Consider the following 72,089-nt stretch of genomic DNA (forward strand, 5'->3'; position numbering starts at 1 on the left):
AATAAAGGCATAACTAAAATACCAATGTTGTTTTGTATTTAATTCCTATATAATTCTTTTTCTGTCTTTACAATAAAATGTTTATCTTAAATTAGTTGTCATACATAAATTAATGTGTTTAATACTCAGATATAAAATACTATTACCACTTAAACATACATTTTTATCATTAACCTTACTCCAAAATAAAGTATTAATTTTTTACTATTCCCTCTCTAAACTATTTCAACTCAGGGAAACTGCTGGACGCGAAACATATATGATTTAGTATTCCCACTCCAAACTAAAAAAAAGTCAGGGAAGGTCAGGGGCGGCTGGTAGTAATGGGCGTAGGGGACATTGCCCTCCCAGCTTCGGAGCGGAGAAAAGGAAGAAAATTAAAATTTACACCACCATGGATGATGGAGCACTGAAGCAGCTTAAATGGCATGCACAGTGAGCATGCCACTCAGTGCTCACTGCGTGTTCCACTAGTACTGAAACATTGTTGTTTTTGAGGTCAGAGTCAGACCCTCTGACGAGATTCACCTCTTACGCATGTGCTGAACGGGGCGAGGATAATTCCTCGCCCTCAAGGCACAAGCGAGGAAAGTGACGTCAGCCTGATGGGAGCGGCTGCACAGTGCAGCCGTGAATAGATTTCAAATGGGGTGCTTCTGACGTGGCCCAGGGCCCTGTCAGCAGAGCCTCATTCACATGAAGGGGAAGGAGTGGCGCTGCCCGACAGCAACACAGTGCAGTGGATGTCAACAATTGAAGCATTCCCGCCTTCGCACTGTTAGGCGGTGATGGAGCGAGATTTTAAAATAAATTTGTTTTTGACTCGCAAAGTTAAACTTCCATATCAAAATAATTGTATTAACGTGAATGGAGTGAATATTACGGAACCAACCTAGATTAAATTGCAAAACATTACATAAGGGACTAATATGTGTGCTCATATATGTGCTTTATGTTGCAAATGCTTGGTCGTGAAAAAATAATAAACTAACTTTGTCTATTGTCTTTGTCAGAATTAAAAGTGGCTGTTTTATTAATGGCATGTACTTATTTGTGTATGCTCATGTTTTGTCTTTTTGTCTTCATGTTGCACAAATTCTGTTTGTTGCTGAAATGCTTTGGCTAGGTAACATTTATTAACGGGTTAATAATTAGCAAAGGTGGGTGGGTAACAGAACGAATTCTATTTCTTTCATTAATCGATGTCTTGTGTTTGTTTATACATTAGTTTTATGAATGGGCCTAAAGAAAATGGCTGGCAGTGCTGCAGTTTATAAAACTTGACCAGAGTGAAGCCTTCACTCATGCGCAGACGAAAGATTATTTTGCTGAGCTGACAACGTTTTGTGCAGAAATAATTATGGTCGAGTCGGATGTGTTCTTGGAGTCGTAGCCAAGGACAGGATGCTGAATGGCCTGCCAAGATTAGAAAGTGTAAAGTTTCTCCCCGGGAAAAGTATCTTTTTAAGGACTCAAAAAGGATGGTGAAACTAAGAACAATAAGGGCCATGATGAGGCCCCGGACTTGGTCAGGAGAGCATGACCTAATAGTGGACTGGCATGGCTCAGCCAATTGGAAGTTTGGATTCTCAGAAAAAATGTGCGACAAAGATACTTTAGTTAGTTAGAAAAGGTATAAAAACTGTCCCCATGGGAGGAAGGGGGCTCTTGCTGCTCATCTTCTCCTGATTCCTGTTAGGCGTGACGTGCTGACGAACTCTTTGGAGCGCGTAAGGCTCAATATGGTTAAATGACTTTTACCTTTATTCCTTTAGGTGAAGTGAGTTTTAGACAGGGAAATTAGGGCTTAGGTGATGGGAAACTGTTTATTCTTCATTTAACATGTTATTTGATTTTGCTTGGAACTGTCAGTCTAATTTGCTATTCCGCTAATAAAATGAACTTTCCTTGAATAAATAGTTAATAAATAAGATTTTTGAAAAGACAAGCTGGTCTTGTTATTTCATGGTCATTACCATCAGCAGATCCATTTGCCTAAGTGACTTAATTAAATGCAAAGGTTTACAAAAACCATGGTGAAATCATTATATTGCGGTTGTATATAAATGTGTATATAATTTGTGAATAGGTTTTATTAATTAGGTCACACAATTCAGTTGCTCAAAATATGTCACGTTAGTTTATGGGCCTTGTGAGTGTTTTATGATTAATGGTGAATATTGTGGAGTTGGGTAGCGTTGCTATGACATATTTTCTATAGGGACGCTGGATCAATTCTCTGGTAGCAGAGGATGGTTGCTATGGTAACTGACATGGTACATGGTAGTTACATAGGATCGATGTTTAACATATGTTGAGTTTGTTCACTTGTTACATGTAGTCGAAAGGTTTTTTCCTGCAGTGTGAAAAATCCTAGTTGTGCCGGCATATGAGTGGTGTGACAAATGAAGTTACACAGTGCATTTGTTCTGTTTCAAAATAGTGGTATTGTCATATATCACTAGTGTTGTGGACGTACAACACGAATTTAGGGATTTTAAGTGTGCTAGGTAGAGTGTATAGTGAGGTTTGTCTATAAAATTGTAGCCTTTGAGTATAGGGACTTAGAGCCTGTTTTAAAACTCACTGCGAAAAGAGTAGTAGAATTTTATCCGAGCTTGTGTAAAGGGTAAGGAAGCGTTGTCTATTCTTACTGGCAAATGTGGATTTTTATGGTTGGTTAAAGTCCTACCAAGATTTTATGTATGTATGGTTAGGGAAACTTTCCGTTTGAAAGTGCGTAAATGATTTTGTAAATTCGTTCGAGTCAAACTTTGAATTGCTACTTAATGTGCATTCAGAGGGAAACAAGTTTGTTATTACTTGTTAGAAGGGTAGAGTAAAAGTTTACTTTATCAACGATTGTATATTCTGTGAGAGTAGCGTCGTCTATTCCACGCAAAAGAATATTTGAATGACTGTATAAACTATCACCTTATTTTAGCGAAACGGACAAATGGTTTGTTTATTTGTTGTTATTAATTAAAATTAATTGAAAGAGTTTTCTTAAAATGGTGCTGTTAAAATATTTTGTGAAGGAGGGGTGAGCGCTAGGAGTGAGAGACGAGAAGCTGCAGTAGCTGTGTACGTCACAGGGTCTGCGCTGTGATTGGCTAACATACGTCACAGCTAGCGCGCTGATTGGCTCACGTGATTCTGACGAGCTGTAAGCTGATTGGCTCTTCCTGAAAGCGGCAATTCTATTGGTTGAGCAAGGTGGTGACGTAGCTTAACCTGATTGGCTTGTTGGTGAGTTTCGCGCACGGATTGGTTGGTTTTGCGGAACAACCAGGAAACATTTACGATCATTTCAAATTAAACGGATTTGATTTAAAACATGAGTTATTATTACAGAAAAGAGGAAAAGAAGCTTACATGGCTTCAGAAATTGAAAAATATATTTTCACCCGATAAGAAAATTGAAACGCGAGGTGGAAAATTACTTCATAAATACAAAACACCTGCAGCCTATATGGAAGGTGAATATGGTTATCATACTTGCCTTTGGTTTGATAATTGGATGGATTATACCAAGAATGATGGTGTTTTAGCTTGGCCAGAGGTTGGCTCATTTAATATGAGAATTTTGAAAAATTTGAGAGAAAAAATGATGGCTCTTGTGCCGAAGCCTAGACCAACACAATTTGAGGCTTTAGTTGAATGGGAGGATGAGATGTTTGAACTTAAACGGGAAAGCAGTGGTATAATAAGAAGTCCAAAATCAAATTTTAAAAGAGAAACTCATGAGGATAGAATGCGTCGATGGAGACAAGCGGACATGTGTGATGGTTTATATCCAGTAAGAGTAATGGTTACTGAAATACCAGGTCAAAAGAATACCCAAAAGAAAAATAATATTGAAGAAAGTGATTTGGAAGATCCAGTTTTAGAAGAAATATATCTTACAAATAAGAAACAGACTCCTTTAAAACCAGCTTGTTCATGGTCTACCCCGATGGTTTCTACAGGAACAACTCCAAGTGCACCTCCACTTAATGAGGAATCACCCAGATTTTACCCGAATAATACAGAAACTCCTGAAAGAATAGAAACGAGAACTAATTCTAGTGCATATGGTGAAAGTAGAAATTTTCCTGAAACTCCAGTTTCAAGAAATGAGACTCCTTCCAGAGGTCTATTGGGTGCTGGAAGAGATGAGGAAACTCCAAGTACTTCAGAATATTTACGATCAAAAGAAGAATTAATTCGACAATTAACTAAAGGAATGGAAGCAGTAACAGTTCCAGTAACAATTGGTCCTGTTCAACCTGTATTCGATCAGGGAGAAATTAGACATCCAGGTTTGACTATTCCATTAAATGCAGAAATTCAGAAAGTGGCTGAGAAATTTTACTCGGAATTAACTGAAATACATCGAGAGAAAACAATGATGCCTAATTTAACTTTTAATCCAGGTTCATTATGCAGAACACCAATAGGTGCAGAGTCAGATACTGAATCTCCAGAAAAGAGTGTTGAGAAAACAGATTCAACCTCAAAGCTTGATGTTGCGAGACTTAAAGCAGATTTGGAGGAATTAATCATTGGCTCAATTGGTCATGACAGTTTAAAGCATTATCAAGATGGTGAATTGTTATCCATTTGCAAAAGAGTACAATGGAAAACAAAAAATAAATATGATCAGTTAGAAGAATTAGCTGCAGAATTAGAAATTGACTTGAGCAAACAGAAAAATTTGGGAAAACATTACAGATTAGAATTTTCTGAAAAAGACATTGGGAATTTTAATGCGATGGGAAGAATTCTGCATATAAAAGATTTGATTGTGTACATCAAAAAATTGGGTGATTTATAAGCATGGGCGTAAAATCCGTTCCATTCGCGGATTTTGTGGATTTTCGGCAAATTCGCAATCCGCGAACTCTCGTGAATTTGCCGAAAATTCGCAAATTCGCGCAAAGGTGATTTTTTTGCTTGGTCGCACTTGCCAAATAGAATTCTATACAATTTTGCGGCGCGCAGCGTTCACTTACCGTCATTCAGCGTTTGAAGAGTTGTTTTTCTCCATGTTTGCGTCTGCTGCGCCATTTTGGATCTTGCTGTGGGATCCCGCAGGAGTTTGTCGACGGCGATTACGTCATCGCGGCTTGCCACCTTGCACAGCGAGAGTTTGGCAACGCGAGTACGCCATAAAAGCCCGTGATCACGCATCGCGTGAGTAAACACTTGCGAACACGTAGATGCGGCGGGCAGCGACAATCTCGCAATTGCGAGATTGCAAAATTTGCAATTTCGCACAAGAAATCCACCAGCAGGCAGCATAAACCTTGAAAATTATAAGAATAACTCCTCAGGTTGACATTTGCCTGCACTTTTTTTTTGCAAGGAGTCCATTTTGGGGGTGGGGATGGGAGGAAGGAAGTGCCCCACAGTCTCCAACTTCCTGTTCCTGTCCAGGGGGCTCCTCCCAGTGCTTTCTTCATGTGCTGGTCACTTTGATTTGGATCTTGACCTGGAAGGATTACTTTTTGTGGATGCTGCTGGATATTTTGATTTGAGGCCTTTTTGACTTTCTTTGGATCACTTTTGGATTCGAAATTTCACAAGTAAGTTTGTTTGGGGCATTACAGTTTCTGCAACTACAATTTTGGAACTTTTTCAGAACATTAAATAAAATATATTGTGGGTAGCCACAGTATCCAGTAGGACCAGGGTTAGTTATGGGTGCATGATGCAACTGTTTTGTTGAATTTCTACATCATTTAGGGCATTGATGGCATTCGATTGTGGTGATGTTGGTGTGTTTTTCGATTTTTTGGGGTGTTGTTGGGGCCTTTTGCCCAGGGGTACTCACTCAGTGGTGCATGGGCCTAGTCTTTCTGTGTGGTCTCTTTAATGTAAACATCATGGAGGGCATGGACGGCATTGGATTGTGGTGATTTGTGTGTGTTTTTCAATTTTTTTGGCTGTTGTTGGGGCCTTTTGCCCAGGGGTACTCACTCAGTGGTGCGTGGGCCTAGTCTTTCTGTGGGGTGTCTTGAATGTAAACATCATGGAGGGCATGGATGGCATTGGATTGTGGTGATTTTTGTGTGTTTTTCGATTTTTTTGGGGTGTTGATGGGGCATGGCCATGTGGGTGGGGGCCATTTTGAGGCCTGGTCCAGGCAGGGCCTGGCCATGTGGTGGGGGTGAAGGGGCCATTTTGAATCCAGGCAAAGTGCTTTGTGCCATAGGCCTGCATCCAATGTGCCTTGCTTTCATCCATTATGCCCAGGGGTACCCAGTGGTGCATGGGCCTAGTCTTTCTGTGGGGTGTCTTGAATGTAAAGATCATGGAGGGCATGGATGGCATTGGATTGTGGTGATTTTTGTGTGTTTTTCGATTTTTTGGGGTGTTGATGGGGCATGGCCATGTGGGTGGGGGCCATTTTGAGGCCTGGTCCAGGGCCATGTGGTGGGGGTGAAGGGGACATTTTGAATCCAGGCAGTGTGCTTTGTGCCATAGGCCTGCATCCAATGTGCCTTGCTTTCATCCATTATGCCCAGGGGTACCCAGTGGTGCATGGGCCTAGTCTTTCTGTGGGGTGTCTTGAATGTAAAGATCATGAAGGGCATGGATGGCATTGGATTGTGGTGATTTTGTGTGTTTTTCGATTTTTTTGTGTGTTGATGGGGCATGGCCATGTGGGTGGGGGCCATTTTGAGGCCTGGTCCAGGGCCATGTGGTGGGGGTGAAGGGGCATTTTGAATCCAGGCAGTGTGCTTTGTGCCATAGGCCTGCATCCAATGTGCCTTGCTTTCATCCATTATGCCCAGGGGTACCCAGTGGTGCATGGGCCTAGTCTTTCTGTGGGGTGTCTTGAATGTAAAGATCATGGAGGGAATGGATGGCACTGGATTGTGGTGATTATTGTGTGTTTTTCGATTTTTTGGGGTGTTGATGGGGCATGGCCAAGTGGGTGGGGGCCATTTTGAGGCCTGGTCCAGGGCCATGTGGTGGGGGTGAAGGGGCCATTTTGAATCCAGGCAGTGTGCTTTGTGCTATAGGCCTGCATCCAATGTGCCTTGCTTTCATCCATTATGCCCAGGGGTACCCAGTGGTGCATGGGCCTAGTCTTTCTGTGGGGTGTCTTGAATGTAAAGATCATGGAGGGCATGGATGGCATTGGATTGTGGTGATTTTTGTGCGTTTTTAGATTTTTTTGGGGTGTTGATGGGGCATGGCCATGTGGGTGGGGGCCATTTTGAGGCCTGGTCCAGGGCCATGTGGTGGGGGTGAAGGGGCCATTTTGAATCCAGGCAGTGTACTTTGTGCCATAGGCCTGCATCCAATGTGCCTTGCTTTCATCCATTATGCCCAGGGGTACCCAGTGGTGCATGGGCCTAGTCTTTCTGTGGGGTCTCTTTAATGTAAAAAAAAAACCAAAAAAAAAAACACACTACGGTAGGGGGGGACCTAGGGGAAGTTTACAGACCTCACTCTGGGTACAATCCCCAACAAGCATATCAACAACAAAAGGTACCAGAGGGTCTCGAGGAGTGTGCCCACAAGAAACAGAGAGCCAACCTATCCCTGCATACCAAAGTGATACAACACAGAAAATTCTCAACAAGATGAGGAAAATACCCATCAGTCACCATACGGATCCGCCCTTCATCATTTGGGATTTTATCCGTACCACCCGTCTGAGAAGCTCGGTGCCACACTAAGAGGTCAACCCGGTGGTAAGGGGGTTCCTCAAAGGAGAATGGCAGTGACAGTGTGGTAGACCACTCGATGTTGGTAAGTGGCCCTAGATATGGGACTGGGGTGTGCAGTGCTAGAAAAAGTGATAAAGTGAAAGAAACCAATAAAGTGTGTGTTTAAAATTGGTTTGAATAGGCACTTGAAAAGAAGTTTATTCCGTGTTTGCCTAACATACCAAAGTATAAAAACAATACAACCTAAGGCCTTCTCATAAGGTAGACTGCTCTAGGTCAGAGTAGGTCAACTAGTTTCTGCAATACTGGGACTATTGTTCCCTTGCATTCTTCAGGACCAATGTAAATAAAAACTACTGCACCAAGTGAATTAAAAATAGTAAGTGAAAGATGACACCAGGATAATAGTGCAAGTGCTAATAAGTCACCTGAACGCTCCCGGTGCCCTTACAGTCTGTGTTGATCACTGAGGAGAAAGAAAGTGGGTTAGGTATGGTTAACAGTATTAAATGGGCTGACCAGAAAGTCCATTCTATGTGGATCAAACTTTGCATCACACTAACTATGTTGACATATAGGCAATAAATACTCATATGGCCTGAATTTTAATTTATTCGGAAAGACAATTTCATAAGCCGAATATATCATCATCCTTACCTAGATCTGTAAGGATGACTGACCTCACCCCACCCGGCAGCGGCTCAGGGGAAAGATGAAGCACCGCTCTATAAAACATGTAAAGAACACGTAAAAAACACAACACACACAACAGGAGTAAAGCACTTCCTCTAAACGATGGCCGACAAAAAGTGGTATCTGTATCTCTACATGATGGATATTTGTGGTATCCATCACTCGCGGAGCCAGGACTGTGTCTAAAGGCTGCTGTTGTTTTTTAGAAAAACGCGGCTCGGCGTGAATAAGGGCAGCAAGCGCGAGGTCTGAGCTCAGTTTCAGAGTTAAGTAACATGAGTAAAAAAAGGGAAGAACGCGGAAGAGCGCGTGGGACAGCGACAGGCTTCTCCTACCTCTCCGTCGGTACTCCGTGCCGGCGTCCTGGCCGACTGGGGAGGTGACGAGAGGCGGAGTGGCAGAAGTATATAAGCCGCGCTCCTATCGGTCGCCAGGTCACATGGGGCGACTAACGGACCTATGAGCATTTTGCAGAATTAGACGAGCCCTCTCATCTCATTGGCTGTTGCAGCGTAAGTCGTGAGCGTACATTGGCCAAACCTGCGTGAAGTGGTCATGGTAACGCGGGTCCATTCCCAATGTAAACACAGCACGAACAGGATCCCACGGGGAGGGGGAACTACGGAATGTCATAAAGATAGTCTAATATCTTATAAAAGATGGTAAAAGTACTAGTTTTCAGTGACTGTCGCCTACTCAGGCGTCCAGGGAGGAACTAGACATGAGGGTTACTGCGGTTAAATCGAACCGCAGGTGCATCTAGTGAGGCATATAAGATACCTAACGCTGTTGTTTGCAATAAGATTACCTAGGCACAGTGATCCATACATATTGCTGGGATCAGTATGGTATGGTCATGTTTATGGGGACTGCATCCCAAGTAGGGTCACGTGGTGATCAGGATGGACAAACTCAGCCAAGTGTTGTGGCTCAGCCCTACTGGCTACATTCAAAGGGGAGGGAGATAAAATGACGACAAACCTCTCATTCGTCATTTCAAGCCAATAATGCAGCTACAGACATGTGGGTTGTAACAGTGGGGCCCTACACTATTATTGTGGGCAGAGTCAAAAAGAGGACCAGGGAATATCATCGTTCAGACCCCCTCTGTGTGTCTTCAATCTCAGCACCCACCTTTGCTCTTTTTTCAGCAGGTACCTTGTCACATCAGCTGTGTGTTTCGGAATAAATGGTTGCTCTAAAATAGTCCATTGGAAATCCGTGGCTGAGTGTTTAGCTTCAAGAAAGTGAGCAGTTAACTTAGTGGCTTGTCTGGCACACCTGATGGTGCTTTTGTGTTCAGATATGCGTATGCGGACCTTACGGGTAGTCATGCCCACATACCTATAGCCACATGGACAGGTAATCAAATAGATCACATGATCACTGCTGCAACTCGTGAATTTAATTTGTTTCCACGGTCTGGCCGTGCCAATATCTATCTCCTGTGACTTCCTAGTTTGTGCACAAGCCTGGCAGTTCCCGCAGGGATGATGTCCCTGGACGGGCGGAAGGTTCCAAAGTGACCCTACCGCCTTTGGTGGTTCTTCATGTGGCCTCGTGTGTACCAATCTGTCTCTAAGATTGGGGCCCCTCTTAAAAGACACCAGAGGACGAGCGAGTGTTAGGCTTCCAGAGTTCAAGATAGGCCAGTGTTTCTTAACCAAGCTTTGAATGTTGTGGAGAGGGTCAAATGCGAGTTGCCTTGAATTTCTGGAGTGGTTGAATGGAAGAAACAACTATCTTAAGTTCACCATTGAAATCGGGCACCACCAACTAGCGTTCCTAGATTTATTGATCTCTGCTGGCCCGGAAGGACTACGATCAGAGCTCTACAGGAAACCCACTGCAAGGAGCTCTCTGCTGCTATTTAATAGCAATCATCCAAAAGCATTGAGAGAGAGTCTACCCTTCAGCCAATTTTTACGGGTTCAGAGGAACTGTTCCACGACAACAGCCTTTAAACAACATGCAAAGGACCTAAGTATGCAACTGGTGGCCCGGAAATACCCCCCTAAACTTGTGAAGAGGTCTTTGAAAAGGGCAATGAATAATAATCGTGAGGCCTTGTTGGAACCCAGACCTCCGAAGCCTGAGTTAGAACGCCTCACCTTTGTCCAGACCTTTGGGAGTCTTTCTAACAACATTCAAAGCTTGGTTAAGAAACACTGGCCTATCTTGAACTCTGGAAGCCTAACACTCGCTCGTCCTCTGGTGTCTTTTAAGAGGGGCCCCAATCTTAGAGACAGATTGGTACACACGAGGCCACATGAAGAACCACCAAAGGCGGTAGGGTCACTTTGGAACCTTCCGCCCGTCCAGGGACATCATCCCTGCGGGAACTGCCAGGCTTGTGCACAAACTAGGAAGTCACAGGAGATAGATATTGGCACGGCCAGACCGTGGAAACAAATTAAATTCACGAGTTGCAGCAGTGATCATGTGATCTATTTGATTACCTGTCCATGTGGCTATAGGTATGTGGGCATGACTACCCGTAAGGTCCGCATACGCATATCTGAACACAAAAGCACCATCAGGTGTGCCAGACAAGCCACTAAGTTAACTGCTCACTTTCTTGAAGCTAAACACTCAGCCACGGATTTCCAATGGACTATTTTAGAGCAACCATTTATTCCGAAACACACAGCTGATGTGACAAGGTACCTGCTGAAAAAAGAGCAAAGGTGGGTGCTGAGATTGAAGACACACAGAGGGGGTCTGAACGATGATATTCCCTGGTCCTCTTTTTGACTCTGCCCACAATAATAGTGTAGGGCCCCACTGTTCCAACCCACATGTCTGTAGCTGCATTATTGGCTTGAAATGACGAATGAGAGGTTTGTCGTCATTTTATCTCCCTCCCCTTTGAATGTAGCCAGTAGGGCTGAGCCACAACACTTGGCTGAGTTTGTCCATCCTGATCACCACGTGACCCTACTTGGGATGCAGTCCCCATAAACATGACCATACCATACTGATCCCAGCAATATGTATGGATCACTGTGCCTAGGTAATCTTATTGCAAACAACAGCGTTAGGTATCTTATATGCCTCACTAGATGCACCTGCGGTTCGATTTAACCGCAGTAACCCTCATGTCTAGTTCCTCCCTGGACGCCTGAGTAGGCGACAGTCACTGAAAACGAGTACTTTTACCATCTTTTATAAGATATTAGACTATCTTTATGACATTCCGTAGTTCCCCCTCCCCGTGGGATCCTGTTCGTGCTGTGTTTACATTGGGAATGGACCCGCGTTACCATGACCACTTCACGCAGGTTTGGCCAATGTACGCTCACGACTTACGCTGCAACAGCCAATGAGATGAGAGGGCTCGTCTAATTCTGCAAAATGCTCATAGGTCCGTTAGTCGCCCCATGTGACCTGGCGACCGATAGGAGCGCGGCTTATATACTTCTGCCACTCCGCCTCTCGTCACCTCCCCAGTCGGCCAGGACGCCGGCACGGAGTACCGACGGAGAGGTAGGAGAAGCCTGTCGCTGTCCCACGCGCTCTTCCGCGTTCTTCCCTTTTTTTACTCATGTTACTTAACTCTGAAACTGAGCTCAGACCTCGCGCTTGCTGCCCTTATTCACGCCGAGCCGCGTTTTTCTAAAAAACAACAGCAGCCTTTAGACACAGTCCTGGCTCCGCGAGTGATGGATACCACAAATATCCATCATGTAGAGATACAGATACCACTTTTTGTCGGCCATCGTTTAGAGGAAGTGCTTTACTCCTGTTGTGTGTGTTGTGTTTTTTACGTGTTCTTTACATGTTTTATAGAGCGGTGCTTCATTTTTCCCCTGAGCCGCTGCCAGGTGGGGTGAGGTCAGTCATCCTTACAGATCTAGGTAAGGATGATGATATATTCGGCTTATGAAATTGTCTTTCCGAATAAATTAAAATTCAGGCCATATGAGTATTTATTGCCTATATGTCAACATAGTTAGTGTGATGCAAAGTTTGATCCACATAGAATGGACTTTCTGGTCAGCCCATTTAATACTGTTAACCATACCTAACCCACTTTCTTTCTCCTCAGTGATCAACACAGACTGTAAGGGCACCGGGAGCGTTCAGGTGACTTATTAGCACTTGCACTATTATCCTGGTGTCATCTTTCACTTACTATTTTTAATTCACTTGGTGCAGTAGTTTTTATTTACATTGGTCCTGAAGAATGCAAGGGAACAATAGTCCCAGTATTGCAGAAACTAGTTGACCTACTCTGACCTAGAGCAGTCTACCTTATGAGAAGGCTTTAGGTTGTATTGTTTTTATACTTTGGTATGTTAGGCAAACACGGAATAAACTTCTTTTCAAGTGCCTATTCAAACTAATTTTAAACACACACTTTATTGGTTTCTTTCACTTTATCACTTTTTCTAGCACTGCACACCCCAGTCCCATATCTAGGGCCACTTACCAACATCGAGTGGTCTACCACACTGTCACTGCCATTCTCCTTTGAGGAACCCCCTTACCACCGGGTTGACCTCTTAGTGTGGCACCGAGCTTCTCAGACGGGTGGTACGGATAAAATCCCAAATGATGAAGGGCGGATCCGTATGGTGACTGATGGGTATTTTCCTCATCTTGTTGAGAATTTTCTGTGTTGTATCACTTTGGTATGCAGGGATAGGTTGGCTCTCTGTTTCTTGTGGGCACACTCCTCGAGACCCTCTGGTCTCTTTAATGTAAACATCATGGAGGGCATGGATGGCATTGGATTGAGGTGATTTTTGTGTGTTTTTCGATTTTTTGGCTGTTGTTGGGGCCTTTTGCCCAGGGGTACTCAGTGGTGCATGGGCCTAGTCTTTCTGTGGGGTGTCTTGAATGTAAAGATCATGGAGGGCATGGATGGCATTGGATTGTGGTGATTTTTGTGTGTTTTTCGATTTTTTGGGGTGTTGATGGGGCATGGCCATGTGGGTGGGGGCCATTTTGAGGCCTGGTCCAGGCAGGGCCTGGCCATGTGGGTGGGGGTCTAGGGGAAATTTTGAAGCCAGGCAGTGTGCTTTGTTGTGTCATAGGCCTGCACCCAGTCTGCCATGCTTTCATCCATTATGCCCAGGGGTACTCTGTCAGTGGTGCATTTTATTGGTCTTTCCATTTTGGGGGGTGGGAATAATAAAAATGCTTACTTGCAAACTATTAATTGAAGCGCTACATATGCAACATTTATTTAACTGATGTTCCTCTGGCTTCGTTTGCTTTTAGGTGCAGAAAGACGAATCATCAGCCTCATCGTTCCTCATCAGTGCCAGGAAGAAGTCCTGCTGCGGTGTGTGCAGCACAACGTCCCGTGTGGCCACAGACAACTCTGCAACTTGTGCAACTGCGGCCTGCTGTTCTGACATCTGAAGAAGATGGCCCCAAAAAAAGTTGCCCGTAGCTCCTCTAGCACGAAAGTTGCCAGTAAGGAGCAGACGAAGCAAGTGGCGCCACTTACCAAGGAGACTGGTGTGCCGACCGCCGCATTTTTTGGGAAAAAAAGTACGCCTGCAGCAGCAGCGGGGTCTGCTGGGGACCAAGCTGGGAGCAGCACCTCCGCTCCATTGGGCTCAGTGCCACCACCACCACGCCAACTTAGTTCCAGGCCCTTGAGTGCTGAAGAGGCAGCCAGTATAGTTGTTCAATCACCATCGACCAGTGATGTTGGCTCATCGCAAGAAAGTAGCAGTATCCCTCAATCAACACAGGTTGTTGTAACTCATCTGACGAGTGTTCAACAACCACAGCCGCAACAACAACCCCATGTGCAAGTACAAGCCCAAGTACATGTGGAAGGAGAGGCGGCGCAAGGAGAGGAGCAAGCAGAGGTGCATGGAGCGGCACAAGTGCCCACAATAGTTGTTGCTCCCGAAGTAGGGGCACATCAGGAAATCGACATTCAAGCCGGGGGTATCACATGAGGAAGCCACTCCTCCTGATGATTCATTGTCTTCCAGATCCCCAGCAAGGAAAAGATCAAGGATGGTGTCTACTTCTTCTTCAAGCCCCCTTCCTTCTGATGATATGGATGAAACTTGGGAACCACCACGGCCGTCTGAGAGTGAGGCACACCATGATCTGACAAAGATAGCTAAGCGTAAAAGGAAGGTCCCCGAAAGTCTCAGAGTTATGGAGTGTGATGATGACGCTGAACAAGAAGTGGCGTATACTCCTGCTGATGAAGACTCTCACGACGACGATGCAGTCATCATACACGTCACTCCAGCCTCAGCAGGCATGCAGCAAACAGACATTTTAACCCTAGCCCGAAATGCTGCTGAGCGTGAAGATGATGATGGCGACATGGGAATGGGACCACCACAAATGCAGTTAACTTCTTGCCAATAGACGCTAGAAAGGCCGTAGCGGTGGCTTTAATCCTTGCCAGCCTAGATTATTGTAACGGGCTCTTGGCTGGAATAAATAAAGCCACTTTAAAAAAGCTACAAAGCGTACAACACGCCGCAGCCAGATTGGTACTAAAATTACCTAGACGATCATCTGCATCGGCGGCTTTGAAGGCTTTACATTGGCTGCCTCTTAATAAGAGAATTCTTTACAAGATGCTCATGATCTCCCACCGTGCTTTCAATAATACGGGTCCAAGATATCTCACCAAATGATACATTCATTATAATCCATCAAGGAGGCTAAGATCTTCAGACTGCAATCTGATTTATATGCCTAAATTCAATCTTAAAACCAAAGGGGGAAAAACCCTGACGCATCTCTCCTCTAAGGCCTGGAATGTCATGCCCAAAGATCTTAGATTCCTTCAGACAGAAGGCCTTTTCAGAAAGCAACTAAAGACTTGGATCTTCAGCCTATCATCAGACTTTGTTAATACTATCATTTAATTCCCTCACACCGCACAACACACTGTATCTGTTAGCGCCAGGATGCTCCTTTCGGAGCGATAGTGCGCTTTATAAATAACAATATACAAATACAAACTAGTACACCACCACCTACAGCTTCGATATTTTCTCGCGAGAAGGGACCTCCATCCACCTCGACCTCCATTTCCTCAATTAGTGGTGCTGTAAGTGCCCAACGTACTAAATTTCAGCAACACACATCCTCCAGTTCATCTGGCATTAGCAGCATTCCCAGTATCGCCTCCTCCGCCCCCCACAGGCATTTGAAGTCCGCAGTTTGGGACTTCTTTAGTGTTAGCCCAACAAGGGAAAACATAGCCATTTGTACAATTTGTAAGGTTCGAGTTAGTCGTGGTAAGCTTGGTACCAACTATGGTACCGGAGGCCAGAGAGGTCATCTTGAGAGACAGCACACTGTCAAATGGCATGCGCACCTAAGGGAGATCAAGGATGCCCGAATTGCAAGTCAACAAATTGTATCCGTTGATGTTTCATCTGCTGATGACGAGGAGGAAGAAGCGTCAAACATTTCTTCAGTTACACCCAGTACCCCTGTCAGCAGCACAACCCCTGCAAGATATGTGAGCCACACTAAGAGTGTGGGAGAGAGTGAGCCACCAATGCAAAAAGTTCATCATCACTGAGCGTAACTGGGTCGCAGCAGTCATCATCTTCCCGTAAAATGGTCCAGCCCACCATTAGAAGCATGTTGTTTTCAGAAGCGCCATATGAACGCAACCACCCAATGGCGCGTCTGTATAACACTAAGCTGGCTAAAATGCTAGCGCTGGACCTTCTCCCTTTTTCTTTTGTGGAAGGGGTGGGTTTTCTTGAAATAGTGGCAACGCTCTGCCCTAAATGGAAGGTTCCTAGCCGGTTCTATTTTGCCAGAGTTGCAGTTCCAGCACTACATGAAGATGTGCTGGAGGTGATTGGGGCAGCTTTACAGAAGAGTGCTGTTCACACTATACATCTGACAACAGACATGTGGACCAGTTGCGCAGCCACTGATTACATGTGCATCACTGCACACTGGGTCTCTTTTTCAGGGGTTAAAGCAAAGATAAACACAGGTGTTGACTCGAACAAAGTTCATAAAGCTGCTCGGAAACATGCAACAATAGCCATGTTTGCCATGGAGAAAAGTCATACAGGAGAAAAGATTTTGCATGAGTTTAACACAAAGGCCTTTGAATGGCTGTCCCCAAGAAAACGCATGATTGGTTATGTTTCCACGGCTAATGCCGCCAATGTAGTTAAGGCCATGGATATGGGTAACTATTTCAGAGTGCCGTGTCTGGCGCACTGTATAAACCTGGTTGTTAAAAAATTCTTGAGTGAAGAAAGTCCAGTCTCCGAGTTACTGACCACCTGCCGAAGAATGTGCACACATTTCAACCATTCTTTTAAGGCCCGGAAGCAGCTGAGGTGCCTGCAACATGAACGTAAATTGCCAGTGAAAGCACTCAACCAGGAGGTGGCAACGCGTTGGAACTCAACCTTCTACATGCTTGAGCGTCTGTATGAGCAGTATGCGGTAGTCGATCAGTATTTCTTTAAACTGGGTACACCTATGATAGACATGAGGATACAGGTGGAGCAATGGGACCTAGTTAAAAGCCTGACAGACGTGCTTCGTCCTTTTGAGGTCTTCACGCGTGCAGTCAGCAGGGAGGACTGTAATTTGGGAAAAGCTATCCCATTGTTGAGCATGCTAGAGCACCGACTGAAGGCGGTGTGTTCTAAGTTTGAAAAAGATGGAAAGGAAGAAGCATGTGAGTTGGCGGAGAAGTTATTACACCACCTACTTGGCGATGATCGTCTTGAAATGATCAACACAGAACAGCATTACATTTGTGCTACTATTCTGGATCCACGGTACAAAAAGGCAGTGGCAGGCAGAGTATTCTTTCCTTTTGATGACGCAGATGTTACAAAGTACAAGCATTGGCTAGCTGTGTCAGCCACTCGGGTTGAAAGAGAACGGCAGGAAATTGAAGGAAAAGGCAGTACATCAGCATCAGCAGGCCGTCCGCAGTCAAAAAAATCCACTTCTGCATTTGTGGCTGTGGCAGAAGTGAGTGATTTTCCCTCTCAGCCGTTAACGACACCAGCAACCGTATCATCTGCACCAGACACAACAGTAATATTGTGTGAAGAAGAGGATTGGCTAACTCAGCTTGGGTTTGCTTCTGAAATGGTCCCAGAAAAAAGTAAGCAAAGTGGAGGAACCCTGGAGAACCTTGAGTCGATGGTGCAGGCCTATCTGAATGACTCAACAGAGGTCCATCTTTCTCATGACCCATTGGCGTATTGGCATGGGAAAACAGATGTGTGGCCAGAGATCACCAACCTGGCTATAAATTACTTGTCTTGCCCACTCGCAAGCGTGTCTTCTGAAAGTGTTTTCAGTGCTGCTGGTGGCATTGTAACTTCCAAAAGGACCCGCCTCTCCCCCAAAAATGTGGAGAGGTTAACAATGATCAAGATGAATCAGCACTTCATACCACCAGATTACAAAATACGAGAATGCACGCAGGAAGAAGACAAGGAGGACACCAACTTATATGAGGGAAGTTCTTCCCTGTTAACTGACCTACTCCCGTCTGAATTAGCAGAGTTTGAGGACGAGCTCTTCTTCCCTGACACCGAGACCTGAAAATGAGCCAATGAATCACTAACTTTCTTTTTCGTCCTTATTCACTTTTATTCCTGTGTGTCTGTCTTTCTTTGTTTTGCAAAATCTGTATAAAAAACCTTTAATCACCTAATCACAAAAACAAGCCCATCAGCATTACTGTCTTCACTTATTTGCTTATTGATTTGAAGGTGTCGCAGTCTGCATTCCTCAGGTTCACAAGAACATGCTCCTCTATCCTCCTCCTCCTCCAGACTCCTATTTCCCTCAAAGCAGATGGCTGGATTACGCCCAATGAAGAAAGACTCTGCAATTGTGGGGGCGTTCTACTTCTTTGCGGTGAGTTGACGGGTCTGGGTCATTACTGTGAAGGTCTAATACCGGATAAAAGTGGTTTGGAGAAAATCGGAGCAGAAAAAGATTTTGCGCTTTTGATCACTTGCCTGTCTTTGGGGGGCTGTTTGGCGGGCTTTTAGGTTGTTGTGGGTGGGTTTTGGGGTCTGGGAGCACTGCTGGCACAGTCTAATGTTTATTGCATTTGTTTTTCAGGAACTCCATGGTGGAAAAGGGGAGTTAGGGCCTAGCTGCACAGCGTATTTGGACAGAATTGAAGGTAGTAGGCCCATTTTTGCTTTTTGCCTGTTTGGGGGTGTTCTGCTTTTTTGCGGGTGGCTGCAGGGGTCTGGGGCCATTGCTGGGAAGGTCTAATACCGGAAAAAAGTGGTTTGGAGGGGTTCCGGGTGTTTGTGGGTGGGTTTTGGGGTCTGGGAGCACTGCTGGGTATGGATAGTTTTGATTGCAAGAGGTTTGAAGCAAATCCATGGTGGCAAAGGGGAGTTAGGGCCTAGCTGCAGAGCGCGCGTGGAGTGATTTTGGAAATTTGCCTGAACATTTCTAAGTCCCCATTTTTGTAGTTTTGCTTTTTGGCTGTTTGGGGGTCTTCTACTTCTTTCCGCCTGGGTTGACGGGTCTGGGGCCATTGCTGGGATGGTCTAATACCGGATAAAAGTGGTTTGGAGAAAATCGGAGCAGAAAAAGATTTTGCGCTTTTGATCACTTGCCTGTCTTTGGGGTGCTGTTTGGCGGGCTTTTAGGTTTTTGTGGGTGGGTTTTGGGGTCTGGGAACACTGCTGGCACAGTCTAATGTTGATTGCATTTGTTTTTCAGGAAATCCATGGTGGAAAAGGGGAGTTAGGGCCTAGCTGCAGAGCGCCTTTGGACTGAATTCCAGGTAGGCCCAAAGTTTTTTAAGTGTGGCTTTTCCCGGGTTTTTCCTTTTGGCTTGTTGGGGGGGGTTAAACTTGTTTTCGCCCAGGTTGAAAGTTCTGGGGCCATTGCTGGAAAGGTCTAATACCCGAGAGAAAGTGTTTTGGAGACAATCCCTGGGGAAAAAGTTTTTGCATTTTCTGAGATTTCGCTCCGCTGTTTGTGGGGGTTCCTGGTGTTTGTGGGGGGGTTTGCGAGTCTTGGAGCAATGCTGGGTATGGATACTTTTGCTTGCTTGCAAGTGGTTTGAATACAATCCATGGTGGGTAAGGGGGGATTTGGGCCTACTTTACTTTCAAAGTACGTTTTGTCACCATTTTCTACTAGGCCTCGTTTTTGGAGATCTGATTGGGGGTCTTCTACATTTTTGCGACTGGGTTTAGTAAGGGTCTGGGAGCACTGCTGGGAAGGTCTAATTTTGTTCTAAAACACAGTTTACAGTACACCTAGCTTGAGGGGAAAGATCCGCTAAATTAATTCGCCCATACTTATTTATCCTTCAAAAGGAGACTCGGACACAGTAGGCACTTTCAAAAATATTGTACTGTCTATTAGGAAACTCAAAGTGTGACTATTTGCACTACACAGCGTACATACCTTATATTTACTTGTCAGTGGTGTTCTAATATCACTTCCTGTTTTTCCACCAATAATTACAGGCCGGGTTTCAGCCAGTGCAATGGGAAAAAAAGGATGAAGTCAGGCTTCACATTAGCGAGCCGCAATTCAGCATCCGCCAGGCAGGCAGTGGACAGGGTGTCTTCTGGTCACCAACATTGATGGACGGAGCGTCAGATGGAATGGAGGAGTCCCGCTAATAAGAGGAATGGTTGGATGCATGCAACTTACCAAATTCAACAGGACAACTACAAAAAAATACAGATACAGTATCCGTTCTTTTCTAATTATCTTTTAAGTAATGTTATTGCTGTGAACTTCTATGAGTGTGACTCTGCATTTCTTTGATCTCTGCTTCTAAATTCATCCCTACAGCCATTCTATAGGTTTTACTTCTGCTATTTTTTAAACCTAATTTAATGTAAGAAGTGTTTCTCTGAGTGCAGAGATAGGCAAGTGAAAACGCATAATTATTACTGCAGCCCTGTATTGTCGCATTCTTTCATTCACGGTTGTCGAAAGTACTACTTACTTTTCAGTAACCATGCATGCAGTAGTGCATGCACTTCCTTTATGTCACTTGCAAGATTTATGGATAGTTTTGTACCCAAAGATTTGTTTATCTTCAATTATTGTTTGTCCATGCTGTGCATTTTTTTTCTTCTCTCAACAAAACTTTCCCAAAAACCCCCATTCCCATCCATTTTCCAAACCCTAACCCTCTTCCCCCGGGCTGTGTGGTTTTGATTGATGTGTGACTAAATGACAGCAATAATTCCACACACTTGCTGGGGAGGATAAGGTCATAGCAACAGGCTGGTGAAGGAATCCGTGGATATATTCTTACTCAGCTTGACACTGAGTCACTATTGGCAAATGAAAGCAGATTTTCATGTGCGCCATCAACTTGATTGGTCATCAAGAACATCCTCCTCCTAGACGTGGCAAAATATTAGGCTGCTGTGTACTTCACCTTCAGTACTATTTCTTGTAGTAGTAGCCAATGCCAAAGAAATTCAACGCAAGTACTTTCAATACTTTACCATTTGTTCCGCTACAATGTGGCACTGTTCTAGTGTACTGTCACCTGCTATATTCTCTATCGTACCGTTCTAATGCTACGGTAAGGACAAACAAGGTTTCGTTTTCTTTTTTTTCAGATGCTGCAACTGCCACTGTGTAACACCACAAGTACCACCGCAATGATGACATTTCATCCACCCAGGATTGCCAACCTTAATCGCCATTTCCCGTGTAGCCAGCCCTGTGCCTAGCCCTATTTCCAAACACAAATTACAGGTAAGATAAGCGTTTGGGGGGAGGTAGTATAATGGAGTATTAGGAGAGACGAGAGACTGACGGTCCTAGGACTATTGAATTCACTTACTCTGTGACAGGCACTTAGTTTTGAAAACATTTGGGCAATTACTAGTACTTACACAACTTGAATCAAGATGCCACTTAAGTTTCAGGAAAACAAACTTACTGTTAAACCCCCACCCACCAGCCTCAAAAGCAGTAAAAAACACGTATGCTAAGATAAAGTTTAAAGTATATTTATATATCCCTAACATAAATAATCTCCCGCAAGACCCAACCCACCCCCCTCCCAAACCCCAAAGAATGTCCGTGAAAACTAAGTCCAAAAAAGTAGAAAACCCAACTCCCAATTCCCACCCCCCAGAAGTCTTTAAAAAAGGGGCAAGGGACAGTCTCCTCCTACTGCTGGCTGCTGTTGACTTTTCGGGCCAGGTCGGCATGCTCCTTGCGGAGGGTCTCGAGCAGGGTTTTGGTGTTGAGGAGCTCCTGCTCGAGGTAGGACACCCTCAGTGAAAGGCGGTGCACGCGTGCCTTGCACCTGCTGTGGGGGGCAGCTGATTTCTTTGCTGCTCGGCAGTAGCGGGTGGCTGCGGTACCCCGGCTCCGTACCGCTGGAGACCTGCTGCGCTGACTGGCTGACCCAGGGAGCGCGGAGGAGGATGCAGGTGTCGCCGTGGATGTTGTTGACGTACTCTGCGTGTCCTCCTCCTCCTGGGCCACCAGCTGCCGATATTCGGCGACAGTGGCCTCCAGCCTCCGTTGCCGGGCCCTTTTAGCCAGCTCCTTCCGTGTTGGTTTGGAAGGAGCATCTATAGGAAGAAAGAAAGACATAGTCTGTAACCAATGCTCTTTAAGATTAACACAAAATGATTCAGCAGAAATTTGTGTCACAGTAGAACTAGCAACTTGCAAGCGCAGTACATAACTATTGTGGCCAGTATCTATCTAACCTCCCACTTCTTCATCCTTGCTCTAACATTAGTGGGAGTTTAAGGAATCAATTCTATGAGCACTATGGACTCACTCCATTAGAGTCGACTATGACAGTACACCAGTCTTATTCTTATTCTTCTCTCTTGTTTAGCAAAATTGGTGCGTTAACTTCTGCAAGCCGGCATAATGCCAGCGCAGTCAACTTGCACCCGAGAAAAACAGACGCCCGCCATGATGAGTGAGACAGACTTGCGTTACTGTACCAGTCCAGTACATGCAGGTGGTGATGCTCTTACTTTTCTATTACGGGTGGCACTGAGAATACTCTGTTACAAGGGTTACTGCTTAATTAATTTAACTTTCACCCTACAGTGCCAATGAATACTAGAAAAGGAAAATGAAGAAGATAAATAATCTGGTTATCTATCACTGCACATGGTATGTATTTGCTTACATATGGGATGACTTTAGGTGCTTTGCTTTTTATTGAGTGAACAGTGATACACATGAATGGCCGAGTTCTACTAAACTTATTAACAGAGGTAGTGAGTGGCCATCGTAATAGCCGGATATATGCTGTGCTTGCAATACAAACTACTGCTACTATTCATGGTAGTATTCGGACAAAATTACAACTTCTTTTCCTTGCCTTTCCTACACTGGGACGGACGTGCATGTGCGGTGTTACATGCTCTTCAAAGTAACACTTAGTTCATCCAGTGACCGTCTACTCTCTCTAGATACACATATGCTATCTAAGAGTCAGATAGTACCATGATCCAGGCATCCATCCATTCAAACTGTATGTCAATCATTCTTCTTCATGTCTCTCATCTGGACAAACCTTACGTTTTCTCATGGGAAAACAACCTTTTCATTTTATTTGGGAAACCGCAAGCCATACATCCGTGCTTGACTTGCATTTGAATTTCGACCAAAGCATATATTGCGCACACATACAGTTTCTGTTTCACCCACGCAGGCTGTTCTCCTTCCACCCATCCTTGCTTCATCCTTCACCCAGCCATGCATCATATTCCTTCCCAGCCACCTCGGGCACCAATCAAACACGTATCATTCTTCTTTGTCAGTCATCATTACTTTTAACTTGCTCGTCCTTCCACACTTACTTACACCCTTCTTTCGCTTTTCGTTCATCCCATCCATCAAGTTCATCTCAGATCTGATTTGGATTCTCGAAAAAAAAATCACCGCTGAGTTGAAGTAAATTTAGAGGAGGCTACTACCTGGTTGATAAAAAACTTTGTTCTAAATTTGAAAGTCTGCTTAACAGTATAGTAACTTAACTGTAGAACATATATACCACACCCGTGCAGAGAGCACACTATGCAGTCTGTAATCTCAATAAGTAAGGAATATAAGAGCTTACCACTGCCCGCCACTACCGTGGCAACCGTGGCAACCCGCACAGCAGTTTCGTCCGGCACTTGCACCGCCTCCTCCCCAGAACTGTCCTCCTCCACCTCCGCGCTGGGCCCAGCACCAGATGTTCCACCTAAAAAGTACATTTAAGAATGTTAGATGTCATAGACATACATCACTCACTAGTATTTTGTCTAGGAATGAAGAAATGTGAATACAGAAACCATCCCATCCATCAAGTTCATCTAAGATCTTATTGGGATTCTTCTCACCAAAAACTTCACAGCTAAGTCGAAGTACATTTAGAGGAGGATACTACCTGGTTGATTTATAATACACCTGTGCAGAAAGCACACTATGCAGTCTTCAATCGCAATAAGTAAGGAATATATAGCTTACCTCTTCCCGCCACCACCGTGTGAACCCTCACAGGAACGTCCGGCACTTGCACCGCATCATCCCCAGAGTCCTCGTCCAACACCACCACCTCCGCGCTGGCCCCGCCACCAGATGTTACACCTACAAAGTACATTTAAGAATGTTAGAAATACACCACTCACTACTATATAATATTTGGTCTAGGAGGAATAAAGAAATGTTAAAAAAACGAAATACAATGTAATAATTTGTAACTGTATACTCTAAAGTAAAAATGTCCCTTTTTCCAGGGAAGGGTGTTGTCTTGCTGCACTTTTTGGCACAAGTGATAAATGCTTGCTTTTTAACACGCACCATTTTTCTCATAACAGACAGAAGCTTCCTTCTAAGAACAAATCATCATCACTAGGACGGAGTCACCAACGATTCAGCACCAAAAAGAAAAATTAAAGTTCAAATCAGGTGAGGGCTCGGCTCGCCCACAATAAATGTGTGAAATCACTAAGCACTTTCCCATTTTTAATCAACCGTTTATGTTTTATGACAAGCTTGATTTTAATAAATATATTTACTTTTAATAAAGCTTTAAAACTTAAATAGACTCTGTGGTTTTTGGTCAAGAGTGAATGAGCAAAAGGTTTTGCAATTTCTAAGCATGAGTCCGTGCCTCTGACACTTCTGGACTTTGACTCCGTACTCTTGTCCTGCGTTGGATAATCATCATTGGGGATCAATCATCGATGAATTCGGGAGCTAAATGACTCTGCCACACTATCTAGTCAGTAAGGAGATTAGGGGTTCTTCAAAGTCTGATATCACTGAGGTATGTGGAAAGTCTACCTGCGCCTATTATAATTGATAAACAATGCACTATTTAGTGTCCATAGTTCTGTTTGTGCAGATTTGTCCCTGCAACAGTAGTAGTATGGATTGTCCTCCTATCCAAACCAAAAGTAAAGTAGTATCTTATTCTTTCTTGGTGGTCATTCACCTTTTTATTGTTGGTAATTGTCAAAGCATAAACATTTAGAAGACTTGAAAAGACATTATGGACAATCCCAGAGGACTGCACTCAGTGCATAGAGCTATTGCTGACTAGAATGGGAGTTTCGTTTAACACCTTTTACCAAATGTGCAATCTTAGTTAGCTACACAGACAGACTAATAAGAATAATCTAGTAATACCACAGGGAGTCATAGTAGAGGCAGGATAAGAATTTAAATACAGTCTACAAGAAGATCAAAGACGATTTAGAAAAAATCGAATGAGGAAGGCTAGGAAAAATAGGTACTCTATATTAAAATTAAAACTTACCGGGCCAGCAAAGGAGCCCTCGCCTGACCGATCCTGGCCTTGAACAGCAGCAGCAGCCGATAACCCCTCCTCCGCTGTCCTCTTGCCCCTGGGGGGAGCTGATGTACAACATGAAAGAAAGAAAGACCCGAAAAGATGGATGATTGTTGTCAACCAAATCAAACATTTCAAAAGAACAATAACAACATATTTTGGCGAAATAGCAAATAGACAACTATTCCACGGGATATATTGACCTATCTCATGTGGTCTACTACGATATTAGTATTGCTTGATTTGCGGACCGTCGACTTGGAAAGTTATGTAACTCACTAAACAAACTACTAAAAAGGTTCGCCTAGGACTGGCAGGCAGCAGTCCGCAGCACGCGAAGTGACAGACAAACTCCATTGTGATTGCAGATCAGCGACAACACTAAAAAGTTTCCTACTACATTAACCAGTCATTAAAATACTCAAACTATCAATCCACCACCACTATTTCTTCTTATTGCCAGGTGTACAAAGGAAGGACTGGACTTGAGTCTGTAGGGGCAGATTTACAAGCCCCTTGCGGCTCTTTTGCTCCATTGTTGCGTGACTTTTGTGACGCAGCAGCAGAACAAAAGAGGCGCCATGGTGCGGCGTATATTAACAACGTGACGCATATGGGAGATGCATCACGTTGTAAAGCCCTGCGCCATCAGGGGGCGTTCCGGCGCAAGGGAGGGCGTTCCTGCGCAGGAACGCATCCTAAAAGTGGCTGAGGGAAATCGACAAGATTTCAATCAGTCACTTTTAGGACAATGATGCGTGACTCAAACCCTGCACCTGCTTGAAGCAGACGTACGGCTTCACGCAGCATTGGGGAGATAGGGCACCCCAGAGCATTGCTGGAGCTGCGCCATCGTTGCTACGCAACTCCAGCAATGCGCCGTCTTTACGGCACAGATGCGTAACGCTTCGGTGACGTTTTGGGCCCATGGTGCGCCGCATTGTAAATACGGCGCACCATGGGTGGTGGTGGCGTGGCGCACAATTACTGGCGCATCCCTGCTACTTTGCAGGGATGCGCCGGTAATTGAAAATCTGACCCTTAGTGTCTAGCATTACGCAGTTCTTTACACTACACTCATACATAATTTCTCAGGCCAATGAAATGAATACAAAATTGAAAACAAATAAGCATAGTAGCAACGCTACTGAGAAGGAGAGCAGTGCACCTAAAATGCACATTAGATTTTGAAATATAATTTACCTACAATGTAATCGGCAGCATTATTGCTCTAGGTAAAAAACAAAAATTTGCAATATAATAACATACAGAGCAGGAGAAAACAGAGTAGTGATGAAATAGCTAGAAATAGCTACTACTACTCACCAAGCCCGGGGATCTCGATGCTGAGCACGTTGAGCAAGTCGCGTTCCCGGTCCAGGAGATCCGTCCAACGGTGGGTGGCCTGGTTGTAGGTGCGCCGGACCCGAGAGTGTTGAAACATGGCCCCGCACACCTTCTCCCACCGCTTCCGGCGCTCCCGGAGCCCGTAGCCGCTAGCGATCTTGCTGCCTGCCATGATGGTCCTGGGGAGGCCGCGCTGGACATAAAACACTAGTGCGGCCACCTCCTCCGCGCTGAAAATCTCCCGGGCTATGACTTGCTCCCCCCTCAAACGCCCGAACGGGAGCCGGGCACGGGGTGCGGGACCCTTCCCCTTCTCAGGCTGCTTCCCGGCTCCCTTTACCATGGTCTGGGCAGAAAGGAAGGTAAATAATAAATAAGAAATAGAATAGGGAAGAAGAAAAGAAAACAGTTTAAAAAAGTAGTTTAAAATTAACCAAAAGTAACAGAAAACACAAAAATATAGAGCTAGAAAAATAGAGGGATAGATAATAAGTAAAATAGATTTAAAAAAACTTCAAACAAGCAAAGGATGGCAGAGATTGACAGAGGATACAGAAAGCATGCCCAGAACCAAAGCAATGAATGAAAAAAAAGATGGCCGCGCCCGTTCACGATCGCGTGGGTAAGTTCGCGCGAGATTTCCCCCGCGATCACAAGCGAACTTGTACTAGCGAGCCGCACACTTTGCGAGATTACACATAGCGCCCGGAAACGGAAATACGTCACGCAAACAAGATGGCCGCGCCCAGGTACGACCGCTAGGATAACTTCGCAAACGTTGCGCTACAAGCGGCTTGCGAAAACGCAAAAAATCACGCGAACTAACACGCCGCAAAAAAAAACAAATCGTGTATCTGCACGAATTTGCGGCTTCCGAATTCGATCTCGCGCGAATTTGTGCCCCGCGAATCGCACGAAATTGCAGAAAAACGATTTTTGCAAAACTGAAAGCACTCAGCAGGTGCAAAAGTTCAATCTTATCATTAGTAACCATTCCCTGTAGTGCTTCCTGAGGGGCCCCTTCAGAGTTCAGTTGCCTACTTGCAACTATTCTATGACCCTGCTCTGACCCTCACAGCAGGCTCAGAGAATAGCTACAAGTATGCCACAAAGGTCCTGTTAAAAAAAATTACACTGCAACAGAAAGCAATTACAGATAAGGAAGCAGGTGCCAGCCTGGAAGTTCAAATTTAGTGACACATTAATCAGCCCCTAATTCATTCATGTCAGTTGAGGCAGGGCAGGTGTGCTAAGGAATTTTATGAAACTGAAAGCACTTGGCAGGTGCAAAAGTTCAAGCTCATCACTAATGAGGAAGCACTTACAGCTAAGAAAGCAGGTGCCAGCTCAAATTCAGTGACACATTCATCAGCCCCAAATTAATTCATGTCAGTTGAGGCAGGGCAGGTGTGCTTTTCCCCCCCATAATCTACAGTGATGAACCAGAGGGTGGCATGGTTGAGCCAGAGGGTGGCAGTGGTGAAACAGAGGGTGGCAGTGGTGAAACAGAGGGGGCTGTGATGAACCAGACGTAGAAACAACATGGTCACAACCGTTGCTACCCAACAAGTAAGTTCGCGTTTGCGAACTAGTAAAAAACCCTTGCGAAATGGCAGAAACACTTGCGAACACAAAAAAAAGAATCCGCAAAATTCGCGAGAGTTCGCGGATTTTGCGGATTGCGAATCCGTAAAAACGCAATTTCGCGGATTGCGAATCCGCAAAATTCGCCCATGCTTAGTGATTTAAGCAAATGGAGAGTGAAATGGACAAAGAAAAGAGAGGAAGAAAAGAGAGAAAGGGGCATGGTGGCTAATCAGTACCCAATGAGAGAAATAGCAGGAGGTGGTTATGTGCATGTTCCCTGGTCTAGACAGGACATCTTGCTGTTCACAAATGATTTTCCTCGGTTGAGAGAAAAGCCAGTGGAATGGTATCGACAGGTAGACAGATTCATAAAGGTTTCGAAAGTTCTGTGGATTGATCTGGATGGATTCTTTGACATTGTTGTTCCATCAGATCTTTGGACAGAATGTAAAGTCTCTGTAAGTTGGCCAAAAGTAGAACCTGCTCGAGATGAAGTAACAGGTGCTCCGTCATCAGAAGTCATGGGACTGTATGATAAAGTGATTTATTGGTTGAAAAATAAGATTCCCCCAAAAGAAGTTGATTGGGTCAAAATTGACAGAACAAATCAGGAGCCAAAAGAATCAGTGCATTCATTCTATGAAAGACTACTGTTGGTTTTTAAACAGTACAGTGGCTATGAAAAATTAAGTGAAAAGGACATAAGCCACTTTATATACAGATTTGTTTATGGCCTGAGACCTGAAATTGGTGATATGATCAGAAATGGTATTGTCGGATGGCAATCACTCTCAGTTGATGATATACTGAGAAAAGCAAAATACTGAAGTGACGAGATAGACGCGAAGCAGAAAAAGCTTAAGGAAAAGGCAATGTGTGCACAGGTGAAAGTAGCTGAACAGCAGATTGCAAATTTGGAAAACCAAAATGTCAATGTTAATCAGAATCAGGGTCAAGGAAAATTTAAGGGCAATTTTAATAAACTGAAATTTAATGTTAATATTGAAGAGCTAAAACAAAAGCTGCCTTGTTTTAATTGCGGCGAAATTGGACACTGGAAGCGTGAATGTAAAAATCCGCCCAGAAATTTTAAAAATGCATCATTGAATCCACAGATGCAGAATGATGTAAATCTGCAGCAACAGCTACAGCGACAATTAAATGAGTTGAATCTGCAGCAACAGCTACAGCGACAGTTAGTGAATCAGCAGAGTCAGATTCCACAACCTCCTCTTCCAAACTGTGTGAATGGTCAGAGGTATAATTCGGAAACCGGATTCAGCGGAGGTGATCAGGTAATTAGACCGCAAAGAGTGAATGTGCCAAATGTTTCTCGAAAATGTTTGATGACAGAAAATGGTGGAAGTGATTCTGAGGATTACTTATGACGGTACCTGAGAGAGGGGGAAGAGTGTGTGCTTGGAGCCACTCTTGAGGTTGACCAGTCTGGTCCATTTATAAATGGCAAAGGGAATGATGTAGAAATCACTTTTCTTGTGGACACTGGTGCTACCCGTTCTACTGTTAGATCAGTGGAAATAGAAAACCTGCCTCTCTCTGGGGAATCAATCCAAGTAGTTGGTGTAGCTAATCAACAGATTAAAACCGATTTGACAGAGCCTGTTAAGGTAGAAATTGGCAAATTTAAAGACAAACACAGATTTGTAGTTTGTAACAGCAGTCCTGTAAACTTGCTAGGGAGAGACATTCTCTTCAAGATGAACTGCAAAATATACTGCTCACCGGAGGGTATTGAGCTTCAGACACTAGAAGAAGATGGGCTTTACAAATTGACAATGCTAATGGTTGAAGCAGAGGAAAGTAAATTATGTCCTGCATTTGATAAAGACAATTTACCTGATGAACTAAAAAAGACAGTCAAAGCTGAAATTTGAGATTTGACAGGGAGTGAAATGGGCTTGATGAAAAATGTAGATCCAGTTAAAATCACAGTGAAACAGGGAATAGATTTTCCAAACATTCCACAGTACAAAATGAAAGCAGAAACAATTGAGGGTGTCATTCCTGTAATTGACAAATTCATAAAACAAGGTGTTCTAAAAGAAATTGAAAGTAGTCTTTGTAATTCACCGATCATGGGGATCAAAAAGCCAAACGGAACGTACAGAATAGTTCAGGACCTGAGAAAGGTTAATCAAATAGTTGTTCCATGTTGCCCAGTTGTTCCAAATCCAGCAGTGATTCTTTACCAAATTCCGCATGATGCAGAATGGTATACAGTCATTGACCTTTGCAATGCGTTCTTTACTGTTCCATTGCATCCAGACAGCCAGCAAATTTTTGCGTTCCGGTTCCAAGACCGCATACTAGCATGGTGTCGTATCCCTCAAGGGTATACAGAGAGTCCATCTATCTTTAATCAGTTGTTAAAAAAGTCCTTGGAGAATCTAAATTTACCTGGAAAATCGACATTAGTTCAGTACATTGATGATCTCCTCGTAGCAGCAAAAACACGAGATAACTGTGTCACAGATACAATTACTCTTTTGAATCACCTGGCAGATGAGGGACATAAAGTGTCTCCTGGAAAATTACAGTTTTGCAAACAAGAGGTAAAATACCTTGGGCACAGAATTGCAAAGGGAATCAGACAAGTGACAATTGAAAGAATAAAAATGATTCAGGGAATGCAACCTCCAAAAACACAAAGACAGGTCAGGATGTTTCTAGGAATGGTTGGCTATTGTCGCCAATGGATTAGTGGATTTTTAGTAATTGCAAAACCACTGCAGAGATTAACAAAATCAGATATAAAAGATCCAATTGTTCTTACAGAAATTGAGATGCAAGCCTTTGAAAAGCTAAAAAGAAGTTTGTGTGAAGCTCCAGCTTTAGGCATGCACGATTATGAAAAGGATTTTGAGTTGTATTGTAGTGAAAGAGAAGGATGTGCATTATCTGTTCTAATTCAGAGACATGGGAAACTGAGAAAGCCAATAGCATATTTCTCAGCAGTACTAGATCCTGTTGCAAAAGCATTACCAGGATGCTTAAAAGCGGTAGCTGCAACTAGTGTGAGCCTTGAGCAAAGCGAGGGAATTATAATGGGATTTCCTGTAAAAGTCTATGTACCCCATTCAGTAGAAATTCTCCTTACCAGAAGCAAAACTCAGCATTTAACAAGTAACAGACTTACAAAATACGAGAAAGTTATTTTGGGATCCGATAACGTCTCGATAGCAAGGTGTGTGAATTTAAATCCTTCCACATTATTGCCTAATGGTACTGTAACAGAAATCAGGAATGAAAACGACATTGACCATGAGTGCTTGGATGTTTTGGAATATTGCACCAAGCCTAGGCAGGACATTAAAGATGTTCCTTTGCCTGAGTCAGATTTTGTTTACTTTGTTGATGGTTCTTGCCTGAGAACAGAGGAGGGTTTTCTGAGAGCAGCATATTCTGTCTGCACAGTTGCTACTGTAATCGAAGCATCATGTCTCGAAGGAATTCGTTCAGCTCAAGTAGCAGAATTGATTGCTTTGATTCGTGCTTGTGAAAGAGCAAAAGAGTTAAAAATCACTATAGTGACTGACAGCCAATACGGATATGAAGTTGTGCATGATTATGGACAGCTCTGGTCTCAAAGAGGTTACTTAACCTCTGCAGGTACTCCCATCAGAAATGCAAAATTGATCAAGAGATTGATCGATGGCATTCAGTTACCAGAAAAGATTGCTGTCGTGAAATGTACAGCTCATAAAAAAGTGAAGATTTTATTACAAAAGGAAATGCCTATGCAGATGAGATTGCGAGGTACTGTGCGAAAAACAATTGTTCAATTAATCGGGAAAAGAATGATGAACATGTCTTGAATTCACTTATGCTAACATCTGTAGTTTAAACATGGCAGGGAGTGAAAGACTTACAAGATGAGGCAAGTGATGAAGAAAAAGACACATGGTTAAAAGCAGGTTGCAGACAGCGAGAGGAAGACGGGATTTGGGTATACAAAGATGAGAGACCAGTTTTACCAAATAGCATGATTGCTGACATGGCTAGGATGTATCATGGTCAGGGACATATAGGAAGAGATTCCATGATTAGGCTTTTCAGACAGACTTGGTACAACCCAAAGTTCAGAATTATTGCAGAATCCCTTTGCCAAAGGTGCTTGATTTGCCAACAAATGAACCCCAACAGAAAAACAGTTGTGAGCATGGGAACCATAGGACGGGAGGGGGGTCCTTTCACCAGGTTACAAATGGATTTCATTGAAATGCCACCACACAACAAGTTACATTATGTCCTTGTGATAATTTGTTTGTTTTCAAGGTGGGTTGAAGCGTTTCCTACACGCCACAATGATTCTGTTACTGTTGCAAAATTACTTTTAAGGGAAATCATACCTAGGTACGGATTTCCTGTGACTTTGGAAAGTGATTGTGGAACACATTTTGAAAACAGATTGTTAACATTGATTTGTAAAGCTTTAAATATAGAACAGAAGCTACATTGTGCATACAGACCAGAAGCATCAGGTGTTGTTGAGCAAGTGAACGGAACTATTAAAAATAGGATTGGCAAAATGTGTTTAGCTACAGGTATGAAGTCGACTGACGCACTTCCACTTGTTTTGATGTCTTTGAGAAGTACCCCTGATAAAAAGACAGGTTTAACCCCACGTGACATTCTCATTGGCAGGGTCATGAGACAGGCATTTATACCAGTAGGAAAATTGATGACTATTAATGATAGCGTCATTTTGGAATACTGCAAGAACCTGTCTGACATCATGACTTCTGTGTTCCATCAGGTGGGAACTGACGTGCTAACTAGAGAAAAAGAGCAAGCACATGATCTGTTACCAGGTGACTGGGTGAGGACAAAAGTTTACCGAAGAAGAAATTGTCTGGTACCCAGGTAGCAGAAAGCAAGACAAGTCATTCTTGTCACAACAAATGCAGTGAAGTGCAAGGGTTTGAAGAGGTGGATCCACGCAAGCCACACCATTCGTGTACCTCCACCTGAAAATTCTGACGAAAGTGACAGTGACACCACAAATGATTCAGATTCCGAAGAAGAACCTGAGAAAAATCCAGATCCTGAAGCTCGACAGGAAAGTCGACATCTGGAAAGTTCAAATGTAAATCAAGCATCGAATGAAAAAGATTTGGAAATTGTGATACTAGACTCTGAAAATGATGAAGATGTGCTAGAAAAAGAAGCAGAAAAAGAGTCTGATCAAGTTGTGATTCAAGACCAGGAGAGTATTGAAAAGCAGAAAAGAAGCTCTGAAAGCAGGAACGGAAATTCTGACACTGGGAAGTTGAAGGTAATTGAAGAAGAAGAAGACGAATTACCAAGTACCAGCTATAAAGATAGAGTTCCTAACAGAGTGAAATTGCTGAGTAAAGAAGTACCTGAGTCCAGAATTCAAATTTCTGACAGTGAAAATGAAGAGAGTGATGAAGATATCGAAATAAGAAATTTCAGAAAAAGGGCTTGAAGAACAGAGTGTAATGTGACCGAGCCAAAGAAGAAATTACCTAGAAAAGGTGATAACTGGCCAAGTGAAAATGAAGGCCTAAAATTTAAATTGGTGAAAAGATCAAAAGAACAGGTAAATGAAGTGTCAAGTCAAAAAGGTGACACTGGAGAGAAAAGTGAAGCAGGGAAGAAAATAGAAGTCATTAGTGGTAGGGCAAAGAGAGTTGTGAAACCAAACCAAAAATACAAGTCCCCTGAGTGGACTTATATTATCATCCCACCTGTGGTGGAGGTGAACAGCAGTAGTCAGGAAGAGATAGATGACAATAGTGACAAGGATTGAAATATTTCTGTAAATTTTGAGATTTTCTTATTGGCATGAGGCTGAAGAAATTGTGTTAGGTGACACAAGGTAGAAGAAATTGTGTTAGCTGGAAGAAAAAAAAACACATTGATGTAAGACGCAAGGTCAAAGAAAAGTTGTTAGAAGGTGGGGTTTTAATTAAAAAAAAAAATTTAAATAGGGGGTATTAGAAATTTAGAAAATTTAGACATTTCTAATTTTTGATTTTGTTTTCTTTGCAAGAATTTTGTTAGAAGAGTGAAAATGCCTTACATTTTTACTAATAACAATTCAAGGTGTTCCATTTTTAGGAGATGCTCTAAAATGTCTTTGATTTGTGTGGTCCTAATAATCTTACTTTGGTTAGTTTTAGCTGTCATTTTCCCTTTTGAAATTGATAAGGAAATGTATAAGGCTAACATGACGAGTAAAGCTTCAATTAAACGAGACAAACATAGTGTAACACGCAAAACTAACAGAGTTATTGATCACAATCCAGAGATTCACCAAGATAGATCTGTTGGTGATTTTTCAAGGCTTTTGGCTGAGTATGTAAAGGTTATGGAAGTAAAAGATTGTTATATCTGTGTGAAATTGCCTGCTTCTGTTTCGGAGGGAGTGACCTATAACATGCTTCCTCTTACTTATGGCATAACCTGTAGTGTGATAGCTAGCTTATTTTATCAAACTGGTCGTTTGGAATATTACTATTCTAACTATGACGAGATTTTTGCAAACCTGAAAATTGAGAAAAGCTTAAATAAGCACAAACAAGCCAAACAGATGAGGGAATTTTTCATTGTGACAAATGAACTCACCTATGAGTATGCTTTTAAAAACAATTTGACTTGTAAATTGAGATCTGAGGAAAAATCTTTCCTGAATTTAGTTGAGGAGAGAAGAGCAATTTATAAAAGAAATGAGATGCTCAAACAGACCAAATCTAAATTTTGGCAGTTAGAGGACGAAAAACTTAATGGTAAATCTTTTGAAAATGTTGCTATTCACATTGACAAACCAATTAGTGGAAAATTTTGTATTAGGAGAGACAATACATTGTTGGACAATTATTTTGTACGTGCAAGTCATTGTGAGGACACTTATCAAATCATGGGGGGTTGGGGATTCAAAGGTGGCAAGGATCCAATTTTCCCTGGAATTTATTTTGTTTGTGGAGACAAAGCTTATTATAACCTCCCAGATCACTGGTATGGGACGTGTTTTGTTGGACTTGTTTTTCCAAAAATATTCCATGTTGACAGAAATGCAGAAGGTTCATTTGAAATCAGCAATCATCTGAATAGATTTAAAAGAGAAACTTTTTCAGAAATTCTGGGAGACATTTTTGAAGCAGTAATACCTTTAGTGGGTATAACCCTGAATGCAGGAAGAATCAGAAAATTGTCCACAATTGTTGACAGGTTGTCAACTGACACAGCTAGTGGCTTTCAATTAGTGGATACTGAGCTCATTGCTATAAGGTCCATGGTAATGCAGAATCGTCTTGCTTTAGATATTCTGCTAGCAAAAGAGGGAGGAGTTTGTGGCATTTTGCATGTCCAACACAGCTGCACCTATATTCCCGATAAGAGTCAGAGTATTGAGATGTATATCAAAAATATCACTGAGTTGCAATCAGAAATTGTACCCTTAGAAGAGGATGATTTTTCAGAACGTTTGAGCAAAAGATTTGCAGCAATCAAAACCTGGTTTCAAGAGATTGGTGGTTCAATTCTTGGCAAAACACTGACACCTTTATTAGTTATAGTCTTCGTGATACTGTTGTTAAAGATTAGTTGCATGTTACACAAGAGAAAGAAATACCAGAGAGAAAAGAAGAGAATATACAAGCTCAGAAAGGAACAGGAGAGAGAGATAGCATTGGAAGAGTTTCGTAGAACTCAATATGAGAGTTGCAGACAAACAGCTGAGACAAGACTTTAGAAATACTAACACAGTGAAAATCAAAACATGTTCTTCTTTGGGATAAAAATAATGCTACATTTTTGGGTGTAGTTTGGTGATTTTGAAATCACGAGATGAGGGAGTTGATGGAGCGAGATTTTAAAATAAATTTGTTTTTGACTCGCAAAGTTAAACTTCCATATCAAAATAATTGTATTAACGTGAATGGAGTGAATATTACTAAACCAACCTAGATTAAATTGCAAAACATTACATAAGGGACTAATATGTGTGCTCATATATGTGCTTTATGTTGCAAATGCTTGTTCGTGAAAAAATAATAAACTAACTTTGTCTATTGTCTTTGTCAGAATTAAAAGCGGCTGTTTTATTAATGGCATGTGCTTATTTGTGTATGCTCATGTTTTGTCTTTTTGTCTTCATGTTGCACAAATTATGTTTGTTGCTGAAATGCTTTGGCTAGGTAACATTTATTAACGGGTTAATAATTAGCAAAGCTGGGTGGGTAACAGAACAAATTCTATTTCTTTCATTAATCGATGTCTTGTATTTGTTTATACATTAGTTTTACGAATGGGCCTAAAGAAAATGGCTGGCAGTGCTGCAGTTTATGAAACTTGACCAGAGTGAAGCCTTCACTCATGCGCAGACGAAAGAGTATTTTGCTGAGCTGACAACGTTTTGTGCAGAAATAATTATGGTCGAGTCGGATGTGTTCTTGGAGTCGTAGCTAAGGACAGGATGCTGAATGGCCTGCCAAGATTAGGAAGTGTAAAGTTTCTCCCCTGGAAAAGTATCTTTTTGAGGAAGCAAAAAGGATGGTGAAACTAAGAACAATAAGGGCTATGAGGCTGCGCCTCTCACCAGGCCGGGTCACCCCCTTGCTCCTCCTGCCGCCTCCTGCTCCTGACAAGCCAGCCTTTTGCCGCATTTTCCGCCGCCGACGCCCCCCTGCCACCCCGAGCGGCCCAGCCACAGCAGAGCCGCCCGCTCGCCAGTTTTTCCCGCCGCAGCTCCACACAGGCCCCGCCCACCACCGCCCCATTGGCCGAACCGCGACCAACGCCCAGCTGACCCGCCCTCCCGTCCCCCTTCTTAAGGGGACAGCAAGGAGTGCTCGGGAGTGACCGCTGCGCCTCTCACTAGGCCGGGTCACCCCCTTGCTCCTCCTGCCGCCTCCTGCTCCTGACAAGCCAGCCTTTTGCCGCATTTTCCGCCGCCGATGCCCCCCTGCTCCCCCGAGCGGCCCAGCCACAGCAGAGCCGCCCGCTCGCCAGTTTTTCCCACCGCAGCTCCACACAGGCCCCGCCCACCACCGGCCCATTGGCCGAACCGCGACCGACGCCCAGCTGACCCACCCTCCCGTCCCCCTTCTTATGACGCCCACAGAGCGACCGCGCAGTGGACGCGCGCAGCGGGAGCACCGATTGAGCGCCGAAGGTGCGCCAAAGGTAAGCCCGTCTGCGCCTGTCCGCGCCTGGACCGCGCCCAGCGCCAGGACCCCTGGCCCCCACAGAAACCAGCCCACCCGCCGGACCTACGACGCCACCGAACTCTACGAACTCAACGCCGGCAGACTCCCAGGCTGCTACCGAGCCACCCCGAGACGCACCCACGGACCCTTCTGCTGCCACTCCTGCAAGTTCACCTGCATCCGGACCTGCACCTCTCCAGCACCGACCAAGACCAAGACGAGCAACAGCAGCAGCCACCTGAAATGCATCCTGCTCAACACCTGCTCCGTCCACAGACACGCCGTCGAGCTCTGGAACCTGCTCGACACAACTTCACCAGACGTCGCCTTCCTCACGGAAACCTGGATGAACGCCTCTTCAGCGCCCGACATCGCCATCGCCATCCCAGACGGCTACAAGATCATCCGTAGGGACCGTATCAACCAGACCGGAGGAGGCATCACCATCATCCACAAGAACACGATCCGCATCACGACCAACACCGGCGACTCCCTCGCACCCGCCGAGCACCTGCACTTCCAGGTCCACATCAACCCCAAGACCACCCTCAGAGGCACCCTCATCTACAGACCCCCGGGACCACGCACACAATTCAGCGAGGACATCGCCGACTTCATCAGCCCACACGCCCTCCTCTCCGCTGACTACATCCTCCTCGGGGACCTCAACTTCCACCTGGAGAACAACAACGACCGCAACACCACCACCCTGCTGGACAACCTCGCCAACCTGGGACTCAAGCAGCTGGTGACCACCCCCACCCACTACGCCGAACACACACTCGACCCCGTCTTCTCATCCAACAAGGACATCACCTTCAGCCACGCCACCGGACTCCACTGGACGGACCACAGCTGCGTCCACTTCAGCTTCAGAAGGCCCACGATCCACCACCACCAGCAACAGGTTACACGCAGAAACTGGAACAGGATCTCAGCCGACCAGCTCGCGACTTCCCTGAGCAAGAACCCACCCACCAGCGCAACGAACCCCAGCCAAGCGGCCAACAACCTCACGCAGTGGATCAGCGACCGCGCAGACGACCTCGCCCCCCTGAGGGCCCCGCCCAGCAGACCCGGCAGCAAGAAAGCCCCATGGTTCACCGACGAACTCAAGAGCTCCAAGAAGAACTGCCGAGACCTCGAGAGTACTTGGCGCAGAGACCCAACACCGGACAACATGACTGCCCTCAAGCTCGCCACCCGAAAACACCACCAACTCATCCGCGCCACCAAGAAAACTGCTTTCAAGGAACGACTGGACTACAACGCCCACAACAGCAAGGAACTCTTCAACATCGTTAAAGAGCTCTCCAACCCCAACGCCGGAAACAACGACCTCACCCCTTCGCAAGACCTCTGCAACTCCCTCGCCTCCTACTTCCACAACAAGATCGCGGACATACACAACAGCTTCAACACTCAACCAACGCACGCCATGACCGAACCACCGCCCCCCACCACCACCCTCCGCGGCTGGACCCCGATCAGCACTGAAGACACCGTCCGCACGATGAACTCCATCCACTCCGGATCTCCGACCGGCCCCTGCCCCCACCACGTCTTCAACAAGGCCGACGCTGTCATCGCACCCCACCTGCGGGACATCATCAACACCTCCTTCAACACCGCTACCTTCCCGGAGAGCTGGAAGCACGCCGAACTCAGCGCTCTTCTCAAGAAGCCATCAGCCGACCCCACCGACCTCAAGAACTACCGCCCCATCTCGCTGCTCCCGTTCCCTGCAAAAGTCATCGAGAAGACCGTCAACAAGCAGCTGGCCGCCTTCCTCGACACGAACGGATCCCTCGACCTCTCGCAGTCTGGATTCCGGGCCAACCACAGCACCGAGACCGCCCTGATCGCAGCCACCGATGACATCCGAGCACTGCTCGACAACGGAGAAACAGCAGCCCTCATCCTCCTAGACCTCTCCGCGGCCTTCGACACTGTCTGCCACCGTACACTAGTACAGCGTCTCAGCAACGTCGGAATCCAGGAGAAGGCACTGGAGTGGATAACCTCCTTCCTCGCCGGAAGGACACAGAGATTCCGCCTCCCCCCGTTCAGATCTGAAGCCACCGAAGTCATCTGCGGCGTTCCCCAAGGCTCCTCGCTCAGCCCTACCCTCTTCAACATCTACATGAGCCCCCTCGCAGCCATCGCACGCCAGCACAACCTCAACATCATCTCCTACGCCGATGACACCCAGCTGATCCTCTCCCTCACCAACGACCCCGCCACCGCCAGAGCCAACCTTCACGAAGGGATGAAAGAGGTAGCCGAATGGATGAAGAACAGCCGCCTGAAACTGAACTCGGACAAGACGGAAGTCCTCATCCTTGGATCCTCACCCTCCGCCTGGGACGACTCCTGGTGGCCCCCCGCCCTAGGCAGCACACCCAAACCAACAGACCTCGCACGCAACCTGGGATTCATCCTGGACTCCTCCCTCTCCATGACCAGACAAGTCAACTCCGTCTCCTCATCGTGCTTCAACATCCTGCGCATGCTACGTAAGATCTTCCGGTGGATCCCCACCGAGACCAGGAAGACGGTCACCCAGGCCCTCGTCACCAGCCGCCTGGACTACGGCAACTCCCTCTACGCCGGAACCACTGCCAAACTCCAGAAGAGACTCCAGCGGATCCAGAACGCCTCTACACGACTCATCCTGGACATCCCCCGTCGCAGCCACATCTCCAGACACCTGAGAGACCTGCACTGGCTCCCGGTCAACAAGAGAATCACCTTCCGTCTCCTCACCCACGCACACAAAGCCCTACACAACCAAGGCCCAGGGTACCTCAACAGTCGCCTCAACTTCTACGCTCCCAAACGCCAGCTCCGGTCGGCCGGCCATGCCCTCGCTGCCATCCCCCGCATCCGAAGAGCCACCACAGGGGGACGGTCCTTCTCCTACCTCGCCGCCAAGACATGGAACTCCCTCCCGACCCACCTCCGCCTGACCCAGGACCACCTCGCCTTCAGGAAGCAACTCAAGACCTGGCTGTTCGAGCAGTAGCGGACCCCCCTCCCCTAGCGCCTTGAGACCCTCTGGGTGAGTAGTGCGCTATATAAATGCTTTGATTGATTGATTGATTGATATGATGAGGCCCCGGACTTGGTCAGGAGAGCATGACCTAATAGTGGACTGAAATGGCTCAGACAATGGGAAGTTTGGATTCTCAGAAAAAATGTGCGATAAAGATACTTTAGTTAGTTAGAAAAGGTATAAAAACTGTCCCCATGGGAGGGAGGGGGCTCGTGCTGCTCATCTTCTCCCGATTCCTGTTAGGCGTGACGTGCTGACGGACTCTTTGGAGCACGTAAGGATCAATAGGGTTAAATGACTTTTACCTTTATTCCTTTAGGTGAAGTGAATTTTAGACAGGGAAATTAGGGCTTAGGTGATGGGAAACTGTTTATTCTTCATTTAACATGTTATTTGATTTTGCTTGGAACTGTCAGTCTAATTTGCTATTCTTCTAATAAAATGCACTTTCCTTGAATAAATAGTTAATAAATAAGATTTTTGAAAAGACAAGCTGGTCTTGTTATTTCATGGTCATTACCATCAGCAGATCCATTTGCCTAAGTGACTTAATTAAATGCAAAGCTTTACAAAAACCATGGTGAAATCATTATATTGCGGTTGTATATAAATGTGTATATAATTTCTGAATAGGTTTTATTAATTAGGTCACATGATTCAGTTGCTCAAAATATGTCACGTTAGTTTATGGGCCTTGTGAGTGTTTTATGATTAATGGTGAATATTGTGAAGTTGGGTAGCGTTGCTATGACATATTTTCTATAGGGGTGCTGGATCAGCGGCTTTTCCATTGGATTTTTTAGCTGCTGGGGGCATGGGTTTAGTTAATTCAGCTCTTCTTCCGAAGTCCGGAATTTTTCAGCACGTGTACGTGGTGTTGGCTTGGCTGACTCGTTATTGCGCGCAACGGACGGACAGTCTCGGACACCATGAAGCTGCTCCAGACCAGTCCCGACTTCTGACCTGAAGTGACAAACACAATCACGAGTTAAAAGAAAAGCTTGCCTTGACAGCCATGGTAAACGAGCGCACAGCACAACTCAGTCACTGGGGAATTTTAAGGAAACGCTGGCCTGGTAAGATTATTGATGAAGTGAAACTTTTGTTTTGGGGCTGTTATATTTTCAACGGCTGAGAGTGCTGATGCATGATAAATATTTTGTGGTTTGGAAATAAGAAACACTCCAAGCCGAATGTTATCTCTCAAAGAAACTTGCAACATAAAACTAATTCATTCCACCTGTGTTGGCTTTTGTTTCATGTGTTCAGTGTTTTTTTTAATTCTGCTCTGTTTGTTTCTGGCTTTACAATGAGCTGTCCCATAGGCGTGCCCTGTGCTGAAAATAACCGCTCAAATTAATTAATTTACCTAAACTCTAGTCTGAAGACAAACTATAGAAAGAGAAATAGGGCATGAGGAAGTGGGAGTGGCTGAGTCCTTTGTATTGCACTCAAAGGCAGTAAGTACCTTCTAACTAGTGGTGAAACACAGAGGTGTGAACTGCAGCCTTCTACGTTTTCTTAGAAATCACTCGACAGCTTGGATTGCAGAAATGTACTAGTTGCCAGGTTGTGTTATTATCGGCAAACACTGGCTGAAATGCGGAAGGAATGGTAATGTACATATGCGCACATGTGATTATATAATATAGGACATTAGCGTAGCATTGCCACCTGTCTGTTTATTTACTGCCTCGCTTGTATGTTTAAGTCCTGGGCTGGGTGGTGAATATATTTTGTAGAGCTGGGGAGAGTGGAGGCCGGGTTCGTAAGAGGGCTGGAGAGCTGGGAGGGGGGGGGGGGGGGTTGGAGGCCAAGTTCCTGAGAAGGCTGCAGGACCTGGGATAAGGGAGAGAGATTGCTTTTGGGAGTCAGATGTGGGAGTGAGTTGGGGAGGGGAGGGGGGTGGAGTACTAGTAGATGTGGTGCTGACACTGAGAGAGAGCAAACTTCTGAAATGGTAGACACAGATTCCAGTGCGCTCCTTGTGCATACTTGAGCCAACAACACAACTCTAAAGTCAGAGGCTTGGCCTCGTCTTCACTGCCTCCGACAGAGCTAAATATGAACAGCTGCCTAATCAAGTGTCCGGAACCAGGTGCACTCGTTCTCCACACTCACTGCTTGGGAAGGATTTATCCTCAAGGGAGCGGGGCAGTACTACTAGGCGCGCTGTCAGAGCGATATGCAGCGCCATGCCCAAACTCCGAGGGATAAGCCACTTCGGACTCTGTTTCGGGAAGGATGAGCAGCACGACCCTCGCCGTCAGAGGGACATGGCAAGGGCTGGGCCCCCTGAGGTCATTGTTGGAAGGATATGCATCCTAAGCACCTGAGCCTGACAGACAGGATTTTTAAAGTTACTTTGGCTTTGATAGACTCGCGTTCAGAAGTATAGGCAGTTTTATATGGCACAAACTTGACCTGAAAGTGTTGGAGCGCTTTGCATGGGCGATTGAAAATGTGCCTTTTTCCCTCTTTTTTTTCAAAATTTTCCCGGGAACCCCCCACCAAAAAAAAAACTACCTTCAGACAGGTAGGCTCGCTCGCTGCACTTGATCATCACAGGCCTTTCATCCCGAAATGTTATGCCCCACTGCTTTCAACTGTCAGCAGCCGCCACTGGGGAAGGTACTAGACACTAAACCTATTTAATTTACTATTGCCACTCCCGACTAGAAAAAGTGAGGGAAGGTGCTTGACACTAAACATGGATAATTTACTATTCCAACTCCAAACTAGAAAAAGTCAGGGAAGGTGCTGGACACTAAGCACATATTATTTACTATTCCCACTCCAAACTCTATTAACACAGGGAAGGTGTTGGACACTAAAGGGGTCATTAGGATAGCGGGCAGATTGCCACCGCCCGTATGGCAGTGGCGATCCGTCCTCTAAAAACCTCCGCCTGCTTCGTATTTCCCCCCGCCACACTACCATGGCGGGAGGGACCCCGGTGGACGGAAAGACCGTCCTCCGGTTTTCCGCTCAGTCGTAGAGTCGACCGGGCGGAAAAGCTGCTAACATGGTGGCAGTGTCTGGGATACACCGCCATCAATATTAGAATATATGCAGGGTTTTCCATGGAAAGGCAGGCTGTTTTCGCCATTGGGGGCCCGTAGTGGACCCCCAGGTATTCTAGGGGCGGGGAGTGCACATGGGGGGGTACCTATGGTACCCACCTGCATTCCAATGTACAACGTGGCAGGCACCGCGCGGTGCCTGTCACGTTGTGCATTGAAAGGCACAACTTGCTTTTGTGGCATTGAGATTTGATTTGATTTTGCGTTTTATAGAGCGCGGCGTATGCCCTAAGGCATCTTGGCGCTTTCAGCACCGCCCGCCGCAATGTTACAAATGCGGCATGCGCCCACCAGTGTGGTGGGCGCATCCTAATTGTGGTTGCGGGACAGCTGCAAGCATTGCGGGTGGTCCCATTTCCCGGGGGTATGGCCGCCCGCCATACTAATGACCCCCTAAACATATATAATTTACTATTCCCACTCCAAACTTGAAAAAGTCAGGGAAGGTGCTGGACACTAAACCTATTTAGTTTACTATTCCCACTCTAAACTAAAAAAAGTCAAGGAAGGTGCTGGACACTAAACATATATAATTTACTATTCCTACTCCAAACTAGAAAAAGTCTCAGAAAGTGCTGGACACTAAACATATATAATTTACTATTCCCACTCCAAACTGTATTAACTCAGGGAAGGTGCTGGACACTAAACATATATAATTTACTATTCCCATTCCAAACTATATTAACACAGGGATGGTGCTGGACACTAAACATTTATAATTTACTGTTTCCACCCCAAACTGTTTTAACTCAAGGAAATTGCAAAACAATATACTTATAGAGGAGAAGTGTGGCTCAATGGTTAGAGCGGCAGACCCTGATGCAGAGGTCTGGCCCGGGACCAGGGTTCAATACCCGCCTCGGCGGGTCTTTGGCTCAATTTCCTCGAACCTGATAATTCTCGCCTCGGTGCCTATTCTAATCATGGGTTCCACTCTGCAACTCTGGGCAATAGCTTGCCTAATCTCCACAACGGCCCCAACAGCGCTGGATGCCTGGCTTCACCTTGGGGGTGCCCAGGAGTCGACATTTCACAGGGAAAAAGCCAGGAAGGGTTCCATAGCGGTATACGGACAGCACCGGGACACTTTCGTTGGAGGTAGCTGTGCGCGTTACAAATGCTGGCATTTACATTTAGAATGCTATATTCCAAAAAGAAATGACATAAACACACATAAAATAATGCACATTATACATACACATTATCCTATTCCCAATTCTAAAAACATATCCAAATAAAAATTATGAGACTTTTAAATTATTTTAATAATTGTTCTTGTATTTATAAATTAAATTATAAAAGATTTAGATGTTCTATTTTATAACATTAGTTTCAAAATCAAACATTAAACATCTCCAAAATGTACAATTTATCAATTATTTTATTAAATTTTTTAAATGTTTTCAATATAATTACAGTTTTTTTTCAAAAGACACAATACCCCAGCATCCCGCTCCTAAAACACAATTTAAAATGTATTTATTATTAATTAAAAAAAATTCAAAATGATAAAAAAACTTTTTTAAAACACTCCCCACCCTTATCCCCTATAACCCCAACATCCCACTCCTAAAAAACATTTTTTCATCTCTTTAATACTACTTAAAAACTTTTTGAAACTTTTTTTTAGAACACTCCCTACCCTTATCCCCTATAAACCCAAAATCCCACTCCTACATTTTTTTCTCTATAAAACATATGCAATTTATTAAAATAGGAATCAATACATTTACAAATATATACCATAATATAAATGTCACAACATTTACAGAACCAATATTTTTTAACAACAATATTTTCAAAATCAATATTCTTAACAACGATATTTTGTACAACACACTAAATCGATATTCTTGACATCGATATTATATATTGTCAATTTCAGAAATTTTGCGTTATGCTAAATTTCCGAAATTACACATTACGCAACTTCATGCAATTACATGCCATTCAATCAATCAATCAATCAATCAATCAATATTTGCTTTATTCGATTCAAGTATTAAATCATAAAAGCACAAGAAATATCATTCAACATTTAAAAATAAGCATTCATAATTAAAAAGTTTATCAAGCTAAAAACTGATTAAAATCCATTACAATTACTATAGATATGAAATAACAGACAGATTTCAAAGTGCTAACCGCATGCTCAGGTAGTAACAAAATTATCATGTGAATAGTTAGTTTCAACAAGAGTTGGACCTTGCATCGATGACCTTGTTCTGACCACCCTTTTCAGATATTTTTCAATGTGACTAGTGACATTTTCATCCGCTAGAGATTGAAGCCTTATAAATACGGGTCGACATTGCCTCAAGCCTAGCATCTTCAAAAAAGACACAATCCATCTTCTCATAAGTACAGTATAACATTTACAAAAAAACATAATGTGGAATGTCTACTGTTTAGATACATTGTCACAAGGACATGGGCAGGGAGAACTTGACCAGTCGTTTAATTGGAGAAATGTAACCAGGTTGTGGAAGTTGCCTAAGCGTAGACGTGTCATAATTACTTGGGGTACACAATAAATACATTTGTATCCCTGTTTGAATCAAAAGTAATTGATTGGCTCTGACTGTCTGTTTCATAATGTTAGAAGACAGCCTGATCGTCTCCAGATGATTTAAACATAATGTTTTTAAGTCCTTCCTCGAGATATGAAGCATGGAGTCAGGATTGTCCAACAACAAAATGTGGTCAAGGTCACCAAAAAATGATTTAATATAAGCGAGCCAGGAGATGTAATTTACCTGCTGCAGTTTCAAACAATCTAAAATCCCTTCTCGATTTAGGCCTGTAGACACACCTGTCCAGACCTTATGCCATAATAAAATCGGCTGGATTTTAATGAGGTCAGAAAGGTATGGCAGGCACAATTCAGCATGGCAGATGTAAGTAGCTGTGCTATCAGGAACAGCAAGGAGGAATCTCAGAAAACTATTTTCAACTTGTTGGAGTGGCTCCACATCTACATGGCCCCAAATGCCAGCCCCATACAAGGCAACAGAGATACATTTGGCTTTATATATTACCAGGAGGTCATCAATAGGGCGCTTGCCCAACCTCCTTGCAAAATTAATCAGAGCACCTGAAGCTTTAGCAAAAAGTAATTTTCTGCAATTGACAGCTTTTGCCAACAAACCCCTATTGTCAAAAACAACCCCCAGATATGAAAAATGATCTACAAAATCAAGTTTCCCGCTATGCATGAAAATATTGTTGCACTTTACACTGGGCTTACTACATTTCATGACAAAGTTTTTTGAGATGTTAACTTTAAGGTCCAGGCTTGACATATAAGATACGAAACTCGTCACTATTTTTTGCAGACAGTTCGGGGTGCGGGCTAACAGGACCGTATCATCGGCGTTTAATAATACGCCAATTGCCCTGTTGCCAAGGCTGGGCAGTACTTGACATTCCTGTGCTAAAAAGTCTCCCAAGCTGTTTATATAGAGGGTAAAAAGGAATGGTGCGAGCACACACCCTTGCCTTACCCCCTTTCCACTGGGAAAACTATAACTAAGCTCACCCGTTCTGCAGTAATGAACCCTAGCCCAGACCTCTAGATAGGATTGTTTTAAGAAATTAACTAATTGACCTTCCACCCCCATTTCTTCTAGACTTTTCCAAAGCTTTGGGTGATTGACACAATCAAACGCTGAGCTCAAGTCAGCGAAACACATATACAGACTCCCTTTTTTTGCTTGGACATATTTTCCTATAATGATGCTCAGATTCAGAGTCAACTGGTCCAAATCGGCGGCTTACTCCTTCCACCCGGACACGCCCGAGTGCGATGCGCGCCTGGGCGGAGGCAGGTTACAGTGGTATCCCACCACGTTCCGCTACCTGGGGATACGAATCTATCGGACTCCGCTGGATGTCCTGGAAGGGAACCTCCTGCGAGCAATTGCCTCGGTTCGGGCGCAGATTACGTTCTGGAACACCTTACCCCTTAATGTGCCGAGTCGGATAGCGCTTACCAAAATGATAGTGCTACCTAGACTGCTGTACTATTTTGCTAATATACCGACTTATGTGCCGAACAAAATTTTCCGGGATCTGGAGATCCTGCTGCGAAGCCTCATCTGGAATAAGGGTCGACCCAGAGTGGCGCTGACCAAGCTCTACATGCCGGCGGAGCTGGGAGGCCTGGCGGTTCCCAACATGGAACTATATTATCTTTCGGCACAGATGCAATGGGTGTCGGGGTGGCTTGGCGGCAAACACCTTGAGGATACTGCCTCGGACGCTGCGGCCTGGACGCAACCACAAATCAATACCCTGTTCCACCCGCTAACCCGAACCTCCTGCCCCCCACAGCTACACTTGGCTGTGGCACGCAAGTTCTTCCTGCGCTGTTTGTGACTCACCCGGGCTACTACACCGTATGCCCCAACCATGCCCATTCTAGGCACCCCGAGCCCAACGGGAGCGCTGACTGTGCCTCGTCTGCTTAGCTGGACACAGGCAGGGGTGGATACCCTGGGCGACCTGTATGCTGAGGGAACGCTGCTCACCTTTGCAGACCTGGCTGCTACCACAGAGCTCCCAGCTGGACAATTCCTGTTACATGCGGCCCTCTTGCGCACACTCACTACCTCCTGGGGCGATGTGACGGAGGAACTACCGATGCATAGTTTTATGCAGTACCTCCACGTTATGGGGAATGGCTCGCACGTCATTCACTGGTTGGCGCAGGCTCTGCAGACACATTCACAGCCAGACACGTTACAGCTGCGCGACAAATGGGCGACGGACAGAGGGCGGGCCTGGACTGACAAAGAATGGGAAATGATACTAGCCGGACCGACATATATCCCACGCAGCCCCCGCTTCAAAATTATACAATTCTATATTCTACACCGCGCTTACCTTACGCCTGACAAGATTAATAGATACTTTGCCACCACAGATGCTGCCTGCCCACGCTGCTCTCTGACTGGGGCAGACATTTTACACATGCTGTGGCGTTGTCCTGAAATACACGCATACTGGGACGAGGTCGTGATACTCCTCACACGCAGCGCTGCCGAGCGGATACCACACACGTGGGAAGCGTTATCTTAGGGTTGTATAAACGCACGAAGCTCAATAAAGTGCGGACACGCTTCTGGGACATGGGGCTCATAACGGCTAAGCGCCTAATCACCAAGCATTGGAAGGCAGCGACCCCCCCCACGTTCGACACTGGCGCGCTTCCTTCACTAATTGGGCGTGAGCGGAGGGCACAGTCCTTCTTCGAGAGGAAACAGCGGGACCCTGCAAATTCCCTATTGCCCAACTTTGGAACGACCTCCTAAAGACATTCCAGCGTGCCTGCCAGGAACGGGGGATCACTTGAGAAATCGCGCGCCCCCCCCACCCACCCCCCTGCAGGGGAACGATTACCACATAGATGGCCTGCACCGCCACCCCGCGCACCGCCGACTTACGCACTGACCCTGCACTATGGCTGACGCCCATCTGTCCTTGACTGAGACGGGGGAATCACACCCCCCCCACCCCAACTCTCCCCCCCCCCTCCTCGACTGTCCCTATACATTGCATGAAGGCTCGCTGGACCCCACTTTACAATAGATGCCCCACACCAGTACCCGCAAAGATCTCCCCCCTTTTTCCCCTCCCCTGTCTTTCGCACATCCCCAACCCCCCCAGTTTTCCCAGCCAATGTATGGGCGTAGGGAACAGTTTGTTTACTGGTCAAGTTCCCTGACCGGACCCCCTTTCCTTGCTTTAAATGAAGACACTAGAGATACCAAGTTACGAAAAGAAGGCAATCCCTCAAAGACCTCAAGCTAACTGCGGAGACGCGGAGCCACTCACACACTGCCAGAGGTACACACAGACACTTGGCCACGTATGTGTTAAACGTGGATTGGATACTTTGCTCATCAGACGCTGTCATGTCCCTAGCGCCCTCCCAGTGATGTAACTGGGAAGACACACAGGCACCCTGCTACAAGATAGTTGAGCCTTGACCAACATGGCTGCAGACTAACCCTGCTGACCACACCTGCTTACTCCTATGCCTCAGTGAGCTATACTAACACACACATTGCCAATACTCGGACAGCAAAACTAACTCAGCATTGGAGACGCATACATAGCCGACTCCCCCTCCCCATTTCTGGCTGCCCTCAGCTGACTCTCACACGACCTACGGGGCCTTGGGAGGTTACAATCATGACGACATTGCTGGGTGAGCATTGCGACACGAATTTTGATGATAAAATACAAAACCATGAGATCTGTCACTAATATCACTAGACAACAGATGGTTATACAAGATACCACATGGAATTCGCCGCCGGACCCCCGGGTTGTCGGCTGAATGGCTGTGTCATCCTGTTCAGCACCTAGCGAATTGCTATACGCTCATACAGTCATTGTGAAGATGTAGATTGTGAAATGTATGATTACCACTTACTGTATAATAAAGGTCTTTTAAAAACCAAAAAAAAACAAAAAACAAATGAGGCTCAGATTCAGACTTTGTTCGATTGTGCCCAGACCAGTGCGAAATCCATACTGTAAATCTGAAATGATACCTGTATCCTCAGCCCACGTCTGCAATCTATTTAAGACCTCATGCCCGGCGACCTTTACTAGGGAGCCCAACAATGAAATGGGGCGGTAGCAAGCTGGGTCATTGCAATCACCTTTCTTAAAGATGGGAACAAGGGTGGACTCTGTCCAGGTCGAAGTAAAACCTTGAACACAGCATGCCCTTAGGACCAATGTTAAAAGTGGACTCCACAACTTAGGGCATGATTTGAAAAGGTCCACGGGTACACAATCTGGACCCGGAGCTTTGTTCCCAGCACTAGCATTTATAGCCTCAATCACCTCATCCACCTCAAAATCGAGGCAGATGGGGAGATGGCTACAAGGGCCCAAACCAGGGCCCACACCAATGGTGGGAACAGAACAACTGCCATATAGTCTAGAAATATGGGACACCCATTGGTCCTCCCCAATTGTATTTTCTAAACTAGGGGAGTGTTTGGGGGCCAAGAACGCTGTATTCACAGCCTTCCAAAAGCCTTTCATGTCCTTTAAGACGGAGGCTTGCCTAAGTGCCTGCCACAATTCACTTCCAATGGCCTCTTTACGTACTTTAAGGGATGTTTTATATGCCAGCCTTGCCCATTTTATTTCATCACGATCGCTAGTCGGCTTATGCAAGGCCGATATACATGCCATTACTATGCACCATGCACCGCTATGCACCATTCGTGAAAAAAGCTACAGTGAACACACAAGTACAACAGAACATGAACAACTGTTGTTTGCAGTGCTCTTGTTTTTTTTGCACTTTTTGTAAAGCACAAAATAGATCCATGTTCCAAAATCTGATGCAAGTACACATTTCATACTATTATATAGCGCTAAATAACGGATTTACATTTCATATAATTATACACAATTATGCATAATTTTGATTACATTTCATGTAACTAAGCAAAAGCAAATTATGCGCCTTTTGCAAAGCCCTTGATTTATAAATTTCAGGTTTATACATTTTTTAGGACATGGAGCACTAGCACACACTTGGCAGATACATGTTATGATTTTATACAACGATATTGAGAACAAGTTTCTGCTGTTAATTCAGCCCTACCCCAGAGTTCCAGGAAATGGAGATGCTCCTGTCTCTTGAAACCACAAGTGAGTGCTGCCTAGCACTATGAGGATATCAAGGCCTGTGAAATCCAATAAGCAAGGCTCCTAAGCATCAATTTGCCTTCAAAAAATGGAGACAATTTACTACTTAAAGGGAATTTCACATTTCTTGGAATAGCTGTGGCATTAACAAGCTATGTGTTAATATGAGCAGTATGAAATCAGCGCATCACCTACTTTCGCTACGCCTCACCTCCCTTGCACTTCAATCATCATTGAAGTCTTGAGATATCCAAGGTACTGTGCTGGGCTCTGCCTGACTCCTGTAGTTGGAACCATCCTTTCCTCAGAACAAGAACTTTACTGAATATGGAAAACTCCATAACATGATTTGTGTATGTTGGAATTTTGTAGATTTGGTCTTGTTTTACTCAGATAAATATTGTCTAAATATTGAATAAACAAGGACAGGTTAGCTGTGGAAGTGAGAAAAATGCTTTTTGCTCAAGAGCTGAGCTTGAAGGAGCTGAATTTGAAGGCCAAGTCCAGTACAGATGGTGGCAGCATATGTTCATTGCAGTGTAGGGGAAAGGTACATATATCCAAGTGTGTGGTGAACTAATAGGTGACGGGAGAAGACATAGATCAGTAGTTTCAGGGCTATGAGGAGGCTGTACACATGCACAGGATCACTGATAGAGATTTGGGGGCAGGCTTGTGAAATCATTTTGCAGTGGAGGACCAACAGACCAGATGAGGTACCCCAAAATGAAGGCAGCCTTCATAAAGAGAAAGGGTCTTGTCCTGGTTGTATGACGGTACCCGCATGCATTTACCATGAATGCCTTTACACCACAGTCAGTTTCCTGACTGCAATGATACAACAGGTTCCTTTACCACACAAGTCATTACAGCGACTTGCTTTGGGGGGGGGGAGGGGGGGGGGGGGTACTTTGGAATAGTATTGAATACTATCCCAACTCCAGTCAGTGTATCAGTAGGGATGGTGTTGGAACCTATAGAAAGTTGTTACAATAGCTTGCGTGGCAAAGGAACATGTGGTAACATCGCAGTCGGGGTACTGATTGCAGTGTAAAGGCACATTGTGGTTTTGACTGCTGATTTAAAGGATGTTTCCCCTTGTCCCAGATGCATAGAGACAAAAGTTTAGAGGGAGAACTAAACTTGATTCCCAGGCATGGCTTCAGTGTGTTGATTCCTTTTGCAGTAAAATGAGGTGACAGACTATCAGGAGCTATATAATTTGATTGCATGGGAGCACTTGCTTATTATTTGTTTTCCAGAGCTGTGCCAGCACTTGATTAACAGTAACCTTACTGACCCCAGGAAGTTTGCTGAAGAGGCGGACCTCTGGCTCAGCACAAGAAGCTGTATGGGGGTGACGTAGCCAAAGGTGGGCAGGGTCCCCAACAGAAGGAGGGGGCAGAAAGAATAAGGGTAAGGAGTTCTCTAAAGGTCCCTAAACTAGTTCCCGGGGTAAGGATTCCCAACCCCCTACCAAAAAAATAGTTTTTTTCCCTTCAGGAAAGCCGTCAGAGAATGGACCCCTGAAATGTTTCGCGTGTAATCAGAAAGGGAAATTCAAAGGGGACCCCAAGTGCCCCAAGTGTGCACACCCCCCCACCGGTGGGCAGACACTGAGGATAGCTAGTGTAGCCCTTGGAGAGGAGTTGATCCCAGTATGTGGTGGTGATGACCCTAGTCTCCCTGGGTGACAGTGAGATAGTCCAGGGAACCCTCATGCCTCAAAACACTCAGAGGAACAGGCAGTGGGTGACTGGGGAGGCTCTGAGAGACAGAGCAAACAGTATGACAACTGCCTGGTGTCATTTGGTGTCGAAAGAGCAGGTAGTCCCGGATGTATGACGTTAGAACGCATACATTGACAACGCGTACCTTTACAACGTGTTCGTAACAACGAAAGTTGTTACCACGCATTGCGCTGGGGGGCGCAAAATTGATTAATTTAATTTACTATTCCAACACCAGTCCCCGTGGATAGTAGGGAAGGTGTTGGGATAGTAAATTAAATCATTTACTATCCTTGAGCGCCCCCCAGCGCAATGCGTGGTAACAACTTTCGTTGTTACGCCCGCGTTGTAAAGGTATTCCGTGGTAATGCTTGCGTTCTAAACGCTGCATACCGGTAGTCCCTAATGTGGCCCACTAAGTAGTAGCTGTAGACAACAGTGAGCACCAATGTGTGGAGGCTCAGGATCCCTTTGAATGGGGGGGTCTCAGGTTCCTCAAGGGTAGCTGTGAGTCCATTCATACCTTTTGATTGTCTACCTAGCAACGACCTGGAGCATACCGCCTGGCAGGAGGTGGATCTCAAGGTCGCACTTGGAGATATTTGAATTGCCGGGATGGGTGTGCCAGACTGCATGGCCCATGGCAGAGGCAAAGAGGAAGATCAGAAGGACCTGACGCCTGAAACAGTGGCCTAGGTGCCTGCCTGAAAGAGGAAAGGAAAGGGATGTGGGAAACCGACTCTTGAAATTCCCACAGTCCAGGAGGAGAATGAACCTGAGGGGGATGCCCCCGGACCTACAGAGGAAGATGTGGGAAAGCTGGGTGACCTGCGTGAGCTGACCAATTGGCAGAAGGAAGGAGGATCCACCAGCTAGGAATTCTGCCAGATACAGAAAAAGTTCCCCACTCTTGTGGGTCTTTGGAAAACAGCCCGAGGACCAGGCAGCTGGTAATGCTTCAGGATTTCACCTGATCCACTGGGAGGATGATCTCCTGTATAGTGAGCTTAAGATTGCTGACCTGGGGGAATGTGGTGTGACATACAATTCACCATCCCCTACCACCCCCAAAGCAATGAGTTGGTTGAACATTTCAACCATACCCTGAAGGGCATGATTATAGGTCTCATAGACTCCATGAGGAGTCCGTGGAATGTCCTCTTGACATGCTTCTTCTTTGCCTACAAGGATGTACCACAGAAGGGGGGTTGGCTTTAGCCCTTTTGAATTTCTGTATGAGTGCCCTATGAGAGGACCTCTCAGCTTGGTAAAGGAATGTTGGGAGCAAGCTCCTAGGAAGCTACCCCAGGATATTTTCATTTACATGCTGGCCTTCTGAAACCAGACAGCTGACTTCTAGAAACTCTCCCAGGAGAACCTGGAAGCTAGCCAGGAGGATATGAATCACTCTGGTCGAGTTTCAGCCTCGTCAGAAGGTGCAGTTGTTGGCACCCATAGAGCCCCATGTTCTGCAACACTGTGGTCAGGGCCATTTGCTGGGAAGGAGAGCAAGAGTGATGTCACCTACCTGGTGGATAGGCAGACTCCTAGGAACCCTTTGAGGGTCCTACACATGAACAACCTCAATCCCAATTTAGAGAGGTCTGAGTTTAACACGCTCTTGTTCACGGATGATGGGATGGAAAAGGAAAGTGAACCTCGCCCGACCTCCTATCTTCCAAAGAGCAGGATGGGTCAGTAGAGGGTGTGATTGTCTCCCACACTCAGACACTAGAACAACAGAGAAACTGCTGCCAACTGCTGGGACAGTTTTCCTCCTTGTTCTCAGTCATCCGTGGAGTTTGAATTTGAATTTGAATTTTAAATTATTTATTCAGCGCTCGCATACCACGCGGTTTCATGGCGCTAGTGTTGATCAGTGGCCAAACGGCAGATGAGAATTAGGACGGATACGCTTGTGTGAACAAGAAAGTTTTTAGCTCTTTTCGAAACAGAGGATAAGACAGTGAGGTGCGAAGTGTGACAGGGAGGGAATTCCAGAAGGTTGGGGCCAGGACTGCGAACCTCGCTCCGCCAGCCCTTTGCTTTTTAAAGCGAGGGATGGTAAGAAGGGCCAAGTGGGCTGAGCGAAGTTCTCTGCCTGGACAATATGGCTTGATAAGGGAACAGATGAACTGAGGGGCAGTGCCCGATCTAGCCTGGTATACAAGACAACCAAGTTTGAATAGGGCACGTTCTCTAACCGGGAGCCAGTGCAGCGATTTAAGTAAAGGTGTGACTCGGTGGTATCGGGGTAAGCCATGGATCAGGCGAGCCGCCTGATTCTGCACCAGTTGTAGACGGCGAGTCAGGTATGCAGGAGCTCCGTTATAGACTATGTTTCCATAGTCTATACGGGATAGAACCATGGCTAACATGATGATTTTTAGAGCTGGGGGGGTGAAAAAACGAGAAACCTTCCTAATTACCCTAAGAGAAAAAAAACAAGAAGAGACCACCGAATTGACTTGTGGGTGAACAGTGAATTGCGGATTAAGATAAATTCCCAGGGTTTTTACTTTGGTCACCGGGAGTGGGGGAGTACCAAGGGAAGAGGGCCAGAAGGAAGGGGTCCATGGACTGCAGCCACCTCCGGTCAAGATCAGTTCGGTCTTGTCCGGATTGAGTTTGAGGTGGCTGCAGTTCATCCAGTCTTGGATAAGGATCATGATGGTTTGGACATTTAGGGCAGATGAAGGTGAATGGGAAAGATTGAAGATTAACTGGAGGTCGTCCGCGTAGTTAAATACGGTGACCTCCAGTTGCTGTAACATAAAAATGAGGGGAGAAATATAAAGATTAAACAGAAGGGGGGAAAGTGATGAGCCCTGGGGGACCCCGCAATCTACTTTCCGAGAGGCCGCCTTGAAGTCAGCCAGCCGGACTGCCTGGGACCTCTCAGCCAGGAAGGACTCCAGCCAGGAGAAGGCTAAGCCTTCTATGCCCGCCGCCCAGACACGGTTAAGGAGGATGGTATGGTCCACCGTGTCAAAGGCGGCGGATAGATCTAGCAAAATCAAGGCTTGCGGGAGGTTGATGTCAATACCTTCCCGCAGCTTGTCCATGACTGAGACGACCACTTTTTCTGTAGAATGCAGGGGACGAAAACCAGCTTGACAGGGGGAGAGGCAATGATTTGCTTCAACATGTGCACTGAGTGTGGTGCTAATGTGAGTTTCCAGCACTTTCGCAAGGTAGGGAAGGAGTGAAATGGGGCGAAAGTTAGCGGGCAGAGAGGGATCGGCATCTGGTTTTTTGAGAATGGGGATAACAACTGCTGATTTGTGTAGGGTAGGGACGTGACCCAGAGTGAGTGAAGCATTGAGGAGGGTTAGGGGAGGGGAAGGACAAGCCAAGTAGACTTCTTTAAGAATACTGGCGGGGGCAAAGTCAAGAGGGGAACCGGATTTAATTCGGTGGAGTAGAGGAAAGAGAGTTGCAGTAGTAAGCAATGGGATGTTGGTCAATTTAAGAGTGGTGGGGGGGATGTGGGGGTCAACAAAATTGGCGGAAGGCGGGGGGATGTTTTGTTTAATTTTAACTACTTTATCAATAAAAAACTCATTGAGCGAGTCACAGAGGGGTTGGGACGGGAGAATAGCAGCAGTGGCTCTAGAGGATGAGGCAAGCTCATGAACGGTGGAGAAGATTTCCTTCGACTGCGATTCCGCGACCATTATCCTGTTAGTGTAAAACTCGGTTTTAGCTTCCAGGATGCTTTTTTTATAGGTCTGCAGAATTGCCAAGTAAGTTGTTTTTTTGGCAGGGTCGAAGGTTCTTCTCCAAGCACGTTCGGCCCTTCTGGCGGCTAGTTTTTTTTCCTTCAGATCGGTGGTAAACCAGCGGTTAGCTGCATGGATCCGCTTAACTGAGAGGCGCTTAAGTGGGGCAAATTCGTCGCCTGCCATCGTGAGCCAGTTGTTAATGACGGCCAGCTGAGGGGTGACAGGTAAATCAGATAGATCAGGGCAGGTTTTGACCAAAGTGGAACAAAAGGAGGGCATATCCGTCTTACCCCATTTGCGGACCCAGGTGTTTTTGGGCAGAGGGGGTTTTAGCAGGGGTGCAAGGGAGAGGGAGAAGGTGATGATAAAGTGATCCGACCATAAACAGGGGGATATGATAGGAGGAGTGAGTGGAATGTTCAACGCCCAGATTTGATCGAGCGTATGGCCGTGGGAGTGTGTGGAGCTGTGAATCCACGGGACGAAATTCAAACTTTCCATAAGGCCTGTAAAGTCCTTAGATTGTGGGGATTCGGCAGGATCATCAGGCCAATAGTTAAGGTCCCCCAGAACTAATACTGAGGAATTATTAACAGCCAGAGTGGCCAAGAGGGTTTGAATATTAGGGAGAAAGGAAGGGGTAGATTGGGGGGGACGGTAAACAAGGACGAAGGTAAGGGGAACTAGGTGGGAAGTGGAACGGGCTACAAGAAGGTCGACATCAGTGATGGGGGGAGAAGGGAGGGTCTGAAAGTTGAAATCCGAGCGGGCTATTAAAGCCACCCCCCCGCCCCGTTTACCTTCGGGACGGTCTGCACGGATGGCAACATAGTTTGATGGTAATGCGGCAAGAACGTCAGGCATAGAGTCAGTCTTGAACCAGGTCTCGGTCAAGAAAAGGAGATCTGGCTCGTAAGAATCAAGATACTCAGCTATTTCGTATTGATGGCTCACTGCCGATCTGGTGTTCAGGAGGGCAGCCGAGGTAGTGGGCCGCTGGACAGGGGATGCTAGCAGTGGCGGGTGATCAGAGGGAGGTGAAGGTGCAGGGAATATTATTGATGGGGCTGTCTCAGGGGGGGGGGGTTAAAGGAGGAACAGTGTAAGCCAAGATGGTATAAGTACGTTGTGGTGGACGGGTTTATACAACCGGGGACCCAGAGGCGGCGTAGCTGAGAAGATGAATAGACGATATGGCCGGCAGCGTCTCGTGCCCCGGGCCCCAGCCTGCCGCGGACGGGCGCAGACGGGCAGGACTCTGGCACGACTCCGGCGCGCCTACGTCGCGCCCGCTGCGCTCGTCCGCTGCGCTGCCTCATGTGGCCCGTATAAGTAGGGGCGGAGCGGCAGGGGAGTGACAGGGCTAAGCTGTGAGGTAATGCCCAAGCCAAAATGGCGCCCGTTACCGCCGGGAGCCCCCGAGAAGCGACCTGCCCCAGTCGGCAACACCCCTGGAAGTGAAAAATTCAGTTAGAGCCTGGATAACTTTAAAAACAATTAGTGGCACAATATTTAAAAGCAACATTCAATTTTCGCTAAAAAGATCGCCTCCGCTCGTAGTCAGCGCGGCGAGATTTATGGGAAGCAGGAGACACTCCAAGAGTCAGACCAACGAGCCCACTGCCACCGGGCCACTGGTTCAAACATCGGAGGAGGGGGGAACCATGCTCCTAAGTAGGGGCGGAGCGGCAGGGGAGTGGCAGGGCTAAGCTGTGAGGTAATGCCCAAGCCAAAATGGCGCCCGTTACCGCCGGGAGCCCCCGAGAAGCGACCTGCCCCAGTCGGCAACACCCTTGGAAGTGAAAAATTCAGTTAGAGCCTGGATAACTTTAAAAACAATTAGTGGCACAATATTTAAAAGCAACATTCAATTTTCGCTAAAAAGATCGCCTCCGCTCGTAGTCAGCGCGGCGAGATTTATGGGAAGCAGGAGACACTCCAAGAGTCAGACCAACGAGCCCACTGCCACCGGGCCACTGGTTCAAACATCGGAGGAGGGGGGAACCATGCTCCTAAGTAGGGGCGGAGCGGCAGGGGAGTGGCAGGGCTAAGCTGTGAGGTAATGCCCAAGCCAAAATGGCGCCCGTTACCGCCGGGAGCCCCCGAGAAGCGACCTGCCCCAGTCGGCAACACCCCTGGAAGTGAAAAATTCAGTTAGAGCCTGGATAACTTTAAAAACAATTAGTGGCACAATATTTAAAAGCAACATTCAATTTTCGCTAAAAAGATCGCCTCCGCTCGTAGTCAGCGCGGCGAGATTTATGGGAAGCAGGAGACACTCCAAGAGTCAGACCAACGAGCCCACTGCCACCGGGCCACTGGTTCAAAGTTACTCAATGGTGCACCCATTATATTGGGTAATCAATAGGGAGAGAAAGGGTTTTTGCCTGTGAGGCAGGAGAAGGACTCCCTGTCCCCTTAGATATATCAATAAACAACAAAAAGGGAGTTACACCTGGGACGGTGCGCTCAGCCTTAATGGAGGCGAGTCTGTGTGTTAACCACAATCCTAAATGAGGACATCCTTTGTCCTGTAGAAGACCCCTCACTCACCAACCTGGTTGGTGACATGCTTCATCATCGGGGTCCCACCCGGACAGCCGAATGCCATCCAGGTGTGCTGCGACACCTGATTACAGTGGAGCGGGTTTTGGTTGTATTATATGTGAAAAAAAGGGAGAGAACTACGTGTTATTAAAAATATCCGAAACTGCCCACTTACGTAATTTATTCTGGGGTGTTGCGGATATAAATTAAAAAAGAAGGCACCTGTTGCCCAATTAGGAGGGCTATCGGTGAAAAAAGTCTAATGTTAGTGCAGGATAAAAGATGGTCTACATGTTTCTACCTATGTGTCATATTTAACAGGTTTTCGTCAGGACCTTGATAAGCCTACGGGACGGTATACGCACGCTAAGGCGCACCCTATCCTCGTAATGCACAGTTGGAGAGACAAAATGATTCTCCAAAATAAAAGTTTCTTCTTTAATTTCCGAAAAAACCTGTGGGATAAAAGGAGGGAAAAGGGTTGTGGATAACGAACAGTAAACATATATATAATGCCACAAACATAACACATACTAATTCAATGGTGATGTGCAGCAAACATCATGCCCATGAAGTGAATGGCGAGTGAGGCGAGTCCCTATCAAGCCATATTCCACGTGGAGGCACACCCATTGTATCAAAGGATACTCAAATCACTGAGTGTCAGTGCCATTAGGGTAGAAGACACTAGACAAAAAAGGGCGAAATGAATACTGGGTGTTTGAATCTCAAAAACTGAGAAAAAAGCAATCGTCGTGCAAGTGAGGGCGACTGCGTGGGACTAAAATAACCGCCTCGTGAGTGAGGGGATAGGATACGTGATTTAAAAGCTATAACTGGACCTAAAACATCAACCACACATAATGCGACATTGTACGGTAGTGGTAAGCATGCACGATCATAGTGATTGAGGAAACGGAGAAGCCGTCTTACTCTGAGCTTTCTGTTCAATGCTCCATGAGTCACTCCGTGATCGGTTTTAATTCCCGTTACGATCTAGGTGGAAAAAGGGGCAAGACGTTGGGAAGGTACCTTCGTGTTGCCAAATAAGTATTTACACAAGAGTACGGGTGTACTCTAAATCGGAGCAATCTTACTTGTACCAGGAGGATAGGACGCCGTTCGCACCTAAACCGTCACCGCGAGTGCTCCGATGGTTACTGGGCTACCGGTTCAGCGTGGTACATCAATGTGCCGGTTCCGGGTTGGGCGTGGTTGGGTGGTAGAGACGTGATCGACGTAGGGCGTGTGAGCGGCTGAGTGGCCAATAGGCAGAGTTGTTGAGCAGCCAGGCTGAACTAGGCGTCATTGTAGACGGAGGTAGCCTTAAAGTGATAGCGTATATTTTGACTATACGGACATTAAGAATTTACCGACCATGCATACAATATTAGCGAGGTGGATATCTCTCAGCAAACATATGCAATTAGTAACCAACGATTGATAAGGTATCAGCATGCAATGCCAGTTATGAGTGTAATCCCTAATTCAGCAAATGAAGGGAAATTATGTAAAGGACAATTGTTGCCCACTAGATAAGGAGGAATTGTAACACCAGGAGTGTTTGCAGGTACAAAGGAATTGTTTTCTAGTTTTTTACTGAGTTCCAAGGAATATTATCGTTCAGGCCCCGTTTATGAGTGGCCAAACGATAAATCCAACGTTGTTCTTTTTCAAATAAGTTGGCTTCATTCACAACTTGCTCAATGATGGTCCATTTAAAGTCGTTGGGGCCATGTCCCATAGAGAGAAAGTGTTCAGTAAGCTTTGTCATTGATTTTTTGCAGCGAATGGTGCTGCGATGTTCGCATATACGCTGCTTTACCTTCCTACAGGTCATGCCCACATATCTGAGATTACAAGGGCAGGAGATGAGGTATACCACCATCGTGCTGTTGCAATTGGTGTGAGATCTGATGGTCCAGGTCTTACCCTCCTCCAAATGTAATATCTTGGTATTCTCTGTTAGGGGGCAGACACTGCAGTTCCCACATTTGTAGTGGCCCAGGACCTTTGGTAGTCCCCAGGTATTGAGCACTGTGGGGGCCTCTTCAATTCTTCTTCTCGGTCTCGTGTTCACCAGACTGTCGCGTATGCTCCGTGCTCTTTTGTATGCAAAAAGCGGTTTTTCCCATTTCAGATTGCCACTGTTGATAATCCTCCAATGTTTATTGATGGATTTGGACATGAGATTAGATGCGGAGCAGAAAGTTGTTACACATGTTAAAGGAGTGTCTGTTTTCTCTCTGGGTGTGTCTTCCAACAGGCTCTCTCTTGGCTGATTCCTCGCACGTTTCTGGCACTTATTCAGGATTCTGTCTGGATAGCCCCTGGCCCGGAGTTTCTGGGTTAGGTCTCCTGATTGTTCACGGTAATCATTGATGTTGCTGCAGTTTCTTCTAATCCTTAAATACGGACCATAGGGTAGGTTCTCCCTCAATGGTCTGGGATGGAAGCTCTCGAATCTTAGAAGGTTATTCTTAGCCGTGGGTTTAAAATGGGTCTTTGTTTCCAGACGTCTCCCTTCCTTAGTGATTGTAAGATCAAGGAAGGTTAGGGTCCTGGGGTCTTGTGTATGAGTGAATCTCAGGTTGGTGTCTAGGGTATTGATCCACATGAAGAAGTTCAGCAGCCTTTCTTCCGAACCTTGCCATATAATCAGGACATCGTCTATGTAACGCCTCCAAAGTAGAGTGTTTGAGAGAAATGGATTCTGATCATTGAGGATGAATTGTTCCTCAAAATGGTACACATAGAGACCTGCCACGCTGGGAGCAAATGTGCTTCCCATCGAGGTGCCTCCAATTTGGAGGTACAGGGTACCCTCAAACTCGAAATAGTTTTTTTTAAGTGCCAGTCGTGCACATTCAAGTATGACGTTCCTAGGTGTTTTATAGTTCCAGGTTTCTTTGCCTAAAACGCCTTCCAGTACCTTCAAAGTGTCGTCTTGGGGTATGCTGGTGTAAAGGCTCTCTATATCGAGACTGACAAGTATGGTATTGTCATCAATCGTTAGTTGATCCAGCAGCTGGAGGACATTCTTGGTGTCCTTCAAATATGTAGGAGTTTTTTGGACGAGAGGTCTTAAGAAGACGTCGCAGAATTTTGATAGGGGTTCCAGGACGGATCCTATCCCCGAAACAATCGGTCTGCCAGGTGGAGGATGCTTGTTCTTGTGCATCTTGGGTAAGATGTAAAAATAAGGAATTTTTCCGTCATTGTTGCACAGAAAATCAGCCTCCTGTTTGGTGATAAAGCCTCTTTCTTCACCATGGTCAGTTAATGACTTGATTTCATTCTTCAATTCCTGGGTGGGGTCATAGTTGAGTTGTCGGTAATTCTGTACATCGCCCAGCAAGCGAAGGCATTCAGTTCTATACATGGTGGTATCTAATACAACAACTCCTCCCCCTTTGTCCGCTGGTTTAATTGTGATGTTATCACAACGTTTCAACTCATCCAGAGCAAGTCTTTCCAATCTTGTCAGATTAGTGAAAGGTTCTTTTGGCACAGCAGTTTCAATGTCATTGAACACAGCTTGCTCAAAGGCTGAAATTTCCACCGGGGTCATGTGGGGTGGAGGCATGAATGTCGACTTCAGACGTAATCCTGTGTCACTACGATCTTCATTGTTTTCAGTTTTATCTCCATTTTTCTCAAAAAAGGCTTTAAGTTTTAATTTCCTAAAGAAACCGGCCAATTCACAATGAAGGTTAAATTTATCAAACCTTTGTGTGGGGACGAAGCCTAGTCCTTTATTCAAGACTAGCGTCTCGGTGGGTGAGAGAGGTCTGGATGCCAGATTGGTCACTAGTTCTAGGTGTTGCTCTGTCCCGCTTGTTGGTTCTTGCTCCTGGTGTGGTTCGTAATTGGGTCCTCTGGTGCCCAATGTACCTGTGGTCCTCCCCCTCTGTTTCTTCCCCTTCCTCTGCCGCCCCTCCATAAAAAAGGCTGGTAGTTGTTAGGTGGGGGTGGTTGGGGTTGAAAGGGCGGTTGCCAACCATACATTGGGTATGGTGGGGGATGGAATGGAGGTTGGTATCCTTGCATCATAGGATTAAACTGTGGCCAGTGATTTTGTTGCACTGGTCTTCCTCTTCCTTTACCTCGTTGTTTGTAGCTTCCTGTGCTGGAGGCACTTGAGTTACTGCTCGCCGAGCTGTTACTCGGTGAAGCTGGTGTTGCATCCGGTTTATTTGGTGCTACATACTCGGGGTCGGAGTAGGGATAGGTTTTCACGAAGGAGAATTTTTTCAAGTGCTTCTGGAACTTAGTTACTTTTTGTTGTGTGAGATTTTCTTTATATTCGTTAATCTCTTTGTTGAGTTCTTCTAATTTCTTTTTGTAACCAGTAATGGACGCCTTTATTACTCCTTCAGTGACTTGAATTTCAACCAGGATCTTTTCAGATAGACGCACCGCAGTTTTTAAGATTAGCATGATCCAATCATGTGTGCAGTGCCAGGCTATTAGGGCCCAATCTTTCCGGAAAGTGGCATCTTCCAGAAGGATACGTGGGGCGTTAGTCACTAATAAACCTTTTGGAGCCATTTTGTTGATCACATATTCCTTTAGGATAGTACCATGCAGAATAGTCCTTATCCTGTTTTTCTTAAGCTCAGAAAGTTTCTCCCACTCAGTGGTTTGCGAGATACTCTGTGAGATATTGGTGTCTGCAAATGTTGAGAGGTCTCCCATAATTGCATCAATCTCATCCGAGGAGAAGGTGAGGCCTTGATATTCACTCATATTGTCAGAAAAATGGTGGTGAATGTGTGGTCCAGAAAAAAGGGGGGGGGGGTGTTGTTAAAAAGAAAACTCTCACAGCTGTGCGCTGCCAATAATGGGTAATCAATAGGGAGAGAAAGGGTTTTTGCCTGTGAGGCAGGAGAAGGACTCCCTGTCCCCTTAGATATATCAATAAACAACAAAAAGGGAGTTACACCTGGGACGGTGCGCTCAGCCTTAATGGAGGCGAGTCTGTGTGTTAACCACAATCCTAAATGAGGACATCCTTTGTCCTGTAGAAGACCCCTCACTCACCAACCTGGTTGGTGACATGCTTCATCATCGGGGTCCCACCCGGACAGCCGAATGCCATCCAGGTGTGCTGCGACACCTGATTACAGTGGAGCGGGTTTTGGTTGTATTATATGTGAAAAAAAGGGAGAGAACTACGTGTTATTAAAAATATCCGAAACTGCCCACTTACGTAATTTATTCTGGGGTGTTGCGGATATAAATTAAAAAAGAAGGCACCTGTTGCCCAATTAGGAGGGCTATCGGTGAAAAAAGTCTAATGTTAGTGCAGGATAAAAGATGGTCTACATGTTTCTACCTATGTGTCATATTTAACAGGTTTTCGTCAGGACCTTGATAAGCCTACGGGACGGTATACGCACGCTAAGGCGCACCCTATCCTCGTAATGCACAGTTGGAGAGACAAAATGATTCTCCAAAATAAAAGTTTCTTCTTTAATTTCCGAAAAAACCTGTGGGATAAAAGGAGGGAAAACGGTTGTGGATAACGAACAGTAAACATATATATAATGCCACAAACATAACACATACTAATTCAATGGTGATGTGCAGCAAACATCATGCCCATGAAGTGAATGGCGAGTGAGGCGAGTCCCTATCAAGCCATATTCCACGTGGAGGCACACCCATTGTATCAAAGGATACTCAAATCACTGAGTGTCAGTGCCATTAGGGTAGAAGACACTAGACAAAAAAGGGCGAAATGAATACTGGGTGTTTGTATCTCAAAAACTGAGAAAAAAGCAATCGTCGTGCAAGTGAGGGCGACTGCGTGGGACTAAAATAACCGCCTCGTGAGTGAGGGGCTAGGATACGTGATTTAAAAGCTATAACTGGACCTAAAACATCAACCACACATAATGCGACACAGGTTTTTTCGGAAATTAAAGAAGAAACTTTTATTTTGGAGAATCATTTTGTCTCTCCAACTGTGCATTACGAGGATAGGGTGCGCCTTAGCGTGCGTATACCGTCCCGTAGGCTTATCAAGGTCCTGACGAAAACCTGTTAAATATGACACATAGGTAGAAACATGTAGACCATCTTTTATCCTGCACTAACATTAGACTTTTTTCACCGATAGCCCTCCTAATTGGGCAACAGGTGCCTTCTTTTTTAATTTATATCCGCAACACCCCAGAATAAATTACGTAAGTGGGCAGTTTCGGATATTTTTAATAACACGTAGTTCTCTCCCTTTTTTTCACATATAATACAACCAAAACCCGCTCCACTGTAATCAGGTGTCGCAGCACACCTGGATGGCATTCGGCTGTCCGGGTGGGACCCCCGATGATGAAGCATGTCACCAACCAGGTTGGTGAGTGAGGGGTCTTCTACAGGACAAAGGATGTCCTCATTTAGGATTGTGGTTAACACACAGACTCGCCTCCATTAAGGCTGAGCGCACCGTCCCAGGTGTAACTCCCTTTTTGTTGTTTATTGATATATCTAAGGGGACAGGGAGTCCTTCTCCTGCCTCACAGGCAAAAACCCTTTCTCTCCCTATTGATTACCCATTATTGGCAGCGCACAGCTATGAGAGTTTTCTTTTTAACAACACCCCCCCCCTTTTTTCTGGACCACACATTCACCACCATTTTTCTGACAATATGAGGGAATATCAAGGCCTCACCTTCTCCTCGGATGAGATTGATGCAATTATGGGAGACCTCTCAACATTTGCAGACACCAATATCTCACAGAGTATCTCGCAAACCACTGAGTGGGAGAAACTTTCTGAGCTTAAGAAAAACAGGATGAGGACTATTCTGCATGGTACTATCCTAAAGGAATATGTGATCAACAAAATGGCTCCAAAAGGTTTATTAGTGACTAACGCCCCACGTATCTTTCTGGAAGATGCCACTTTCCGGAAAGATTGGGCCCTAATAGCCTGGCACTGCACACATGATTGGATCATGCTAATCTTAAAAACTGCGGTGCGTCTATCTGAAAAGATCCTGGTTGAAATTCAAGTCACTGAAGGAGTAATAAAGGCGTCCATTACTGGTTACAAAAAGAAATTAGAAGAACTCAACAAAGAGATTAACGAATATAAAGAAAATCTCACACAACAAAAAGTAACTAAGTTCCAGAAGGACTTGAAAAAATTCTCCTTCGTGAAAACCTATCCCTACTCCGACCCCGAGTATGTAGCACCAAATAAACCGGATGCAACACCAGCTTCACCGAGTAACAGCTCGGCGAGCAGTAACTCAAGTGCCTCCAGCACAGGAAGCTACAAACAACGAGGTAAAGGAAGAGGAAGACCAGTGCAACAAAATCACTGGCCACAGTTTAATCCTATGATGCAAGGATACCAACCTCCATTCCATCCCCCACCATACCCAATGTATGGTTGGCAACCGCCCTTTCAACCCCAACCACCCCCACCTAACAACTACCAGCCTTTTTTATGGAGGGGCGGCAGAGGAAGGGGAAGAAACAGAGGGGGAGGACCACAGGTACATTGGGCACCAGAGGACCCAATTACGAACCACACCAGGAGCAAGAACCAACAAGCGGGACAGAGCAACACCTAGAACTAGTGACCAATCTGGCATCCAGACCTCTCTCACCCACCGAGACGCTAGTCTTAAATAAAGGACTAGGCTTCGTCCCCACACAAAGGTTTGATAAATTTAACCTTCATTGTGAATTGGCCGGTTTCTTTAGGAAATTAAAACTTAAAGCCTTTTTTGAGAAAAATGGAGACAAAACTGAAAACAATGAAGATCGTAGTGACACAGGATTACGTCTGAAGTCGACATTCATGCCTCCACCCCACATGACCCCGGTGGAAATTTCAGCCTTTGAGCAAGCTGTGTTCAATGACATTGAAACTGCTGTGCCAAAAGAACCTTTCACTAATCTGACAAGATTGGAAAGACTTGCTCTGGATGAGTTGAAACGTTGTGATAACATCACAATTAAACCAGCGGACAAAGGGGGAGGAGTTGTTGTATTAGATACCACCATGTATAGAACTGAATGCCTTCGCTTGCTGGGCGATGTACAGAATTACCGACAACTCAACTATGACCCCACCCAGGAATTGAAGAATGAAATCAAGTCATTAACTGACCATGGTGAAGAAAGAGGCTTTATCACCAAACAGGAGGCTGATTTTCTGTGCAACAATGACAGAAAAATTCCTTATTTTTACATCTTACCCAAGATGCACAAGAACAAGCATCCTCCACCTGGCAGACCGATTGTTTCGGGGATAGGATCCGTCCTGGAACCCCTATCAAAATTCTGCGACGTCTTCTTAAGACCTCTCGTCCAAAAAACTCCTACATATTTGAAGGACACCAAGAATGTCCTCCAGCTGCTGGATCAACTAACGATTGATGACAATACCATACTTGTCAGTCTCGATATAGAGAGTCTTTACACCAGCATACCCCAAGACGACACTTTGAAGGTACTGGAAGGCGTTTTAGGCAAAGAAACCTGGACCTATAAAACACCTAGGAACTTCATACTTGAATGTGCACGACTGGCACTTAAAAAAAACTATTTCAAGTTTGAGGGTACCCTGTACCTCCAAATTGGAGGCACCTCGATGGGAAGCACATTTGCTCCCAGCGTGGCAGGTCTCTATGTGTACCATTTTGAGGAACAATTCATCCTCAATGATCAGAATCCATTTCTCTCAAACACTCTACTTTGGAGGCGTTACATAGACGATGTCCTGATTATATGGCAAGGTTCGGAAGAAAGGCTGCTGAACTTCTTCATGTGGATCAATACCCTAGACACCAACCTGAGATTCACTCATACACAAGACCCCAGGACCCTAACCTTCCTTGATCTTACAATCACTAAGGAAGGGAGACGTCTGGAAACAAAGACCCATTTTAAACCCACGGCTAAGAATAACCTTCTAAGATTCGAGAGCTTCCATCCCAGACCATTGAGGGAGAACCTACCCTATGGTCAGTATTTAAGGATTAGAAGAAACTGCAGCAACATCAATGATTACCGTGAACAATCAGGAGACCTAACCCAGAAACTCCGGGCCAGGGGCTATCCAGACAGAATCCTGAATAAGTGCCAGAAACGTGCGAGGAATCAGCCAAGAGAGAGCCTGTTGGAAGACACACCCAGAGAGAAAACAGACACTCCTTTAACATGTGTAACAACTTTCTGCTCCGCATCTAATCTCATGTCCAAATCCATCAATAAACATTGGAGGATTATCAACAGTGGCAATCTGAAATGGGAAAAACCGCTTTTTGCATACAAAAGAGCACGGAGCATACGCGACAGTCTGGTGAACACGAGACCGAGAAGAAGAATTGAAGAGGCCCCCACAGTGCTCAATACCTGGGGACTACCAAAGGTCCTGGGCCACTACAAATGTGGGAACTGCAGTGTCTGCCCCCTAACAGAGAATACCAAGATATTACATTTGGAGGAGGGTAAGACCTGGACCATCAGATCTCACACCAATTGCAACAGCACGATGGTGGTATACCTCATCTCCTGCCCTTGTAATCTCAGATATGTGGGCATGACCTGTAGGAAGGTAAAGCAGCGTATATGCGAACATCGCAGCACCATTCGCGGCAAAAAATCAATGACAAAGCTTACTGAACACTTTCTCTCTATGGGACATGGCCCCAACGACTTTAAATGGACCATCATTGAGCAAGTTGTGAATGAAGCCAACTTATTTGAAAAAGAACAACGTTGGATTTATCGTTTGGCCACTCATAAACGGGGCCTGAACGATAATATTCCTTGGAACTCAGTTAAAAACTAGAAAACAATTCCTTTGTACCTGCAAACACTCCTGGTGTTACAATTCCTCCTTATCTAGTGGGCAACAATTGTCCTTTACATAATTTCCCTTCATTTGCTGAATTAGGGATTACACTCATAACTGGCATTGCATGCTGATACCTTATCAATCGTTGGTTACTAATTGCATATGTTTGCTGAGAGATATCCACCTCGCTAATATTGTATGCATGGTCGGTAAATTCTTAATGTCCGTATAGTCAAAATATACGCTATCACTTTAAGGCTACCTCCGTCTACAATGACGCCTAGTTCAGCCTGGCTGCTCAACAACTCTGCCTATTGGCCACTCAGCCGCTCACACGCCCTACGTCGATCACGTCTCTACCACCCAACCACGCCCAACCCGGAACCGGCACATTGATGTACCACGCTGAACCGGTAGCCCAGTAACCATCGGAGCACTCGCGGTGACGGTTTAGGTGCGAACGGCGTCCTATCCTCCTGGTACAAGTAAGATTGCTCCGATTTAGAGTACACCCGTACTCTTGTGTAAATACTTATTTGGCAACACGAAGGTACCTTCCCAACGTCTTGCCCCTTTTTCCACCTAGATCGTAACGGGAATTAAAACCGATCACGGAGTGACTCATGGAGCATTGAACAGAAAGCTCCGAGTAAGACGGCTTCTCCGTTTCCTCAATCACTATGATCGTGCATGCTTACCACTACCGTACAATGTCGCATTATGTGTGGTTGATGTTTTAGGTCCAGTTATAGCTTTTAAATCACGTATCCTAGCCCCTCACTCACGAGGCGGTTATTTTAGTCCCACGCAGTCGCCCTCACTTGCACGACAATTGCTTTTTTCTCAGTTTTTGAGATACAAACACCCAGTATTCATTTCGCCCTTTTTTGTCTAGTGTCTTCTACCCTAATGGCACTGACACTCAGTGATTTGAGTATCCTTTGATACAATGGGTGTGCCTCCACGTGGAATATGGCTTGATAGGGACTCGCCTCACTCGCCATTCACTTCATGGGCATGATGTTTGCTGCACATCACCATTGAATTAGTATGTGTTATGTTTGTGGCATTATATATATGTTTACTGTTCGTTATCCACAACCCTTTTCCCTCCTTTTATCCCACAGGTTTTTTCGGAAATTAAAGAAGAAACTTTTATTTTGGAGAATCATTTTGTCTCTCCAACTGTGCATTACGAGGATAGGGTGCGCCTTAGCGTGCGTATACCGTCCCGTAAGCTTATCAAGGTCCTGACGAAAACCTGTTAAATATGACACATAGGTAGAAACATGTAGACCATCTTTTATCCTGCACTAACATTAGACTTTTTTCACCGATAGCCCTCCTAATTGGGCAACAGGTGCCTTCTTTTTTAATTTATATCCGCAACACCCCAGAATAAATTACGTAAGTGGGCAGTTTCGGATATTTTTAATAACACGTAGTTCTCTCCCTTTTTTTCACATATAATACAACCAAAACCCGCTCCACTGTAATCAGGTGTCGCAGCACACCTGGATGGCATTCGGCTGTCCGGGTGGGACCCCGATGATGAAGCATGTCACCAACCAGGTTGGTGAGTGAGGGGTCTTCTACAGGACAAAGGATGTCCTCATTTAGGATTGTGGTTAACACACAGACTCGCCTCCATTAAGGCTGAGCGCACCGTCCCAGGTGTAATAAGCACCCATTATATTGACATTGGAAATAGTCTACCTTTTAAACGCACGTCTTACAGGTTGTCTGACAGAGTAAGGAACAACATCAAGAAGGAAGTCTCTAAGAGGCTTCAGTTAGGGGTGATTGAGGCCTCCAACAGTCCGTGCTGCATCCCAGTGGTGTCCCCAAGCCTGCCCCACCCGGTGTCATACCTGAACTGCTGTTCTGTGTTTCCTATCGTGAAGATTGATGCGTACCTCTTTCCCGAGAGGATGAGCTCATTGATTGGCTAGGAGCTGCCATGTTCCTCAGCACGTTTGATCTAACATCTAGGTGCCGGCAGATTGCCTTGACCTGGAGGGCACAAGAGAAGTGAGCGTTCTCAGCTCCAGAAGGGCACTCTCAGTTTCGGGTTATGCCTTTTCATTCGAAGAACATCCATGCCACATTCCAGAAGTTGATAAACCAGGTGCTAGCTAGGTTGGAGAGTTTCAGTAAAGCCTACCTTGATGGCATTGCAATCCTCAGCTTCAGTTGGGTGGACTATTTGTATGACCACCAGAAGGTGTTGAAGGCCCAGCAGAGTGAGGGCCTCACTATCAAGGTCAATAAGTGCCAGATACGGCAGGGGTCTGTGGAGTACTTTGGACACTGGGTAGGGAGCAGCAAGGTGCAGCCCCTACAAAAGAAGATCAACACCATTCTGGCTTGGGCACCCCCAAGACTCAGACAAAAGTGAGCCTTTTTAGGTCTCACTGGTTAATACAGGAGATTCACCAAGGGATAAGTCCTGCCCCCTTGACAGAGCTGACTTCCAAGAAGCAGCCCCATCAGGTGATCTGGACAGAGGTGTTCCAGACCGCTTTTCACACCCTAAATGGAGGTCATTTGCATGGTACCCATGGTCCTGGCTCCTGACTTCTCCAAGGAATTCATGGTGTGGCCTGATGCATCAGAGAATGGTGCTAATCCTCTGGTAACCCCATTCCATTTAATTGTTTTACACTCCAGGTTTGGCTGCATAGGCCCGAGTTAGTCTCATGGTGAAGGGGGTCTGCCTTATCACAGTCAGGTTGGGCAGTGTCAAGTGTCCATACATGATGTGCTGCTCTTCTCCGGATGTTTTGCTTTGTATTGTGGGACTTGTAGTCCTTGTCACTCATGTTCTACATTCCACTACAAGTCCCAGTATACAAAGGTGATCCTGAACTGGTGTTACACATCACACATGGACTGGATAAACTTGATGGAGCTGGACTGGGCTGTACAACATGTAACTGGGCAGTATGACTTACATTTATGCACACAGTACAGTGCAGCGCAGGAATTTAGCTTGCTGTGATGAACAGCATGACATTTCTAACCATATTGTCTCTTGTTGCCACTTATCCTGATGGTCTTGTCGGTCATCAAAGCAAGCACTATCCGGTCCTTGCACTCCTGCCACCAACACTGCTGGGGTGACTGATGCCACCTGCTCCTCCAAAGTGTCCTCAGGTCCTCCTTCCCCAGTCTGAATCGCTACCCTCAGGTTGTTGCCCAG

Source organism: Lissotriton helveticus, chromosome 1_1, assembly GCF_964261635.1.
Source record: "Lissotriton helveticus chromosome 1_1, aLisHel1.1, whole genome shotgun sequence".
Classification (NCBI taxonomy): domain Eukaryota; kingdom Metazoa; phylum Chordata; class Amphibia; order Caudata; family Salamandridae; genus Lissotriton; species Lissotriton helveticus.